This window comes from Nuphar pumila, chromosome 2 (assembly GCF_984573655.1).
Source record: "Nuphar pumila chromosome 2, dmNupPumi1.hap1.1, whole genome shotgun sequence".
Taxonomy (NCBI): Eukaryota; Viridiplantae; Streptophyta; class Magnoliopsida; order Nymphaeales; family Nymphaeaceae; genus Nuphar; species Nuphar pumila.
The window spans coordinates 27562471-27634559 of record NC_143250.1 but is presented as its reverse complement, the minus strand read 5'-3'; the positions used below and the strand labels follow the sequence as shown (position 1 = coordinate 27634559).

The following is a 72089-nucleotide window of genomic DNA, read 5'->3' as shown; positions in this document are numbered from 1 at the left end:
CATTCTCCAAACTCTGTACCTGATCTTCATATTTATCACTTTTGACATCTTGGATATGGGCCTGAGGAGGTGGCTTCATTCGAGGTTGATTGATCTGGACAAATCAGGTAGGAACTGCTTCCCTAGATTGCCTTTGTTGTTGATACTGGAGATCTTTGAGTTTGAGCTCAGTATCTACCATTTTTTGTTGGATCTCTTTCAATATCAGCTTTAAGGTAACAATTTCATTCTCTGAGTCAGCTTGAGACTGTTTGTCCTCATATTCAGACTACTTGCTTTCCTTTTCTACAAGTCTTTGCCATGAACTTCTCTTGATCATAAGCGATTGGTCTGCTTTTTCAATCTACAATGGCATAAAGTGGCTAAAGCTTGTGTGTTTTCCTTTCCTAATTGAATGAACCTCTTCTTCTTCATCATTGGCCCTTTATATTCAATCTCATGACCACTTTTGTGTTCTTTTTAACTTGTAGCCCTGGTATTTTCAATATTTCTTGATCATTCAGGTTTCCCCTTATTTCTTGGTTCTTGGGATCCTAGTTAGACTTTGAGGATCTAGTAGTCCTCTTTCCCTTACCTTTTGCTATATACCTGAGCTATGACTTCTGTTACATGCGAGCAAGTTCTTGACTTTTGTAGACCACCAATAATATACCCAAGTTGATGGCTTCTGGTATGAATGGAGAGATTCAAAGATCCAAAATATGAGACAAGATAAGGGTCTTTGAAATCCAAGAAAGAAAACAAAGGGCTCTCAATAAAAGTCCCAAGAAGAAGGATAAATCAAAGAGAGAAACAAAGAAGATGCAAATAGTGTCTCAAGGAGGCTGAATGACTAACTTGTTGGAGATTTTGATATTTTTGTAAGAATTTTATGTGACAAGATAAGCCCTAACAAGGGTTTTTAGATAAATTTTCTAACTAAAAGCATGCAAGTAAACAATTTAGCTAGGGTTTCTACCTAGGAAATAAGGAAAGATACACTAAAATATATATATATATATTTTTTAAACTAAAGAGTTTTGAAAAGCAAAAAAAAAAAATTTACGAGAAATGATTTTTTTACGCGATCTGACTCGTGGGAAGATGGATCACAAAATAAGAAATTAGATCTGAAAGAAACCCTTACCAATTTTTTTTATATCTAAAAACAACACAATAGGACCTAAACAATAATATTATAATGATAAAATACTTACGGTGGTGGAATCACGGGATTCTGATACTCAAAAAGCAAAATTCGATCAAAAGTTAGAGTTACCAAGAAATTTCTATAGTCCAAGATCTCTACCAGACTTTGACACTGATTTTGGACTAAGAAATCAGCAGAATTCAAAAAAAATCCCAAAAGGACAAAAAAACAGGAATTCAAGATAATTTTAAAGATACCAAGATCGCTAGAAAGTGACAGGCAGGTACTTAGTTACAACACTAACAATGCGCCTATGACAAAAGAAAAGTAGGCACCCAAGTACCTATTCTGAATTATCTAACCTATTTTTTTGACACCAACACTGGAAATCAGGAAAAATAGAAAAAAAACTAAAAATATCAAAAATGAACTCTGATTCGATGTACAGTGGGAGAGATACGACTTTTGGAAGATAGGTTGTATGGTAGGCACTGAACAAAAATGTGCCTCAATTTTGGAACTAAAAAATGACAGTCCTAGAAGGGTTTTTAGCTCTGATATAAAATAGAGAAGTTTCATATCTAAAGCACATATTTTAAATGGCTATAAATATACATGTTTATGAAATTGGGGTGCTGAGATATGGTCAGAAAAGCAAAGGGTGGTCAGTAGAAAACAATAGGAAAATTGGATGTTTTTTCGATTCTTATGTATTTTCGTTGGCCTTAGAGGCAAAATCCAAACTCATGTTGAAAATGAGAAATGTAACTCCAAATGTTTGTTTTGAAACAACATCTAGCATGCGATGATACAACTCACAAATAGAGAGATATGGCCTTACCAACAAGGCAAGGTCAAAACAAAAAAAACAAAGTAGATATGGATCTTAGATCCGAGGTGGATCCAATATCCAAAAAACTAAAAGAAATGACAAAAACTGACCATGTTGCACCAAAATCTCAGATATCTCTGATTTTGATGTCTAGACGAGTGGTCCCATTGTGATCATTATTCTGTGGATTTTCAATTTTTTAAAAGGAAAAATTGGGTAAATTGGAAAATGGATTAAAAATATATCCGGATTTTGAAAACAAAGAGAAAGATATGGGCTCTGCTCTATAAGCTATGTGTCTTTCCTCATCCGTTAATCGAGGATAAACCACACCAAAGACTCAAAATCATTGATAACTGGGTTATGGCTTGCAAGGTGGCTCGTACCTCGTATGCAAGTCCTTTAAAAAAGGTGAGGTTGATGGTGTAGGGCACCACCAATGCTCAAAAGAGCATAACAAAAGCAAATATATGAAAATTAGAGACAAACATACTCTAAATAAATTAAATAAAATAAATAACTTAAAAATAAAAGGAAAGTGAACTCACCACAGTCTTAGGTAGCCCTTTTAAGATTACTCTGATGAGTGAAGAATTCAATAACACCTCTATAGGGAACAAACTCAAGGAGGTTTGGATCCAAAAAAAATGACCTTAGGATTAAACCTAGAACTAAGTTAAATGGGATAGCAGATTCAACAGAGTGAGGATGCTCAGGCTGGGGTAGGCTTTCAATATGACATGGCTTCCTTACTCTAGATCTAGATGGCTGGACTAGAGGGGTGGGTCTCTATTTATAGATTTTGAGATGGGTATGGGTCATAATCTTATTGATTTGAGATCCAAACAACCAAAACCAGCTATTATGCAGTTACTTGAATCTGATTGGATGAGAATATTGCATGACACAATCTTATTGGTTGATGTATGCAAGGCTAATTCCTATTGGTTGGAGTTATCTTGCTTAGAGACTAAGGATTTTGATATCATGATGAGTTTCTGGGATTCCTGAACAAAGTCTAAGTTCATTGAATGATTTTTAGAGGCTTTTTAGGATAGTAATGACTTATCTTTAAGAGAAAGAGGGAGGCTTCTAAGTAGCTTTTAGGGATTTTTAGGAAGATAAGGGTCCAAAGTCGTGGATGAGGCTTTTAGAGGCTTCCTATGAATTAGGTATAAGAATTTCAAATATCCATGTTTTAAATTGGGTCGTACTTAGATCCATTATGACTGACTATGTTGTTTTCATAACTATCTATCTGAGTGTCAGATTATGACAAGTTTGATGTGTTAGAAAGCTAACATCTTCTACTTTAATTCATCTTTTAAGTTTAAAACCAAATTCCATAGTTTTTTGTGGTAAAAAAATGTACTCAAAGTGAGGCCTACCTAAAAATAAGATTTTGGTGACAGGTCACATTGTTTTTATCATAACTCTTTACTCTAATGTTGAATTAACCTGATTTTTATCTCATTTGAAAGCTAAGAGTCCTAGTTTAATTCATTCTTTGGTTAAAACCCTCGAGGATGTTGTTTTGAAGGTCAAAAATGCACTTAAACTTAATTTTGACTTGAAATACCATATTTTCAATGGGAGATTTTTCCAAAAAACTATTTGGTCAAACTTGGTGTGTCTACAGATGTATGCTATGTTATGTTCTGGATCGAATGTTAGCTTTGTTGTGGGTCTCGTGAGTTGATATCAAAATCATCCTAGTTAGTCACTTTGGCAAGTTGTTAGGAGAATATTCATATATATGAAAGGGACTAAAAATTTAAGGTTATGTTGTCAGGTAGATAATTTAAAACTAATTGGATATTCTGATATTGATTTTGCTGGAAGCAAGGATGACAACAAATGTACTTTAAGCTATATTTTTTCCTTTGACATTGGCGTTATTTCTTGGACTTGCAAGAAACAAGGCTATATAGCTCAGCATACACAAGAAGCAGAACATGTATCATGTGGCATGGTTGCTAAATTTGTCATCTAGACAAGCTGCTTCATTAAAGATTTGAAGCTAAAGGTAGCGAACAGGCTAGTATAGATATGCAATGATAATCAATATGCTATTAGCTTGATGAAAAGTGGATCAAATAGCTCCAGAATTAAGTATATAATGGTAAAGTACCATTATATTCATGATATGAATTAAAAAAAATAAGATTATAGTCAATTATCTTTGGACTTCTGATATAACTGGTGACCCCTTGACAAAAGTCATATCTAATGAATTATTTACTAAACATGTTTTATACATGAGTTTAAGATATGCCTAGTAATCTAGTTATGATGAATAAGCTAAATTAAAGTATAACACCTTAGAACTAGATCTAAATGAAAGTGAAAACCCCAAAATAGTGGTTTGCATTACGGTTTGGCTCTCATGGCCAAGTGAGAGATGTTGGTCCATATTAGTGAGTCTATGAAAATTGCACCTCTTAAATGGGGCCCATCCATTTGAGATAAGTAAGTCCCACTCATTTCAAATGCATGGGATATTATAACTATGGGTAATCATCTATCCAAGTAACAACCATTTTTTTAAAAACTATTTTTTCAGGATAGACCCATTTTGAGATATACGCGGAGATAGGAGAGTCAGTTATGCTGAGAAGCAGAAACACTAGGAGGTAAAATTTCATAAGCTCAAGACTTCTACCAAATTAAATCATTGGTGTAAACACCAACTAAGCCCTCTTGAAGCAATCTCTTTCTCTCTCTCTATCTCTCTTCCTCTGCAAACACGATATGCAGTTCCATCGGCATGCTGCCCCTTCAAACTCCAATTTTACTTTCCTCTTTATAAGCCCAATTTGGGTTGCAATTACAGACCAGACCCAATACCTCAATCCCACCTATCCAACTTCCTTCTCATCTCCCTAACTATGGTCCATTCATTTGACAAGACTATTCCCCAAAATGGAGCTTAAATCTGTTTCCTTGATTTGTATCCTAGAAAGGTGGTAATCAAACCTAGTGATCCTGAACATTGCAAACCCAATCCGAAGGGTGCACTAACATATTCTACTCGTATAAGATTCTGGCTTAGGAAACTAGCCCTTGGGAAATTTCATGTTATTCGTTTCTTAAATATAATAGGTATACAAAAAATGATCGTACTGTATGGATAATTTGACCTTATTCTCTAAAAACTTTAAAATTTTTTATATTCTCCCAATGTTCAAAATCACAAATACCTGACATCATTAGGATCCTTTTACCCTTCACAACGGCTAATTGAGGACTTTTTGCAATAAAATTTTATCACCCATCGACTAGATCCAACTCCCACTTAAATACAAAATCTTAGGTTTTTTATGTGAATTTAGATCTCATGAACGCGCATAAATTTATTTGTAAATCTTTGGTGAATCTGAAACCACCAAAATTGCAAATATCTGACTCTTTCACATATAATAAAATATTTCACATAAAAATATTTATGAAATACCTCTCGTAAATATCCTACAGTTTCTCATATATTCCTAAAATTGCATAAATTTATGTGTGAAACTGGACTTAAAGGAAACCAACAAAATCACAAATATGCTACTATATATTTACAAATTTTTTATTTTATTCAATTTTTCTTAATAGTTGTGATTTTGTCGAATCATATATATGCTCATTTTTATTCAAGGGTTTTTTTCTCGTTTATGCCTGTAAAGTACTTCTTTGTAAAACCCTTACGATGATTCTTGCATTCCGAGAAGGTTACAGTATCATCCTTGTGATTGACTTTCCCATCTATAAGTTAGAAAGATGAGTTTCATATAATATATACCTATATATCCCCATGCTTATTTTGAGGAGGTTGTGGTATCATTCTTGTGATCGACTTCTGTTTAGGGTTTACTATGTTTACAATTTTTTTATAAAAATATATATTGTTATAGACAATTTATGATTATTTGTTTATCCTTTAGTTAATATTTGTTATTCATGTGTTGGTGTAATGGGGCTAGGGTTCACTGTGCACAAGCATTAAAAGGGATAAAGTACACTATCATGGTTGTTGTAGGCAGTCAATTATGGCATCTGCAAGGGCCAAAGCACACTACCGTAGGTCTAATTACACTAATTAAAAATCTATAGTGATCTCCAAAAATATTATCTTTAAGAAATTTATGGCTTTGATGTGTCATAAAATCGAATATGCGGCTTTGAGCCTCTGGTATAGTTATTCTCCAAACAACAAAAAAATGTGGATAGATGTATAATCAATGTAATTTAGTTGTGATGTTTACTTGGAAGTATGCAAAGTTAATGGAGTAGTTAAACAAAGAGTATTTAATCAATGAAATGATGTGAATCCCATAGAAAATGTGCATCTATCTCAGGCATCATCTATCGATCTGAGTCTTTTGCTGATTATCCAATTGTCTCAAACAGTGGATGATATTGATGTTGTACATGATCAATAGATCACTATAAAGGATATGAAACCAAGTGGGCAAAGTGCTAGTGATCTTCATCACAATAATTTGAATGACATGCAACATTCTTGGGCACATGACAATGCTAGGTACAAGTTATAATTTTGATGTAATTAATGGTTGAGATGTATGTGTGATAATGAATGTGATATTTTGATGGTTAATGTTGAATGTTGGAGATACAAGAATGAAAGCAAATAAAGCAATAGATATAATGAATTTTGATGTAGTTGGTGTAATCAAACAATCAATTAGCGATAGCAACGATTATATTGATAGTGTTGAATCAGATGATATTGATGATGATGAATATACTATGTCGATAGGAGAGGGTGAAAGTGATGTACCAATGGCATTGAAGAATGTGAACCCTTGGTTCTCGTTTAATGGGTTTAAATACAATAAAGAGCAATTGAAAATCATTAAAATAGAGACATTTGATTTATATGAGTAATTACATAATGAAAGGCTTAATGATTATGAACAATTCTAATGGCTATCAACACACTCAAATGATCAAGAAATTACTTTGGGCAAAAGGTTTAATGATTTCCGGCATTGTCGCGAGTTTTTGAAAGATAATGTGATCATAAATACTATAAAGAAAAATTCTTAAAGATCTGCAATAATAGAGTCATTGTTGTATACACGAGGAAGAACACCCATAACGGTTAATTGCCCTAGAAGATTCTATTACACAAAGGTACACAGAGTGGGGTTTTTTCAAGTAAAGAGGTATAATAGCGAGCATACATGTGGTGGATCATTGGACAACCTTGTATTAGAGAAAGTATCTATCAAGTAGATTTCAAGTGTTATTCACAAACACATACACAATGCCCCAAAGACAACTCAAAGAGAAATCATGAATGCCATCAGTCATGAAAAAGGTGTTGATGTTACTTACAAACAAGCATGGTGTAGACAAGAACATACTAAGTCTGCATTATATAGTTCATTCAAACAATCTTTCAAGATGCTTTTTGCCTATTTGGATCATTTGATAAATGTTAACCAAGGATCATTAGGGTGTATTAAGAATGATCAAAAAGATCAATTTAAGTACATGTTCTTATTCCTTCAGCCAAACATCGGTGGGTTTTTTAAAAGATGCCATTCAGTTCTTATGGTAGATGCACATTCCTAAAAGAAAGATATACAATTATATTGTTGTCGGCTTATAGTATTGATCCTTGTGGTGATATGTCTTCGGTAACATTTGCAGTTGTTGATAAGGAATCCAAAGATTCATGGGCATGGTTTTTAGAGGTATTAAAGCACAAATTCATACACTTCTATGAGTTTAGAGGGAGAAGAGTATTAACAGTTATCTCGTATAAGCATTCAAGTTTAAAGTATGTTGTCTCCCACACATGGCCTACATGTCATGTTAGGTTTTGCATGAAACATTTGACAGAGAACTTTTCAAAGAAATTTAATTCACCACTCAGTGCACTTTGGTAGAGTGCAGCTCTAGTAACCACAAAACAACAATTCAATTATTTTCTTGACAAAGTTATAAAATAAAGCACATACATATACAATTATATTGCCACTGATGTGGATCCAAAACATTGCGCTAACTATCACTTTCAAGCGAAAAGATATGATTGTTTAACATATAATGTAGTGGAAAACTTTAATTTATGGATTCTCATCATACGTGACAAGCTTCTAATTTTACTTATTGAAAAGCTTTGTCTCGTGTTGATGAAATTATTTGTGAAAAGAAAGATTGCAGAGCAGCATATGACAGACATTGTGGTGTTGAAAGTAAAAGAAAAGTTAGAGGAACTGAAAAAAAAGGCACAATAAATACGTGTGCAGGTAGTGTATTACCTCTGACAACAATACGAAGCTCATGATCGATCTCACAATTATAGTATTGATCTTTAGAGATGCTTGTGCTCTTATAAAGAGTGGTAGATTAGTGGAATTCCTTGCAAACATGCGATCATATGCATTTTGTATGAGGGCAACTTACCAGAAGATTACTGTGATAAGTGATTCAAAGTTGAATCGTATTGAGCTGCATACAGTATGTATATATCTAGTATTGCTTAATAAATTGCTTCTTTGTGTGTATATTTAGTATTTTTTAATTAATTATTTTTTTATGTGTATATCCAGTATTTTTTTAATTAATTGCTTCTTTAGGTGTATATCTAGGTAGTTCAAGATGTATGGTCATACACATTCTTACAAAAGAAAGGGATTCAAAAGGCCCCGAGTTTCTAAGAGCAAGGAACAATCAGTCATACATGAGGTATAAGCAATATCCCAAATCATGTATGTATATTTGTGTGAACACCCCAAATTTTTCAAAAATTTTCAAAATGACCATTTTGCCCCTGACCCCGTCTTCTGAGAAAATCAAAGTGATTTCAAAGCCAAATTTCAGTCATTCTTCAGATTTTCTGAATTAAATTTCACATTAATATATTCAAAATTAATTCCGGATCCGAATTCAGTGTTTTAAACCCGTATTTCCTCAAAAACCGGATCCAAACCCATTTCTGAAGAAATTTTCTCAAAATCACTTTTAAATTCTCAGAAAAATTCCTTTTTGTAAATATTTTTTGCAAAAACACAAAAAATTAGTTTTAATCTTTGTTTTCTCGCAAATCTTAGGATTTTTACTTAAAATTACAAAAAAATAGAAAGATAACGCAAAAATCAAAAAAAAAAATGGGAAAATTATGAGAACAAATGAGTTTTTACTAAAAACCTCGTTCTAGAAAAATACTTTTGTGAAAATTTCTTTTTGGGGGAGCCCCCTCTTTGTAAATTTTCGAAATAACAAGGGGCCCCTTTTGCAAATAGTTTTTTTTTAGGGTTTTTCTTTTTACCTTTCGTAAGGAAGGAGATGGCGAGGACAACGCCGCCTCACTCTCGTCTCTCTCTCTCCCCTTCTCGGCTCGGATTCACAAACCCGCTGTGATCATCGCAAAATTTTTCCTATTCTCTTGTTGTTTCTCTCTCTTCCTTCTCTTTTCTTGTTCTAACCTCTATTCTCCTCCTTTTTGAAGGGAGAAGAATAAAAGAAAGAAAAAGAAAGAGAGAAGAGGAAAAGAAGAGAAAGAAAGAGAAGAGGAACTCTTTTGCGCGGTCTCACTTGACCTTGATTTGAAAAATATTTAGAATTTTAACTCGCCTCCGTTTTAAAAATTTGCGGGAAAAAATAGAGAGACGGGATTCGCTCGCCGGTACGAGGTTCGACCGTTCCTGGCGCCTTTACCAGGGGTAATCGAACCAAGGATCGAATCTATGCCTTTTGCTTTGCCTAAATATAATCTAAGAATTTATCCTAAAGATCTAAATGCAAAGAGAATCATGCTTGTGCAATGTAAGGATGTATGCTCTTTTCAAAGATGTTTTGGAAATTTCCAGGTATTCTGAGATGAATTTGGCAAGGGAATGAAGAAATATTTGAATTTAACTTTAGAACTTGAGATAGATCAGAGAAGTTCTAAGTTTTCAGAGTTGGGAAATAAATATTGATTTTGAAGAGAAAGATTTGAAGCTTTGAAATGAAAGAAAGTGGAATTTCAAAGTCAGAAATGGACTTTGAATTTAATCATGGATTTAGGAGAAGAAGATGGAATTTGAAAGTGTAATCTTAAGATTTGAAATCAGGACAGGCTTGAGAGATCCAAATGATATAGAAAGTAGAAATGGATTCAGACGAGATCTGAAAAAGGAATTGGATTTGAAATCTAGAATTTAGGAATAGAATTGGATCTTAAAATGGATTTAAAATTTGAAATCTGAGATCCGGTGTAAATTTGGGTTCTGGATCCTAAGATGGATTTGGATTTGAAGTCTGAGATCCAAAAGTGAAATTGGACACTGGATCCTAAGGAGGATTTGGATCTGAAGTCTGAGATCCAATATAGAGTTGGATCCTGGATCCTAAAATGGATTTGGAATTAAATTCAGAAGATGAATCAAGAAAAAAATGAAATTTAGAATTTGAATATACAAACAAATTTCAAAGTCAAATTAGTCCTTCAATTTTTGAATTTGAAATTTAAAAGATGAATCAAGAGTCTCAAAGTTAAAATTGAACTTTGAGTTTGATTAGAGTTTTGAATATAAAATGAATTTGGAATTTCAAAGTCAAATTGAACTTTGAAATCTGATTTGAATTTGAATATAAAATGTATTTTGAAATCTCAAAGTTAAATTGAACTTTTGAAATTGAAAATAAAATAGAATTTTAAGAAAATGAAAGGATGAATTAGATTTTATAAGAATTGAGGATTGATTGAAGAAGATGTTTAAATTACTTGGAGTTTTGAAAAAAAGGATTTTTGAAAACATGATGCAATTCTATCCTAAATGATGAATGAATTTGAAGAATTTTGAAATTGGATTTTGAAAAGCTATTTCATTCTTTAGATGAATTAAAATAAGATTGAAGATATAATACATCCTTGACTATGGTCATTGGATGTATTATATAATAATCTATATTTAGATTCAAGTGAAGAATAAAATACATTTTGGTGCTTTTATAGAGTTTAAAATGAAATTAACTCTCAATATACCCTGACTATGGCCATTGGTATATATATTGAATTAATTCTAAGTTAAACTCTAATAAAACAAGAAAATATTTGAAAATATGATGATTTTTGAAGAGGATCCAGTGTTATTTCGTAAAAGATAAAAATCCTAAGTCTTGTTTACATCCCGACTATGGCCGTTGGTGTAAATCATCAACTTAGAATTAATTTACTTTTTACGAAATGGTGCACGTGTCATTCGTGTTCCCATTTGTGAAAATTTTGATAAATAAGATGAAAAATGATATGAAAAAAATAATCTATGATATTTATATGCTCATACATTCTATCCAAAATTGGTAAACAAAATTTCTCATTAATACCTAACTATTACATCATTGAATGAAAAAAAAAAGTCTCTAATTTAAGAAAGGAAATCTAAATTCTTCATATATTCCTGCAAAACAGAGTTAGCATAGGACAATATGCTAAATGTTAGGATGTTCATATTGGAACTAAAATGCATGTGATATGTATACTTGTGAAAATGCAAAACATGACGGTAACATATATGCAAATGAGCTAAGAATATCAAATAGAGGCTATGGATATGTAAGGGCGAAATGAGAAGGTACTAAATGTCTATGTAGAGGTGTAAATATGAAACGCAGAGAAGATGAAATATGAATGCAGTAGTGATGGGATGATGAAGTATATAAATGATGTGACAGGGAACAGGTGAAGTGGCTATGATAAGGCAAGATGGATTGTAACAAGATACTGTTGTAACTTTAGGAGTGAGGTAGGGTATAAATGTGCAGAAGTGAAGGTATGTTGATATATAATGGTGGGCAACGAAGGCATTGGATAATGATGTATGAGGAAATGGGTTGTCGTAAGAGATTAGAAGGGTATTTCTGAAGGGGTAGACTTGTAGGGTTTTATTGCTGTCATTCCTATGGAAGTGCTGGCATGTTGTTGATGTGAAGACAACAAACACAACAATTAGAGGATGATAATGGGTAACCAAGTTGCTGCAACTGCAGAGTGAGAAGATGGAATGTGAAGGTAATTGGAAGGGTGTAGGGGATAGAAAGCAATGTGGGTGATGGACTAATATATTATAAAAGACTAGATGACATGCTATGAAGGATGCCACAAGTGTGAATGCTGTGTAACTATGACAGGGGCAGGTGGGGTTATAGTGTAAATGCAAGGTGTGGTGCCAGTGATATGCTAAGTGGTGGGTAGTTGGGGAAGTTGCTGTAATGAAGACAGCAGATGGCACAAGGTGGTGCTGAAGAAGATATTTAGGATGTGTTGTTGGTATAGTGAAGAGAGGGTGTAAACAGTGAAAGTTTTAGGTAAACATACCGTGTTGTAGGATGGACAGGTGCTGATAGTTTTTAAGAGATGTGTGGTAGACAATAAGAAGGAGACGTATGCAAATGAAAAAAATAAAAAATAAAAAAAAAGGGGTAAAAGATGTGGAAGAATGAGAAATGATGCATGCTGGATGATGTAACATGTGATTACTATATACTCAGATTGTCACAGGAATCATTTGAGGTCATGCAAATATATATACACCAGTAATAATGAGAGTCTTTCAATGGGGTGGATATATAAACCCTAGGGGTTGCTCTCCCAGGAATTGAATAAGTGCTAGACGCTCGATCAACTTCTTATATTCCCAGGTAATCAAAACAAGAAAAAGTTTGGTTGGCTGCTTACCTTGCCACCAAACAACTTGCCTTTATGCATTAAAAGAAGAAACAAACTTATATGGAATAAGAGATTTGAAATAACCATGAACAATACCTTCCATTTTTTTTTTTAGTGAAAATTGAGCATAAAGATTAGTCCCGATACCGTGACCGTCTACAAATCTACCACAGCCAACCGCTATTCTGTCTTACCGCCTCCTTTAAGATGACCAAATTTGCAATACTTTCCAGGTATGCCAGTTTAGCCGAAATGAGATGGCCTCCCACAAGTTGGCTTTTCGGGTGATTTTCGATTTGCTAGGGCTCCAATTTGGGGAATGAGTGAAGCTTCCTGTATGCAATGGATATGCTGGAACTCTGTTACTACGGAGGGGATCGACTTCTTTCAGATTCCGTGATTTTGCCGAGTTTCTGAAGGAGAGAGTCGAGGCTTTTTCTATCGTTCTTGAGGGGAGGCACAGGAGGGGTGAAGACGGATGCTTCTTCTTACTCCTTTGTGTTGCAGAGACGCTGGAGTTTTTCAATTGTCAGGATGGTCGATCTTCCCAGTTGATCGATGGCCTTCCAGCAGTAGAGTCGATAAAACTTGGTGCTCGATATTGAAGATGTGTGATGGATATCAACAAAAAAAATGCTTAACGATGATGATTTGTAATGGAAGAAGGGGGAAAGACGAATTTAGATGATGGGTTTAAGCGATTTTTGCAGAGAAAAACTTGATCCCCCCTCCCTGGGAGAAGGCGAAACGACACTTCTTAAAGAAACCCCTGGATGATTCGAGAATAGTTTGGTTAACGATCAAAGGTGAAAAGGAAGGAGTTGGTTTTGAGATCAACGATGGAGGAAGGAGAGGAGGGAGCGCGGGAAGAAGCTGTTGAAGATTTTCTAAAATTCCCAAAAGAAGGCCCCCTTGAAAGAAATTTTGTAAAAAGATGGTTTAAAAAGAGGTTTTTGGCAAAAATTCAATTTCTCAATTTTTAAAACCATTTGCCTTCCCCAATTTTTTTTTTTTAATTTTTATACTGCTTTTTCCATTTTTTTTGTATTTTTGTAGTAGAAAACTAAGATCTTAAAAGAGAACTAAGTTTTTTTTTTTTTTTTAAACACTATTTTTTTTTGTATTTTTCTGAGAAGTATTTACAAAAGTATTTTTCTGAGAATTTCCGACCATTTCGGGGAAATTTCTTCAGAAGAATGGGTTTGGACCCAGGTTTTGAGAAAATGTTCGAGTTTTGACACTTGAATCGAGAAATACAATGTGATGGATCCAAACGGATGTTGAATGGACTGTCCGAGCTATTTAAAGGCTATTTTTGAAATTTTGATTTAAAACTTTGAACAAGGAGATTCAGATTTGGATCTGAACAGTGGATCCAGATCCAAAATCAATTTAAATATATGAAATGAATTTAATTTCAATAAAAGTAGAGAAATGAACTGGAATTTAGATTTGAAATGACCTGTTTGCTCAGAAAATGAATTTAGGGGCAAAAAGGGAATATTTAAAAGATTTTGAAAAATTGGGGGTGTTCACAGATGCCCCTCTTTGCTACTAAGCCGGTTGAAAGCCGAGCTTAGTGGCAAAGATAACACTCCAAATTTTGAAAATGCTCCAGTCAGCAGATCTGAACTGGGTGTGGAAGAATTATGACTTTTCAAGCTTAATACCTTATTCTGAATGGCTTTGGGAAGATGAAATCCTCGAAAATGATATGACTGAATAATAGAGATGAGGAAATCGTGATGGGATTTTGGGTGAAGATCCCGAGATGATGAAAGATAAGAAGTTTGATCAAGCCTCATGAATGAGGCGAGATCGGCCTTTGGAACGACTCAGGTTTAGCCTTTAACCTGGATGGGACGAAGATATATCAAAACAACCTGAATGGGGAAGGAATAGAAGAAGATCTTGATGGGACATTTTTGAGAAAACGCCTCATGAGATGAAGTTCAAGTATGACTTTATTCTGGATGGATATACAAAGCATGGATTTCTCGATGAGAAGAACCATGATGGGACTTGGAAGGAAACACCTCGTCAAAACGAGAAACCTAGTTAGAACGAGACTCAGGTTTAATCCAAACCTGAAAAAGGAAGATACCTTGATGCATGAGGTTCAGGCTTAACCCTTAACCTGAAGGGGACGACCATACAGAATCATCGAGTGAAGAGACCATGATGGGACCTTCGGAGTTTGGATGAGCAAATCCGACAGGGGTTTCGCGAAAGGAGGAAGAAAATGGGGTTCCCTAAAGCTTTAAAAAAAGGATGAACTTGGGCGTCTCATTGTTGAGACTAAATCAACTTTTGATTTTAATGACCTCTAGCAGGGAGTACAGGTTTTGACCCTTAACCTGAGTGGGAACAACCATACGGGTTTCTTGAAACCGTGATGGGACAGGAGAGATACTTCAACTGAATGGGGTAACTCTTCTGAAAGATATGAACAATGCTAGGTTGCATTAAAATGGATATTGACTACTTATTTCATTCTTTAGAATATCTAGAAAATTTTGCCAATAAGATAAATTTATAGTTGACTTCAATGATTAAAAATGTGCATGTATGCAAAGATATTCCCTCTTTTACCTAGAGCATTTCCTCCAACGAGGTTAACTCCTCGGTTTTAAGAGTCAAATTCAAAATTTTAGCGCTGATGATTTTCTTTAAGGAAACTATCCATTTCCCTTATATGAGAAGAGAAGAAATATTCTCAATTTCATAAAAGCAAGTAGTGAAAAGATATTGATAAAAGATATTTTGCATAAGAAAAGATGACTTCTGGCAATTTAGGCAGTTTGATATCTGGGTGTTTTTCCCATGATGATCTTCTTGCACTCTTTTTAAGTCATTGGGCTGTTTGGGCTTTTACATCATCCTTCATTTTGGATGTTCCTGACTTTTCTCTTTTTTTCAGGGAAGGGTACGTCACAAACTCCTTCATCTTGAAGATGTTCCGATCCTTCATTTTCTCAGGGATTATATATGATATTGGCTCAAAAGTCTTTAGATGATAGCTGAAATCAAATATCATTTAGGGTTTGTCGGTAGGTCCATCACACTCGCCTTCATCTCGACGGTGATCTGAACTTTCCCTGGAAGGATCCTTCACAAACTCCTTCATCTTGGTAGATGATCCAAATCTTCTTTGGCCCCGGGGGTCTACTCGCTTAATTCGCCTTCATCTTGACGACAATTGAGAGATCCCTTTTGCCGATATTTGATTGCAGCTTTAAACTGGATAAGGTGATATGGATTAAGTGGATTCTTTTATGGCTCAGGATATTTCCACTGTCTAATTTCCAGGAAATCGTCTTTAAACATGCATCATAGCTATGATCAATATCAATTTGCTTCCGACTTTTCAATGTCATCGAATATTTATTTCACTAATCATACCGAGGATATTTCTTTCATCCTTTTGGTTGATCAACAGGAAAAAGATTTGAATTTTACCTCTCTTTCACAAAGAGTTTCACCTTTTATGAAGAAAATACTAGAGGTAATCTGAGGTAATTCTTTTGTGCAGTAAGATTTATTTGGAATCAACAAATATTTTTAGCAAATTGGCAAAGTTTTATGACTTCTATGTGAAATATTTACTCAATATAGATTTTGATGCGACCTTTAGTTGTAATTTATGATTTTGGATATTCTAACCGGTGAACTGAGACCTTTCATTTAACGACCAGCGAAGTAGCTGGAACCTTTCATTTAATGACCAGCGAAGTAGCTGGGACATTTCATTTAACGACCAGCGAAGTAGCTGGGACATTTCATTTAATGACCAGAAAAATCTGGGACCTTTCATTTAACGACCAACGAAGGAGTTGGAACATTTCATTTAGCGACCAGCGAAGTAGCTGGGACATTTCATTTAGCGACCAGCGAAGTAGCTGGGACATTTCATTTAGCGACCAGCGAAGTAGCTGGGACATTTCATTTAGCGACCAGCGAAGTAGCTGGGACATTTCATTTAGCGACCAACGAAGTAGCTGGGACATTTCATTTAATCATTTAACGACCAGCGAAGTAGCTGGGACATTTCATGTAATCATTTAACGACCAGCGAAGTAGCTGGGACATTTCATTTAATCATTTAACGACCAGCAAAGTAGCTGGGACATTTCATTTAATCATTTAACGACCAGTGAAGTAGCTGGGACATTTCATTTAATCATTTAACGACCAGCGAAGTAGCTGGGACATTTCATTTAATCATTTAACGACCAGCAAAGTAGCTGGGACATTTCATTTAATCATTTAACGACCAGCGAAGTAGCTGGGACATTTCATTTAATCATTTAACGACCTGATTTAAGATTGAGACTTTTGAAAGACAACTAGTACGAGGACTGAACTTGATCTTTAGATTTAAAATCTTTAGCAAAATAACCAGTGCGAGCACTAGGTTTTCCAACTGAGAGTCGGGAAGGAGATCGGCCTATTTAAGATTTTTAGAGATCGAAGCAAGAAGAATGGCCGGGGTTTCAGGATTATCCCTTATCCTGAAGGGAAAATAGAATACACATTTTGAAGAGAATTTAGAAAAAGAATGATTCAGGTTTATCCCTTAACCTGAAAGGGGAAATGGAATAGACATTTGATGAGAATTTAGGAAAAGAATGATTCAGGTTTATCCCTTAACCTGAAAGGAAAATAGAAGATTTTTATGAAGAGATAACCTGAGACTTGAATTTAGATATGACAAAATTTAGAATTTATGATCTATGATTTAGATGGACCAGGTATGTGACGAGGAATATAAAAAGAAATAAACTTTGAGAAGACAAAAGGATATAGATCTTTGAAAAAAATGTAGAACATTTGAGGGAATTGATTTATTTTGTGAAAAGAATTCTCACAGGTAGCATGGTTGCCCCTATGAGTGATGTTCAGGATTATCCCTTATCCTGAATGGGAAAAAGAATAGAATTTAAAGAGATTTAATGAAGGGAAATTGATATAAATCTAGAAAATCAACAAAGATTAACAAAACTTGTATTTTACAAAAGAATCCTCATAGGTAGCGTTATTGCTCCTACGAGGGGTTTTAGGATTACCCCTTATCCTGAATGGGAAAAAGAATAAAATTTAAGAAAATTTAGCGAAGGCAAATTGATAAAAATCTAGAAAATCAATAAAGATTAACAAAACTTGTATTTACAAAAGAATCCTCATAGGTAGCGTTGTTGCTCCTACAAGGGGTTTCAGGATTTTCCCTTATCCTGAATGGGAGCACCTCGGACAACGAGGGTCAGGTTTATCCCTTAACCTGAAAGGGTACAAGAATTGATAAAATTTAATGAAATTTTGAGGAAATATTTGATAAACTTGATAAAACTTGATGAAATTTGATGTAAACTTGATAAAATATGAATAAAATGAATGAAACAGATAAAAAAATACCAAAAATTAACTGAAAATTTATAAGATTTGAGAAAAAGGAGTTTTTCTGATCCTGCCTGCATATGGGATCTTGGAAGAAAATTGTTTATTTAAAAGATAAATGAGAAATCATTTTGGGGGAAGAAAATCCACCACAAGAAGAATGATCAGCGTGAGATCTGATCCTTTAAACCAAACATGAGAGATCATCATGACGGTTAATTTTCGAAGGCAATGGTTTTGAATACCTAATTTTGAAGAAGAAGATCAACAATAGATCTGATTTCTAAAAATAACAGTTCGAAATTGATAATAAGATCAACACAAGGGTTGATCTTTGAAGGTAATGCTTAAAAACCAATCTTGGAAGATAAGACCAACACAGGGTCGATCTTTGAATATAACGATTTAAAACCCATTTTTGGAAGATAAGACCAATGCAATGATTGATCTTTGAATATGATGATTTATATCCCATTTTAAAAGATAAGAACAACGCCAGGGTTGATCTTTGAAAAGTTTTGAGATCAATTTTGGAGGATAAGACCAACGCAAGGGTTGATCTTTTGAATAAAAAGATTTGAAATCCATTTTAGAAGATAAGATCAATACAAGGATTGATCTTTGAATATAAAGGTTTTTAAATCCACTTTGAAAGATAAGGGTTGATCCATAAAGATTTGAAATTCATTTTGAAAGATAAGGCCAACACATAGGTTGATCTTTGAATATAAAGATTTAAAATCCATTTTGAAAGATAAGATCAACACAGGGATTGATCTTTGAATATAAAAGTTTAAAATTCATTTTGGAAGATAAGACCAACACAAGTGTTGATCTTTCAATATAATGGTTTAAAAAAACTTATTTTTGAAGACATGATCAACACAAGGGTTGATTTTTTGTCAAAGGCTAGACTAAGGAATATTTGAACTCCTTGGTCATAACGAAGATTTTTTTAAAATCTCATGATTTTTGAAAAAGCCCTCATAGGTAATATCATTTCTCTCATGAATGATGTCAGGATTGCCCCGCATTCTGAAAATAACAGGAATTTTAAATGCCCCAATATGGCAAAGAAGAAAAAAAAAAGAAGCATTATAAAAGATATAAAGGAAATTGACATTTCATTTGATAAGCAAAAGTTTGATAACAACTGAATATTTACAAGAATTTAAAAAGGAAAAGACTCATAGAAGACTGGGCTGACTAGCCCCTACAAGACAACTGACAAAAAGAGACGAAAGCAAACAAAAACTTTGGCTTTATTAATTCTTTGAGTGGTCCGGGAATGGTTCTGTCAGGACTGCTGGCTGTTTTTCTTCCTCGTTCTCTATCAGCTCACTTCTGTCAATGCAATCTTGTATCATGTGCTTTAGGATGAAACAGTGCTCTGTGTCGTGCCCCGTTGCCCTATGGAACTTGCAGAATTGATCTTTGAATTTTCCCAAGATTACGGGAGGATCCGCTATCTTAGGGAGTTTGATCATCCCGTGCTTTAACAGGTAATCCAGAATTACTTCCATAGTTTGATCTAAAGGAGTGAAGACTCGATCTTTCTCCCACTTGATGTACTTGGGCCTCTCTTGAAGATCCCCTTTCTGTTGGATGCCAATTGGAAGCGGCTTGTCATTGTTCTTATACGCTCTCTCCTTCTGCCCCTTGTTCTGATCTACTCTCGGACCACTGTCACTGTTGTTCTTGTTTCCTTTGCTGCTACTGCCAAGATTATTACAAGAGGCCTCAACTGAATGAGCGAACTGCGCCTTCTTTTTCTGGTCTTGGATATTCTTGACTAGAGGCGTGGCCTCGTAAAGTCCACTTTCTATTCCTGCTTCGAGCCATTCGGCTCGCTCAATCAACTTGATGAAGGATTTCGCCGGGGAAGTGGTGATGAGGCTTCTTATAGGCTGAGAGAAATTGTTGAGGATCACCTGCAATGCGTGCTCCTCAGGAATGGGTACCTTCATTTTATTGCAGGTGCTTCTCCACCTGTGAATGAAATCACCTGCTCTTTCAGTCTCTCCTTGCTTCAGGTTGTAAAGATGATTTAATGTAGGTGAGGCTTCAGTGTTGAATAAGAAGCGCTCGATGAACAGGTTTACTACCTTATCGAACTCTCGTAGTTCGATAGGATTCACATGATCAGCATACCATCTGGCTGCTACACCTTCCAGACTGCGAGGAAAATAGATGAACAGAGCCCTGTTATCTTTCCTGAAACGGCTGCACTCTGCATAAAATGTGGCCAAGTGGGCTTTTGGGTTGCCAGTCCCGTCAAATTTGAGAAACTTGCGAGGAAGATTCTCTAAGTTATCGTCCCCATTTAGACCATCATAGAAATCTTCGCCGGTGTAGGTCTGCTTGCCCTTACCCTTGGCTTGAATATCCTTAATAGCTCGATTCATCTCCTTCATCTGCTTGCTCATCAGGTCCTCTGCTGGAGCCCCAGACTTGGGCTTGTTGACGGATTCAGGCTCTTCTGCAGCTATTTTTACAGACTATCTCGGAGGATTCTGCTTGTAGATAATCTGCTCTTCCTCTTCCGATTCTTCCTCGACTGACTCTGATTCCTCAGAAGTAGTATCTGGTTGCACCTTCTTTCTAATGATTCTGACTTGCTTCTTTACAGGCTTCTTCCTCAGCTTGCTTTTAGGAACTGCCTCTTTCAGCTTAGCCTCGGCTTGCTCTGACATCATCCTTGCCATCATCCTTTGGAACATGTCATACATAGCGGGGTCGATGTCATCCTTCTTGCTCTGACTCTGTCCCCTGACTGATTTAGGAGAGCTTATCTCTTTTGCCTCACTGTCGCTGAGTTGAGGAATTGTTTCTTTTCCCCCTCTTGTAGTGACCATTTTTGAAATATCAGAACTCTTTGTGGAGGAAAAATGGAGGTTTTTAGACCAAAGAAACCTTTTGGAGATATTTTGACAAAGAGGAAGGATTTAGGTTAAAAATTTAATTATATCCCATTACTAGGGATTGAGTCGCCACCAAATTTGTGACAATTGCGTTGTTTACTCTACGAGGGAGAGTAACCAACTGAAAATATGAAAAGAAAATATTATTTTGAAAAGGATATCTCTTGATGGAAAGAGATTTTTATGAAAATATAAACAAGAATATAAAAACAGAAGGAAAATAAAAGGAAAAATGGAATTTTGAGAATAAATGGTAAGGATTTAAAATTTTGAAGAACTTGCAGGCAGGATCAGAAGAATTTGGAAGAATTTTTAGAGGAAGAAGAAGAAGAGAAAGAATAATACACCTGGGTTTTTAAAACAAAGAGGAAATTTTGAAATATATACCCAGGGTTTTGGAAAATATAAGGAAGAAGATATATATATATATATATATCATACAATCACAGATATACAAGCAAGGATACACAAACAGCACTCCCTAAAGCTGACTCTATATGCAATATTTGAAATGGCTGATAGGACCTTAATCCTAACTCTAAGATTTATATCATCTGATTCCAATCAAGGTACGCCGATATACTCAAGCCGAAGCTCGAAGTACGTGGCATATAAGATATCTCTTCGGTTCTAAGGTAAGAGGCTTCCCAACATCCTTGAGCACCTACCGATATACCTCGGACTATGGCCCTTAGGTACGTGGTAGGGGGCGCGAACCCAAATAAGTGGTCCAGTTGTGAGGCTCTCTCCCGAACTATGGTTCAGTGAGACAGCCCAGCAACGTGAAGACCGGGACAATATAGGTAAGGTTGTTTTCAAAATATGATCAACATGCAAATAAAATCAGAAGGCTCTAATGCAAGTCCTAAAGAGATAGATTTTAAAAGAAGCATACACTTGCATACATTATCTGCATTCAATCCCTAAAATTGAGGAGAGTTGTATTTAAGACCTAAGTCTAATGTGAACATGGATAATCTCCTCAATATGGTCCTACCAAACCATACTTAGATCCTATATGCAATGATGTCAGCATAGGACAAAATCTAGGCTTCCTAAGGTTTGCATGAAAAAATGTAGCTGACATATGTTAGAATAAAGACTTAGATTATATAAAAGCAAAGTAAAGGCATCAATTCGACCAGACGAAGACGAGGTCCCATCACGGTCGCCAAAACTGTGATCATCGCAAAATTTTTCCTATTCTCTTGTTGTTTCTCTCTCTTCCTTCTCTTTTCTTGTTCTAACCTATATTCTCCTCCTTTTTGAAGGGAGAAGAATAAAAGAAAGAAAAAGAAAGAGAGAAGAGGAAAAGAAGAGAAAGAAAGAGAAGATGAACTCTTTTGCGCGGTCTCACTTGACCTTGATTTGAAAAATATTTAGAATTTTAACTCGCATTCGTTTTAAAAATTTGCGGGAAAAAATGGAGAGACGGGATTTGCTCGCCGGTACGAGATTCGACCGTTCCTGGCGCCTTTACCAGGGGTAATCGAACCAATGATCGAATCTATGCCTTTTGCTTTGCCTAAATATAATCTAAGAATTTATCCTAAAGATCTAAATGCACAGAGAATCATGCTTGTGCAAGGTAAGGATGTATGCTCTTTTCAAAGATGTTTTGGAAATTTCCAAGTATTCTGAGACGAATTTGGTAAGGGAATGAAGAAATATTTGAATTTAACTTTAGAACTTGAGATAGATCAGAGAAGTTCTAAGTTTTCAGAGTTGGGAAATAAATATTGATTTTGAAGAGAAAGATTTGAAGCTTTGAAATGAAAGAAAGTGGAATTTCAAAGTCAGAAATGGACTTTGAATTTAATCATGGATTTAGGAGAAGAAGATGGAATTTGAAAGTGTAATCTTAAGATTTGAAATCAGGACAGGCTTGAGAGATCCAAATGATATAGAAAGTAGAAATGGATTCAGACGAGATCTGAAAAAGAAATTGGATTTGAAATCTAGAATTTAGGAATAGAATTGGATCTTAAAATGGATTTAAAATTTGAAATCTGAGATCCGGTGTAAATTTGGGTTCTGGATCCTAAGATGGATTTGGATTTGAAGTCTGAGATCCAAAAGTGAAATTGGACTCTGGATCCTAAGGAGGATTTGGATCTGAAGTCTGAGATCCAATGTAGAGTTGGATCCTGGATCCTAAAATGGATTTGGAATTAAATTCAGAAGATGAATCAAGAAAAAAATGAAATTTAGAATTTGAATATACAAACAAATTTCAAAGTCAAATTAGACCACCAATTTTTGAATTTGGAATTTAGAAGATGAATCAAGAGTATCAAAGTTAAAATTGAACTTTGAGTTTGATTAGAGTTTTGAATATAAAATGAATTTGGAATTTCAAAGTCAAATTGAACTTTGAAATCTGATTTGAATTTGAATATAAAATGTATTTTGAAATCTCAAAGTTAAATTGAACTTTTGAAATTGAAAATAAAATAGAATTTTAAGAAAATGAAAGGATGAATTAGATTTTATAAGAATTGAGGATTGATTGAAGAAGATGTTTAAATTACTTGGAGTTTTGAAAAAAAGGATTTTTGAAAACATGATGCAATTCTATCCTAAATGATGAATGAATTTGAAGAATTTTGAAATTGGATTTTGAAAAGCTATTTCATTCTTTAGATGAATTAAAATAAGATTGAAGATATAATACATCCTTGACTATGGTCATTGGATGTATTATATAATAATCTATATTTAGATTCAAGTGAAGAATAAAATACATTTTGGTGCTTTTATAGAGTTTAAAATGAAATTAACTCTCAATATACCCTGACTATGGCCATTGGTATATATATTGAATTAATTCTAAGTTAAACTCTAATAAAATAAGGAAATATTTGAAAATATGATGATTTTTGAAGAGGATCCAGTGTTATTTCGTAAAAGATAAAAATCCTAAGTCTTGTTTACATCCCGACTATGGCCGTTGGTGTAAATCATCAACTTAGAATTAATTTACTTTTTACGAAATGGTGCACGTGTCATTCGTGTTCCCATTTGTGAAAATTTTGATAAATAAGATGAAAAATGATATGAAAAAAATAATCTATGATATTTATATGCTCATACATTCTATCCAAAATTGGTAAACAAAATTTCTCATTAATACCTAACTATTACATCATTGAATGAAAAAAAAAAGTCTCTAATTTAAGAAAGGAAATCTAAATTCTTCATATATTCCTGCAAAACAGAGTTAGCATAGGACAATATGCTAAATGTTAGGATGTTCATATTGGAACTAAAATGCATGTGATATGTATACTTGTGAAAATGCAAAACATGACGGTAACATATATGCAAATGAGCTAAGAATATCAAATAGAGGCTATGGATATGTAAGGGCGAAATGAGAAGGTACTAAATGTCTATGTAGAGGTGTAAATATGAAACGCAGAGAAGATGAAATATGAATGCAGTAGTGATGGGATGATGAAGTATATAAATGATGTGACAGGGAACAGGTGAAGTGGCTATGATAAGGCAAGATGGATTGTAACAAGATACTGTTGTAACTTTAGGAGTGAGGTAGGGTATAAATGTGCAGAAGTGAAGGTATGTTGATATATAATGGTGGGCAACGAAGGCATTGGATAATGATGTATGAGGAAATGGGTTGTCGTAAGAGATTAGAAGGGTATTTCTGAAGGGGTAGACTTGTAGGGTTTTATTGCTGTCATTCCTATGGAAGTGCTGGCATGTTGTTGATGTGAAGACAACAAACACAACAATTAGAGGATGATAATGGGTAACCAAGTTGCTGCAACTGCAGAGTGAGAAGATGGAATGTGAAGGTAATTGGAAGGGTGTAGGGGATAGAAAGCAATGTGGGTGATGGACTAATATATTATAAAAGACTAGATGACATGCTATGAAGGATGCCACAAGTGTGAATGCTGTGTAACTATGACAGGGGCAGGTGGGGTTATAGTGTAAATGCAAGGTGTGGTGCCAGTGATATGCTAAGTGGTGGGTAGTTGGGGAAGTTGCTATAATGAAGACAGCAGATGGCACAAGGTGGTGCTGAAGAAGATATTTAGGATGTGTTGTTGGTATAGTGAAGAGAGGGTGTAAACAGTGAAAGTTTTAGGTAAACATACCGTGTTGTAGGATGGACAGGTGCTGATAGTTTTTAAGAGATGTGTGGTAGACAATAAGAAGGAGACGTATGCAAATGAAAAAAATAAAAAATAAAAAAAAGGGGTAAAAGGTGTGGAAGAATGACAAATGATGCATGCTGGATGATGTAACATGTGATTGCTATATACTCAGATTGTCACAGGAATCATTTGAGGTCATGCAAATATATATACACCAGTAATAATGAGAGTCTTTCAATGGGGTGGATATATAAACCCTAGGGGTTGCTCTCCCAGGAATTGAATAAGTGCTAGACGCTCGATCAACTTCTTATATTCCCAGGTAATCAAAACAAGAAAAAGTTTGGTTGGCAGCTTACCTTGCCACCAAATCAACTTGCCTTTATGCATTAAAAGAAGAAACAGACTTATATGGAATAAGAGATTTGAAATAACCATGAACAATACCTTGCGTTTTTTTTTTTAGTGAAAATTGAGCATAAAGATTAGTCCCGATCCCGTGACCGTCTACAAATCTACCACAGCCAACCGCTATTCTGTCTTACCGCCTCCTTTAAGATGACCAAATTTGCAATACTTTCCAGGTATGCCAGTTTAGCCGAAATGAGATGGCCTCCCACAAGTTGGCTTTTCAGGTGATTTTCGATTTGCTAGGGCTCCAATTTGGGGAATGAGTGAAGCTTCCTGTATGCAATGGATATGCTGGAACTCTGTTACTACAGAGGGGATCGACTTCTTTCAGATTCCGTGATTTTGCCGAGTTTCTGAAGGAGAGAGTCGGGGCTTTTTCTATCATTCTTGAGGGGAGGCACAGGAGGGGTGAAGACGGATGCTTCTTCTTACTCCTTTGTGTTGCAGGGACGCTGGAGTTTTTCAATTGTCAGGATGGTCGATCTTCCCAGCTGATCGATGGCCTTCCAGCAGTAGAGTCGATAAAACTTGGTGCTCGATATTGAAGATGTGTGATGAATATCAACAAAAAAAAATGCTTAACGATGATGATTTGTAATGGAAGAAGGGGGAAAGACGAATTTAGATGATGGGTTTAAGCGATTTTTGCAGAGAAAAACTTGATCCCCCCTCCCTCGGAGAAGGCGAAGCGGCACTTCTTAAAGAAACCCCTGGATGATTCGAGAATAGTTTGGTTAACGATCAAAGGTGAAAAAGGAAGGAGTTGGTCTTGAGATCAACGATGGAGGAAGGAGAGGAGGGAGCGCGGGAAGAAGCTGTTGAAGATTTTCTAAAATTCCCAAAAGAAGGCCCCCTTGAAAGAAATTTTGTAAAAAGATGGTTTAAAAAGAGGTTTTTGGCAAAAATTCAATTTTTCAATTTTTAAAACCATTTGCCTTCCCCAATTTTTTTTTTTTATTTATTTTTATACTGCTTTTTCCATTTTTTTTGTATTTTTGTAGTAGAAAACTAAGATCTTAAAAGAGAACTAAGTTTTTTTTTTTTTTTAAACACTTTTTTTTGTATTTTTCTGAGAAGTATTTACAAAAGTATTTTTCTGAGAATTTCCGGCCATTTCGGAGAAATTTCTTCAGAAGAATGGGTTTGGACCCAGGTTTTGAGAAAATGTTCAAGTTTTGACACTTGAATCGAGAAATACAATGTGATGGATCCAAACGGATGTTGAATGGACTGTCTGAGCTATTTAAAGGCTATTTTTGGAATTTTGATTTAAAACTTTGAACAAGGAGATTCAGATTTGGATCTGGACAGTGGATCCAGATCCAAAATCAATTTAAATATATGAAATGAATTTAATTTCAATAAAAGTAGAGAAATGAACTGGAATTTAGATTTGAAATGACCTGTTTGCTCAGAAAATGAATTTAGGGGCAAAAAGGGAATATTTAAAAGATTTTGAAAAATTTGGGGTGTTCACACCCGCCCATGGCAACCCTCTTCACGAAGCTTCTTCATCTTCCTCTCTCGATCTCCCTCCATCTCCGAACCATCTTCATCCTCTACCCTTGATCCTCAACGGATTTCCTTCCGAACCTCCCCTGTTCCTCCTTAAAAGGGGATTCAAGAAACCCTAAACGGCACCGTCTTCTACCCTACCATCTTCTTCTCCTTCACGCGCTTGTTCTCATCACCGCACCCCTCTCCTCTGTACACGACTGCGCTTCACCCCTCCACATCTTTTTCTTCTCAATTTTCTTTCCCTTCTTCTTGGTTTTGGTCTCCTTCTTCAAACTCTGTAAATCCTGCAAACAAAGGGGAATCAATAGACTTCCGCTCCGGCGCCACCAAAAGAGTATCAGCTCCCTCTTTCAGGACATTACCAAGAATAACCTCCTTGCAGTTTTATACAGAAGCACCTCTTCCCTCCCAATCGGAGTATAGGCCACAATTACAGAGGGCATCAAAGGATCAAACACTATCCTTCTACCATTGAATCTTCCATCAAGTTACGATAGGTAACATCATTCTTCTTCCCTTTATTTTAATTTTCTGATTTCCTTATTTCTTCTTATCGCAGCTCTCTTGATTCTTCACGATTTTTTTTTCTCACTTTCCTGGTTTTTCTTTGTTTTCTTCCCTTTTGTTGTAACTATTTCCACTAAAGCATCCCTGTAATATCGGCTTGCTCAATAGCAAAACCGATTTACCAACATGCGATATCAACGTGATGAGAAATCCCAACACTTACAGTTTTATAATTTATTTCACCAAGTTTCCTCAGCTTGTGCAAGTATAGATTTCAATTCAAGCCGCTTAGATCTAACATCTCTTTACAGTCTACTTTATCAGACCGATCTTGCTTGCCCTATTTCTTTCTTTCATTATATTTCTGTCTGATATTTGTATACCTTAAGGACGAGAATCGTCTGATTAAAAATTCCCTGCGAATGGCTTGTTGGCTTGTTACTGTATTGTTAGTGGTTGTAATACAATGTTTTCAAAATTTTGCCCAATAGCCATGAGTCCCGTTACATTATTTACTTGATTGATTTGCCCCAATATCACCAATGATGGCAATAAATCACTTGCATCAACGAGATACCACAACACTCAGCCATCTGCTCCACTCTGTGCGATTTCGATTTTTCTTTTTTGGTAGGTTTTACTTTACCTCTACAGTTTCGTTTTGATTTCCAGCATCATCGGATATGATTGAGCATTCCCCTTTCATATTACTGATGGTTTTGATTTATCTTGTTATGGCTGTGCATTTACTAATACATTCGATGAATGTCGTTTTACCTGGAGTGTCTCTGTTTGCATAAAATAAGTTGTTGCTATGAACTACAAGGGTTCGATGTTTGGAAATGATCTATTATCCAGTTCAATACCTGGAAATTGGAGGATTGACATTCACATTTGGTACACTGTAAGTTCCCATTTCACTTACTGCAAAATCTCTTATCCAAACTTGTTATAATTTGCCATAAGATTTTATTTGCAGCAAAGGGCTACTAACCATTTCTGTGAAAAGTATTCTTTGCCTTGAGTGTAAGATAAGATTCCAAAATAGCATGAAACCAAATTTGATCTGCTTCAATAATAGATCAGATTTGCCGTGAGAACAGCATTACTGGAGCAGAAGGCAAGATACCAGCAGGACGATTTAAAAAAAAATGGGGGTCTGTCAAGCTGTTGAAGAAGTCTCCACCAATGAAAGTAGAAATGATGATGACAAAGTCGTTCTCTCAGAGATAAAATTTGATAAGTGATTCTTTCTCTTTTCTTTTATTATTCAGAAATTTAGGCCTACCTGGAGGTATATGTTGTTCATCATTTAGTTACAAAGAAATTGTTGAGAAATATTGCATTAGAGAAGATCGTCAAATGTTATGGCATTACACTTTGCAGGAAACTTTTTGCTTGTTCAGGGGATTTCTTTTGTCAGAGATAGAAACTATGTGCATGTTACGACAATCTTCAGGGAGAGTCCCCATTCAAGGGTCGTTTTATCTACTGCAAACCATTACCAAATCAACAAATCCATTACCTATGTCTGGGCTTATGCCTTAGCAGAGGATGGGTGATCTTGCAGGAGATGCTATACAGTCACATAGTTCTAATATTTGCTTTTAATGGATGATGGTAATGATATCTGCTATAATTTCATGATGTACCAGTTTGTGGGTTATGTTTCATCATGTTACCATCTTACAGCAGCCTAGAAATCACTACAGTAGGCCTATATGTTTTGTATATCTCAGGTTAGCAAATTCCTGGTCCCCTGAAAGTTGCTTCTTTACACCAGCCATGATTCATTACCCCCATCATTCAAGGGTTGCCCAGGTGGGATGGCCTCAAAGGCTATTAGAAATTCATGTGGGTGTGATATTATTGTAAACATGTGGAGTCTGGGAGGTGCCGCGTTAGAGATGGTTATGACAAATCCACCGTGGATCCAACATGGAGGGACTGCCCTGTAGTTTTGCAAAGTGACTGCTTGTCTGAAACTTCTACCTTTTTTTTTTAATGTTTGGCTTGTTATTTTTCAACAAAAGGTTCTTTCCTGAAGCTTTGCGATACTTGGTGGAATTTGTGTGCTGTAAAATTTTTGAGTTTGTCTTTCTCTTATGATCATTCCATGTTCACTTTTGTTGGTAGTGTGATTGATTCTTATGTTTAGGCTTCTCTATTATCATGTTTCAGTGGCAGGTTTGTTCACAGTTGCTTCAGCAAATGTATCTGTGGAATATGTCTTGGCAACACAGTCCAGTGTATTAGCACATTTATTTTTAAAAGCCGTGCACAGAGCTGGGAATTAGAGATGCCTGCAAAATTCATGAGCATACCTTGGTCAATGGCAATATTCAAAAGGAAGCTGAATGCTGAGTCCTGCTCTATGCGCATTTTCCCTGTGAAAGTCACTTTCAAGGCTCAAGCAAACATCCCAGGCGATCATACTTTGGTTGAAGGCTGGATCCACTTCCTGAACAGGAGCAATGTGAGATCGGTTATAGGGATTTCTCGCAGTCACCTCTGCAGCCGTTGATGGATAATCTCGATGGCTCAAATATACGAGGAAGATACAGTGGAATACAACCAGAGTAGTGCATAAGAGTGTTGCTTGAAAGGACTCCAGGAACCACCTTGATGATGTTGAGTCTTGAGGCTCGGATTTGGCCTCCAATTGATCGTGATAGCATGGTTCTAGAAGTCTGCAAAGGAGCCATTTTAATCAAGGTACAAGCATAAACCCAGTATAGGCTTTGCATGATTTGTAATGAAACGTAGGTTTGGATCTCCACTAAGACTCCCCAAAAAATTTCTGCTGCAGTGCTGGTAAGATACAAAGAAACTCTTTCATAGTAATTTGCTTCCAAAATTTTTTTTTCTCTCTGTACCCTGCATTATGTCCTTAGTATCATGCCTCATTAATGTTCTCAGAAATCTACATTATATGTCTAAAATGTGCATATCATTTATATTATTATAACATGTTTTGTTATTCAGCAATCTAAACCCTTCATTACCCATGTTGTGCATATTGTATGTTAGGCCTCTTTGCATCATTGTTATATATATTAGGCAGAGTAACACCCTTTTCTATAGTACACCTTCAGATTAAACCTATGAAGGTCTGGAATCTTCATTTCCCAGGGTGTGCATGTCGGCCACCTTCCGATATCGCCCCCCTCTGTGCAGTAGATTGCGGAGTATATTGTGTACATCTACTTCATTTACTACCACCTTTTCATAACACTTTTACACAGTGGCATATGCACAGCCCCATGTGTTTCCTAATATATCGTGCCCACTTCACCTATCTTTCACAACATTCACTGCACAACCCTTATCCATTGCCTCTTTTCCATCTGTTGCTTTTCTGCAACTCACACTGAAATCCCACTATCATTAACCAGTCCCTTGCCCTCTTTTCACAAATAGTTCATACTGAGCTGCTGTGACTTATCATAGGTCGTTGGTGGTATTTCCCTTTACAATAGTTCATCTGGAATCATTGTAGTCTTCTTTTTTTTAGCAATGCAACAGCATTAGGCATTTCTCCCTCCCTCTGCATGTATTATTATGCCTTCATTAGTTTTGGAATAGCAATACATATAGGTTAGCCTTGTCACATGCACCACAATATGTATTTTCTCACTATATAAGTATATCATATGCCGGTGTTAATATTCATTTCCTCATGGATATTTAGACATCATCATGTGCGTTCTAATCTTAATGGGATTTATGAATTGCTCTTTATACTTGGTGTGGTGCTAACTCTGTTTTGTAGGAAATTCATTGAGAATTGCTATTTCCTTCCCTAGAATTAGAAACTCCTGTAATTTTGAGTCAAACTCAATGTTGTAATAAGCTAGATATCAAAGAAAACTTTATATATCCTGCTTTAGGTAGAATGGTTGAGCATTGTAAACATTATAAATTGCTTGTTCTCATGCAATTTTCCTTTATTTCTCAAATTCTCACAATGGTGAAACACGAATGGCACGTGCACCATTTCGTAAGAGGTAAGTTAATTCTAAGTTGACAATTTACATCAACGGCCATAGTCGGGGTGTAAACAAAACTTAGAATTTTTATCTTTTACAAAATAACATTAGATCCACACTGGATTCATTTTCAAAATTCATCATATTTTCCTTAAAATATTTTCTTCTTTTATCAGAATTTAACTTAAAATTAACCCAAAATATATACCAATGGCCATAGTCAGGGTATATTGAGGGTTAATTTCATTTTAAATTCTATAAAAGCACCAAAAAGGTATTTTATCCTTCATTTGAATTTAGATATGACTATTATATAATACACTCAATGACCATAGTCAGGGGTGTATTATATCATTAGTCTTATTTAAATTCATCTAAAGAATGAAATATGATTTTCCAAATTCAATTTCAACTTATTCAAATTCATTCATCATATAGGATAAAATTGCATCATATTTTAAAAACTTCTTTTTCAAAATCCCAAGTGTTTCTTCTTCATCAGATCTTATTCAAATTCAATTCTATCTCATTTCAAGATTCAAAATTCAATTTCAAAGTCCAATTTGACTTTGAAACTCCAAAATCATTTTATATTCAAACTTCAAATTTCCAACCCAATTCAAAATTCAATTTCAAAGTTCAATTTAACTTTGAAGTTTCTGATTCATCTTCTGATTCAAAATCAAGTTTTAAATCAAAGTTGAGATTGACTCTGAATCTCAAAATCCAAACCCTCCTAAGTTCAACCTGGACTTTCAAAACCCAAATCCAAAATTAGATCGACTTGGATCCAGTTTTTCTAAATACAATTCTACTTTTGGATCTTAGACTTCAGATCCAAATTGCATCATGAATTCCAGACTTCAGATCCAATTCCAATTCTTAGGATCCATAATCCAATTCTACTTTGGATCTTAGACTTCAGATTCAATTCCATCTTAGGATCCAAAACCAATTCTACTTTGGATCTCAGACTTCAGATCCAATTCCATCTTAGGTTCCAGAGTCCAACCCTATCTTGGATCTCAGACTTCAGATCCAAATACCATCTTGGATTCCAAACCTTGAATCCAATTCCATTCAAAATTTCAGATTCAAATTCCATCTTGAATCCCATGTGCCAAATCAACTTCTCAAACCAATTCCATTTCATTCTAGATTTCAAGATCAAATTCTTATTTTCAGATCTTAAACTCAAAATTCAACTTTGAATCCTATTCAGAATCCAGATCTTGGATTCAAATTTCATCTTGAAATTCTAACTTTTAAATCCATTCTATTTTCTCAATTTTATTCAAAATTATATCTTTCCTTCTTATTCAATTCCATTTTCATTTCTATTCCGATTCAAAGTCCATTTATGACTTTGAAAATTCTTTTCTTCTTCTTTTATCTCAAAACTTCAAAATCATTCCTCAAAATCCAGATTTATTTTCCCGAGCTCTTGATTATTCTAAAAAAACTTAGAACTTTAATCTTAAGTTCTAAGTTAGAAAACATTTCTTCACTTTATCAGATTCACTTGGAAATTCTTCAAAACATTTTCAAAAAAGAGCATACATCTTTGCATTTGCACAAGCATGATTCTTTGTGCATTTAGATTTAGAATAAATTCTTAGATAATTTCTTAGCAAAGCAGAAGGCATAAATTCGACCATTGATTCGATTACCCCTAGTAAAGGCGCCAGGAACGGTCGAACCTCGTACCAACAAGCGGATTTCGTCTCCCAGTTTTCCCGCAAATATTTCAAAAACGGAGGCGAGTTATTTCAAATATTTTCAAAAATTAAGGTCAAGTGAGACCCGCAAAAGAATTCCTCTTCTCTTCTCTCCCTTCTTTTCTCTTCTCTCTCCTTTTCTCTCTTTTATTTTTTTTCCTTTAAAAAGGAGGAAAATAGAGGTTAGAAAAGGAAAAAGAGAAGGAAGAAAGAGAATATTACGAGAGGAAAATTTTTGCGATGATCACAATTTGATACTAATAGTACATAATTTATTTTGTTGTTAAGAACAAGTTAATGAGAAACAAAAGTTATAGAAGAGAACACCTAAGAGCCAAAAGAATATGAGTTTGGCAAATAAACTCTCTTGGCAAGTGATGTAAGTATTAGTTTTGTACGTTAATTTGTTTACTTTTTTGTTACATTTGCATGTAATTTTGTTTGTTCTTTTGTTACTACACTAAATTTACTATGTAGCATCTAGCAAGATTCATAAAAATAATCTAAGTAGTTCATAACAAGAACAAGGAAAGAGACAACTTGCCTAAGATCCTTTACTTTAAATTGTATTTCTCTATGAGTTATAAAAGAGATGTTTATATTGTTTTACTATCGATTAATAAAAACTAACTGGTAAACCTTGTATGTTCATAGCAAATTATCACAACTAAAGGGTAGTGTGGTGGGACAATTGGCTACTTTGCGAGCAACGACTTATCATATTATTTTCTTGATGTTGACAAGGTATGTTTTTACACACCTTTGAATACTTACAAATAAATTTTTACGTGCACAACGACGTTACACTATATTTATGTTGTAGCTCTTAATTCCTTTCAACTGGAGCACCGGACATTGGGTTCTTTGGGAGATGAACATGAAGAAAAATTACTTCAAGCTGTACAATTTCACACCAAACACATATTTACTAGATAAAAATCTCAATCAAATACTACGATAACATAACTTAATAATGTATTCACTTTTTTATGTATGTTCTCTCCTTTTTTGTGTATGTTTGTTATCTCCTTCTTTCTGTGTATATGTGTTGCAGGTTTATTTTTTTAACGTAATTTGGGTTCAATTGTTATAAAGATTGGACAATGCAGAGGATGGAGGGTATTCCTTAATAAGAGAATGAGTAATTACTTTGCATTTGTTTATTAACTCATTTCGTACATGTACATATTTTTCACTTGGTATTTTCTCATTTTACATGTATAACTATGGTATATTCGTCATACATATAATATATGCAGTACTTAGGCAAAAATTGAAGATTGAACTTTACGCCGGTATGTGTTTATATGTCAGTTGTTCACTAGTTTGAGATGTTTGTTGTACTTAGTTGTTTGCTAATAAAGGGTTATTTTCAATAAGATGTCATAGATATAAAGAATTGTATGATCAAGTTATATAAGCACATGAAGGAAAGAGTTTTCAAGGGTGCAAAAGACAATGAAAAGGCGAAAATATCGGTTAGAGATGTGCCAAAAAAGTTTGTCCAGCTAGCTAAGCTTTGAACAATTATGCACCTTTGTAATATAATAAGTTAAACTTACATTTGTAATTGGATGAATAAGTTAAACTTTGAGTATACCTTTGTAATGGATCAAGTTCAACTTTGATTATACTTTGTAATGAAGCCCATGTAGCGAATGTAACTCTGTAATTATTAAACTTCAAGTTGTCTGATTGCATGTAAACCAACTATATTTAGTTCTATGTTAATCATATTGACTTGTCTATACATAGAGAAACTATTTTACAAAACTGTCTGATTTTTACTGATCAGTAGAATTTTCGCAAAATATACTTCACAAAATTTTTGAACGTATATGCGAACAAGCATGATTCAAGAAATTTACAAAAAATAAAAAATATTGCATATTTGTCATAGTTTTACAAATATTTAACTATGATATTTACGATATTTGAAGATTCACAAATAACTTTATGCGAGAGCGTGCAATATATGTGCAGAAGTAAGCTATTTGCAAAATTAGTGGTAAGTGTTTTGCACATAAATTTGTGCAATTTTGAAAAGAATATGTAAAATTGTAGAATATTTGTGAGAGGTGTTTCACAAATATTTTTATATGAAATATTTTATTATATGCGAAAGAGTCGAATATTTACGATTTTGGTGGTTTTAGATTCACCAAAAATTCACAAATAAATTTATGGAAGTTCGTGAGGTCTAAATTTGCATAGGAAAACATATGATTATGTATTTAAGTAGGAGTTTGACCTAGCTGACGAACGGTACAATTTTATCCCCAAAAAAGCCTCAATTCATAGTTGTGAAGGGTAAAAAAAGTCCTAATGATGTCAAATATTTGTGATTTTGGATATCGAAAAAATATAAAAAATTCTAAAGATTTTAGGAAATCAGGTCAAATTACTCGTAGAGTTAATTTAGTATTGAAATTTTGATGGATAGGGAGATGATGGCTTCAAATATTAAGGCCTGTCAAAAGTTTTTCTTCTTTGATTTGGTTTGAATATAAGAGAAAAAGAAAGTCAAATTTTTGTTTCATTGAGAAACTTTAAGGAAAAAAAAAAGTTGAACGGGATGTTTCCCACCCAAATTTAGGGGCCATTTGGACAACGGGTCAAAGACACCATTTGGGAAAAGCTAAAATGGATTAAGTCTAAGCTGCAGCGTGAATATCGAATGCTGTGAAGTAAACGATTGTAGTACCAGGTTCGAATCTGGCAAGGCCTGGCTTTGGCAGGATCAAAATCTATGCCTAGGTCTGATAGCAACCATATCCTGTAAAGTCACCATTTCAAAATATTGGTATCCAAATATGCCGGGTATTGATGAGATCCCGGGTTAAACTTAGATCCATCTAGTACTCGGATAATGTGAATGCAACCGTTTAGGTAATTAGACCCTAAAGCTGTTGGGTTCTGCATCCCCATGTCGGTGGCTCCAGAATTGAGATAAGGTGCAATGTGATTTACATACTTAAGTGTGCTGCTAGACCTGATCAACCATCATCAGCTTTTGGGCTCCACAGCTGATGAGGACAGATCAGGTGCAATGTGATTGCACACTTCTGGTGTGCCGCTGCACCTTATTACCAATCATGTGCTGTTGGGCCCCACAACTGACTAGGGGGGGACAACGGAGCCCCGCCTCGCCCCGTTTAGACTGTGGATGAAGGGCATGAAACGGAGATGGAGGTGGGGATGAAGGTTAAAATCTATCTCCATGCGAGGATGAAGGCGGGGATGGACTTACACTTACATCTGCCCAGACCCGTCCCCATCCCAATCCCCGCCTTGCCCCATCCCGCTCCATCCCCAATCCTTCAGGGGATGACTATAGACCGAGGGGAAACGGGCCCCACCCTGCCTCACCCCGTTTGGACTGGGGATGGAGAACATGAAACAGGGATGGAAGCGGGGGTGGAGATTAAAATTCATCCCCTACGGGGATGGAGGCAGGGATGGAGGTTCAGATTTTGAGACAGGACGGGGGTGGAGACCTTGTCCACCACCTCCACCCCCGTCCACTGCCATCCCTACAACTGACAGACTGTATCCCAAAGATGAAGGGTGATCAGGTGCAGCAACACACTAAAAGTAAGTAATCACATTGCACCTGGTCCCCCTCCAGCTGATAGGCTGTATATGAAAGATGGTGGGTGATCAGGTGCACCAGCACACTAAAAGTGTGCAATGACAGTGCACCTGATCCTCCCTTGTGGTTCAGCTTGGATAAGAAACAATGCCTGAGTAACATAACAAGAAAGGTAGAGCCAAAATGACAACTGCTACTGCTACATATGTATATAGTCCATGCGTGGTAAAATTTCAGCAAAAGGTACTTGTTAGGCACTTTCAACATTAGTTTGCACCTCAGCTGCCTTGCCTGAACCCAGTTACATCTCCAGCCAGAGAAGTCCCTGAAGGATGATTTGCTGGCGACAACCCTGGGTTGACGAAGAACGCTGGGTCCATACATGCTGGTTTGCCTGGTAGCTCCGGCAGGAAGGGGTACTCAGTATGGATGAAGCCGTTTGAGATCGGATTCCCCAATCTTTGGGTGTGAACCTCATTGAGCTGCTCCTGGAACAGGTCATGAATTGCCAGGTCTAAGTCAGGCAAAGGAATTGCACCTGTGAGCGTCTTGAAGGCGAACTCCAGGCAAGGATCCGGCCATGCATCACCAAAAGGCAAGACCAGTGGGGAATTCTGTGTCTCGGATGCTTTCTCGCAACTGGTTGGCTCCTCTGGCAGCTTATTCACCAACTGAGGGTGTTCATCCTGCAGACTGTCAGCCAGCTTGGATGGTGAGCCATCCAGGTTCAGCCTGACTAGCCGTCTTGACTTTGAGTCACCTTCAGAGCGAGACCAACCAGTTGGTTTCTTGACTTTACGCCGTGCCCGAGTGCTCTTATGAGTGACAAGTTGCAGCTTTTTGGTTTCATTCTTCCACTGTTCGGCCACTGCATCGAGCCCAACCAAACTAACTTGAATTCCAGCTGATCTACCAGTTTCAAGTGTAGCCAGACTTGTTTCTGGACTGAGATGCTTGATATCACATGGAGGACTACTCTGCTCTTCAGTTCCATTATTCTGTTCTTCAGTTGAGTCTACCGGATTGATCTGCACAGCACTGACTTGATCCAGTCCTTTCTGGTCCTCAACTTCAGAATCAACCAATCCTGTCAACTTGGAACCAATATGACCTGAGCATGACAAAACAATGTTCATGGAGTCAGGATCAACAACGTAGTGCCTTTCTTTTTTTATTACTTTCCTGGATCAAGTTGGGGGAGAGCCAATCAGGCTAGATGCTCATAGATGGTATACAGATACTTGGCAATAATATTATTCAATTTAAATCTGGGAAAACATTGGCTACTCTTGTGGGTTCCAAATCACCTAGTTGAAACTCATTGGGGGAGGTCGTTTTGACCAAATCTGACCCTATAGATGTGTTCAGCATGGTCAAAATAGTAGGGATTACACTTTATCATATTTCTGCAACGTAAATATATGGTTTTTTTGAGTTTGAAAATGTGGTACATTGTGGGTCGTTGATTTTTCAACCCCCAGAAAATAACATGATCCAAGGGCTGGTTTTTACTAAACCAAATATGTAGATCATATCTGGAGAGTCAGTTGTGCAAAAAAAAAATCAATAAACAAAAAAATAAGCTAACTTTAGTTCTTCACTAGGTGGTTTATAATCCACGAAGGTAGCAAACATTATCCCTTTAATCTTAACTAGTTCTTAACAATTTTATCCAGCTTTTAGTTAAGACAGCACTCGACATTTATTAAATGAGCATGATCTTCAAAAAGCTTGAGGTTCCAAGGCTCAAGTCCTTCATCTGAGGCTCCCAACTAAAGACAGCCCCAAGTTCTGAAAATGAGAAGACCAGCAAATCCCAATCCTAAGCGAGCAGGTGGAGTTCAAACCGAAAGTCCCCTACAGGACTAATGCTCAAGGATCCCCATTAAAGCTCCAAGAAGCCTACCAAAATGTCTTTACTAGAAATTCTGAGTATGTACATTTATGAACTAACAATTCTAGTTCCAAATTTTGAAGAAAGTTGCAGTACCAGCTAGAAAATTCATACCCTGCCATAACAAACTGCACTTGGGTGGGGGAACAAACTTTGCACATTGCAAGTGCTCTTTCTGTCCCTGTAGATCTAGAGAAATAATGTGTCTAACCTTGAATATACCATCTGAGGTAAATTGAGATATTAAACCATGCCACTGTTGAACAAAGATTTGATGAGTTCAAGGTAATTTATGGTGTTCAGTGCCACATATTGCTGATCGACGGAAAGGTCGGATAGGTACAAGGAAGTAATACATGTTGCATGCCAAGCTTTATACAATTTGACATGTATGTGTGTGTTCCTTTTAAAATATCTAGGCCTTCGAGCCAAAAACTGAAGAGCTCTTAGTGATTTTTGCATTTTCAGAGTTTGCTAAGATCAAGTAGGAAGCTTCAAACTCTAGTAGCATCAAGAAGCAAAAAAAAGAATGATTCAACTTTTAACAGAGCAATGGCCCCGGCTATGGTCGGCCACATCTGTTTTTCTTGGCTTGAAATTTGATTCATGTATTATCTGCTTCTCCTAGCCACATCAGTCAGTAGCTTCCTACTACAAATCCTTTTCTAATGACAAACAAAAATTTTAACCATCTTTGTAAACAATTTCATTTGCAAACACTGTAATGTAATCACTTACATGGTTCTGATGATTTGCTTGGTGGTATCTGTCCTTCTGAACTAGCGGACACCTCAAGTCGAGTCTTCGACCTTGTGGTTGGGATTGGAAAAAGTTGACGCATCGCTTTGTATCTTCTTCCCTGAAAAAAATTCTTATAAATGGCTAAAAGAGTGAGAAACATCATAGCCTCAATACCATTACAAACTCAATTGAGACTCCACACTGGACCACACTTCAGATACAACTCAAATTATGACGTACAAAGAGGCATGGCAAATTTTTGCATGGGATAGAATATGCCTATCAGAGACCAGTTATGACCAACGTGCTACAATTCAATGTGCATAGCCTCAGGATGCAACGGTACTGTGGAATCTAAATTCAGTGTAGAACATCCAGTCTAAGCTCTTAAAGTGCAAATTGTGGGCCAAATGCAGCCCATAAAATCCATGAAGATTCAGAACCCAGCTCTACCTAAGTTCAAGTCAATTTAGAATAATAAAACTACAGGAAGATTGAAAAGCATACACATTATGCTTTGGTAAAGAAATGCATGGACACTACAATAGCGCCTCATAATTAATGAGGATAATTTTGCAACTGACCAACATCCTTGCTGCATCCAAACCGTATCAGGGAACCTCTTTGGACCTACACATGCCCTCAGCTCAGATATGATAAGAGTCGGCAACTCTAAATGTACTTCATGAGGTACATATGGCCTAATCATCAGGTTTGCTTCTCTGTTGTACTACAAAAGCAAAAAGCACCACCAGACACTTCAGATGGGAGCCTTTTAAATAACCACTCAAGTCAAATTCCATAAAGTGAGAGACAGTCTCTCACCAAGCATTCTGCATCAGTTGGAAGGAGGAGGTGGTTGCTACTTTGTTTCTTGCATAACAAAGGTAAGATATCTGATTGACAGTTTGAATGTGGTACAACACCTCACTCGTTGAACCAAAATTGCCTCTGACAGCTCAAAGTAATACTGTAGGATAAAGATGTAACAACAACAAACTGTGATTGGAATGCTCCACTAGGCATGAGCAACACAGCTGACCAGTGTCACTAGATCCAACTTGGGCTCAGGCAGTTCATGGACAGCCATGGAGCCAGAAACTAGCAAGATACTCCAGTCTCTTCTTGATCTTTCCATCAGGTCTACTCAAGATTAGATAGACTTCACTAAATACATGACAAAATGGTATACCAAATGAGCCTCTCTCGAGTGTCACCTTGATCTGTTCATCACACTAATCAAGATTGGACAGGCTTGGCTGAGTCTATGATGACTCGGAGGATAATGAGCTAGATAACTCAGTTTGGCTAGTGTCAGAACAAATTGGAAACTGACCAATAGGCAGCATTACCCAATGCAGAGCTGAACGGTAGGAAAAGATGTAGAATACTATGATAACCCATAGTTACAAATATCGATCTCAGCGAGTCAAAATCTCGGGATATTATTGGTTTTTCAATAAATATTGGGAAAATCTAGGTATTTAAAAAATAAATTGATTTTTTTTTAAAAGAAAACAGAAAAATTGGACAAACTTCCTTCCTTCTTTCCTTCTTCTGAGCTTTTTCTTGCTGCCGCAAGACCAGAACAGGAAAGACCTCACCCATAAATCACGATAATATTGTGATATTATCATGATAATATTGTGATATCATCACGATAATATAGTGATATTATCATGATAATATCGCTATATACATATACATACATTAATATATATTTGATATTTTCAAAATATTCCAAAATTTTCCCTTTAAAAAGATTTTTTATTTTGCAGCCTTAATGTTGCGATATTTTGAAATTTTGCTAATGTCTGTGACTATGTGGTAACATATAAGAACTGCAGAAAGTAGATCTTTTAGAATTCAAAGACATGTGCATTTATTTAATAAGATTTATACTTTATAGTTTATGTATCATACACAATATGCCTGTAGTCATTTTAAACTTGTAAGCGTACTCAAGCATATTCAATTATAAATAATTTATATTCAAATAAGTAAATTCTACTTGTTTGATTAATTTAGGTCATGATACAACCACAAATATAAACACTAATTATCCCGAAATCCATTGTAAAATTTATTTAACCAAGTAATAAAAACTAAAATGTTTGATTCTTTGACAAATTAGACACTAATATGATGAAATATGTTTATGCTGCTAAAATACAGAAGACAGAGCACTGGAAGGGCTTTCCAACTCATCAAAACTTGTATAAATTTGATATCAGAAGCTGATGATAAGAATATGCATTTTGTACAACATTTTATGTGGAAGGTGTATTGGTCTTTTAAGCTGTAAAGTTATAAAGTGGCTCTACTCTTCTCCTTCCCTTACTAATTAGGGGCATTTTTGTACATTAGAGAAATCTTATTTATAAAAGGAGTCTAGCGGATGTCCTGCGAGCTATCTCATCAAGAATTGCTTGGACGTCCCCTCCATTGGCTGCATCTATCTTCGTCTTCCATTCAGTTTCTTCTCAAGGCAGGGCACACACTATAGGACAATAAAAAACTGGTACGGTATCAAAGCCAAACAAGACATAAGTCCCTACTAGTCTTTTATTTTGTCAATTCTTCCCTTCCCTTCCCTTCTCTCTTTCATTTTTATTCTTCTGTTGATCTTTGCTACTTAAGTTTTTTCTTATCCTCTTCTCTAGATCTGTTTTGCACCTTTTTGCCCTTTCGCCTTTATTTAATTCTGTTTTAATTGTGTTGATCTTCAATCTGTTTATTTTCTTTCCAATATTCTCTTTTTAAAGGTTTTATTTTCACTTTCTCATCTTCCTTCCTTTGTTATATCTATCTATCTATCTATCTATCTATCTATCTATCTATCTATATATATATATATATATGCTGCTTTTTTGCAAATTTAAGTGCACGGATGTGATCTACATGGTCAAAAACCTAACCAGCACTTGGATCATTTTTTTTATTGCATAAACAGGATTTTTATAGTCCAAAAAAAGTTCAAAATTTTTAATTTTTTATTTTCAGCACATTATAAAATCATATTTACACATAAAAAAAACTTGATTCAAGTACCGATTCTTAGGTTTTCGACCATGTAGATCACATCCGTGCACTCATATTTGAAAAAAAAAACATCTAGAATTGATTTTTTATAGTGTTTTGGACCTACCTTGGCTTGGACAATCTCCTCTCTCTTTTTGTCTGTATTGGAGGCTAGTATTTGGCTAGGTCTTAGTTTATTGAATACAGATTCCAAGAAGATAGAGGATGTAGTAAAATGTAACTATTGAAAGAGGCTTGGCAATATGAAATACTCGTTCTAAGTTGGAGAAAAAGCAGAGAACTTGTCTTGACCATGTATCATCTATGACTAGTGCAGCTACACTTACTAATGCTATGACTGCAACAAACATGCAAGTGCTAGAGTGCCAATTACCTTCTCACTCTGCAACTTCTTTACCCCTATTTTCTTCCTCATTTAATACAATTCATGCAGGGACATTTGAACTTAATTTTGGTTGGTTGATAAACTCGGGAGCGTCATATCATATGACTGCAACGAGTCTATATAAAGTGATTATAGACCATTTCATAGTTTTCTGAGCTGCAAATGGCAGTACAATGTCAGTTCTATTTATCACAGCCTAACATAAAAAACCAATTGCATATTACTAACGTAATCATATCCCAACTCTTGCCATGAATTGATTTTTGTTGGTCAAATAATTCATTATAACTGTGATGCTATATTCATTCCTGATGGTTGTCTTGTTCAGGATCGGCAGTCAGAAAGGACAATCGATACTGGGCATAAAAATGAGCATCTGTATTACCTAAACTTCAGATTTGAGACCTCAGTCAGTTCCTATTGCTTTAGACCTGTTTGTCCTATGGCATCAACATCGTAGGCATATGTTGTCCACTGGCATGATTAATGAATCAAAAGTAGTAGTAGTCTGATTTGGTTAAAAACTATGAGAGTTGCAAGTTGGCTAAAAGTCATCTATTGTCTTTTGGGACTAGTAGTTCTGATTCCTCACATGACTTTGATTTTGTGGATTCTAATGTATGGAGACCCTCTCCAGTTCCTTCTAAAGGTGGATCAATTTACTTTGCTACATTTATTGATGATTGCACTAGGTTTACATGGATCTATTTCATTAAAAACAAAAGTGAACTGTTTGATATCTTCAAACAGTTTTGTGCTATGGTCAAAACATAGTTTTCGATACGCTTGAAGACCTTGAACTCATATTCAGGGAGAGAGTATACTAGTGTTCAGTTGCAATATTTCTTAGATGAAAAGGGGGTGATTCATCAAAAAGTCGTGCCCTTATGCTCCAAAGCAAAATGGGGTAGTTGAGCGCAATAATAGGCACATCCTTGAGTCCACATGGGCACTCTTATTTTTCTAATAGTGTTTCCAGGATATTTTGGAGTGATGCTACTATTGTTTCCAGGATACTTTGGAGTGCTGCTACTATTTTTTATAAACTGCAGGACACTAGTGTCCTTGCAAGAGACACCTTTTCATAGGTTGTATGGTCATGCTCCTGATTATTTATCTATGTGCGTCTTCGGTAGTACATGTTATATATTGTTGCCTCAACATGAAACAGATAAGTGACCCAACATTAAGTGTTGTTTTATTGAATATCCTAATTGGCAAAGGGCTTTCATTGTTATGATCCAGAAACGTCTAAGAAGGTCTGGTTAAAATTTGATGGTCTAACTCCTTGGGGTTTGGAATTTATGAGGTCGAGAACAGAAAACCGGAATTCTAATCCGAACTGGGTTTCAGGTTTGGCAGGGTTCGATAAATATGTTGGTTTTCCTAACTGGTTTGAAGTGTGAGGCTGGTTTTTGGAGGAAAGGTTGGGGACACCTTGGAGCACCTATGGTGAAAATTGCAGGGTTAGATCGAGTTGGATGAGGGATATATGACCTAGGGAAGGTGGGTCAAATTCTGCAATTCAAAGCATGTGGAATTTGGTTGGTTAACTATATTCGGTTTAGGTCAAAGAGTTACATAAATGGGTTTGAGCCTAGGTGAAGGTGGTTTCGACTTACTGGAACTTAACGGAGATTCTTAGGAAGATCTGCAACTGTTTGGTACGGCTGGGGCTGGCTAGAACCGCTGAAAACACATGAACTCTTCAGAATGGTGAGTCCACCTAAGTGAGTCCTTGAGCACTTTGGTGAAGATGGGCCTGGGCTGCAGCCTAGGTCCACTTGTAGAAATCAAATCCACTAGGGATCAACCACCACTATGAGTAAGAGAGACAAGTCAAGGGGAGGGACTTGCTACAAGTTCAAAGAAGGGACCCAATCGGATGAAGGCCCAGGGGCTAAGGGAAAGAATAGAAGAAAGAGACACGCCTAAAAGGAGAGAAAGATAGACGAATTTGGAGAGGAGAGAGCTTCAGCTCATTTCATATAATTTTCATATCCAACAATACAAAATGAGCCACTATTTATAGGCTCAAGAGAGGCATTAACATCCTTCACAAAATCAAGAAACATTAAATAGGAAATCCTAAGAGGCTTTTTCCAAAATAGGTACAACCTCCCTTGGCTCAGAGGTAACACCTAAAAAGCCTTCATAAACACCTTGCACGCCAATCTAGGCACCTCCCAAGGGAAGGTCAACGCCTTGATGGGCCCCACTAGGGCCATCCGTCCCCTCCTTGGATCCGGGTCCACCTTTGCCGATCCAATTCGCTTCATGCTCCGCTCCAAACTCCAATCTTCCCAAGGCTGATTTGGGTTGGTTCTCTTCTTTCTCCGGTCCATCCAATGTCAAAGTAGATCCAGTTTCAAATGGATATGTATCACAAGGCAAGACTTGTAGCTATGGGATATCATCAAGAGTTTGGCATTGACTATGGAGAGACGTTTACCCATTAGCTCACATGACTACTATTCATATGCTACTTGCAATTGCAATAGTAGCTAAATGTAAAAATCCATTCATCAATGGAGATTTTGTGCAGTTGCCATCATGTATGTCAGATTCTAAAGGGAGAATTTATTGCCTTCACAGAGCATTATATGGTCTCAAGCAGGCACCTAGAGCCTGGTTTGAAAGGTTTAGTACTGCAGTAAGATGACTTGGCTTTATTCGAAGCTATCATGATCCAACTTTGTTTATCTCATCATCTTCTCAAAAGATAGTGCTTGCTTTTGCTATATGTTGATGATATGATTATTAGAGGGGATGATACTCATTTGATTGACTGCGTAAAGCAAAAGCTTGGGCAAATATTTGAGATAAAAGACTTAGGGGTATTATGGCATTTCCTTGAGTTGGAGGTTGCATATTCTAAAAGAGGATATTTAGTATCGCAGCATAAGTATGCAGCTGACCTTATGACTCGGGCTAAGCTAGTAGAGGATAAAAAGCATGTAGATACCCGTTGAGGCAAATGCTAAACTTAGATCGACAGATGGTGAGCCTCTTATTGATCCTACACAATATCGTTAGTTGGTTGAGAGTCTCATTTACTTGACCATTTTACTACCAGATATTGCCTATGTTTTGTATCTAGTGAATCAATTTATAAGTGCACCCTGTACAGTTCATCTGGCTGTTGTATTAAGGATCATTAGGTATTTCTGAAATACTATGCATTATGTATTACTCTTTTCTTCATCCTCTTCACTTGGGCTTAATGCATATTGTAATTTTGATTTTGGAGATGTAGTACAAAATTACAAATTATTCCACTACAGGTTTTTTTATCTTTCTTGAACATTCTTTGATCTCCTAGAAGGACAAGCAGCAGCAGAGGATCACATTGTCTACAAGAGAGGTTGAGCATTGAGCTATGGCACAGACTACTTCAGAGAATGTTTGGCTTCAATGATTACTAAGGGATATGTATGTCACTCTATCATCGTCAACGGATTTGCATTGTGATAATCAGAGTGCTACCATATAGCTGAGGATCCAAGGTTTCATGAACACAACAAACATATTGTCCCCCCACTATTGCTCCATCAGCCAAATGTGTTCTAAAAAATCTGCGCAAGTACCTAGACCTGCTTAGCACTCCTGCCTAGTTTCTGTTAAAATTTGTAATCTCATAGATAATCTCATATGTAAATATCCCATAATATGTAATCTTTTTTTCAGTTTAGTTACAATAGCATAGGTTAGTTAGGTTTTTACTTTTTAGTTTATTTTTCATTTTTTGGACATAATATAGACCTTTTGGTTTTTTACTAAGTCAAAAAGCAAAAGCTGGACATAATATAAACCTTTTTCTTTTTGACTTGACTAAGTCAAAAAGCAAAAGCTGTGAGAGTCGTTGGACACTCCAACGGCTCTATTTAGAGCTGTTGGAATGTCCAACAACTCTCCCTTGCCCTCTCTTTTTGTGTATATATATATATGGGGAGTTACCCCCATTGTATTTCATCTTGTGTATGTGGGCTTTGTCCCACTTAAATGAAATCAATTCTTCACTTTTTCATTTGGAATCTCTCTTTTGAGTATTTTGTGGGTGAACCCTAGTGGTTCTTAAGTGTTTGCCTTGTGTGTAAACCTTTATGGTTCTTAAGAGAGTCTATTTGTGAGGAAGCATTTGAAGTTTGTTTGAAGATTCCATTTTCTTACATGGTATCAGAGCTTGGTTGAAGCAATCAAGATAAGTTCTTTCGATGCATTGGGAAACATGCCACACAAGTTTCTTGCAAGAAAATGATACTTCTTGAAGTGGTGATCGTGTGAAGACGTAAAAAACTTGAAGGATATTCGTACTCATCATTTGTGGTAGAGTATTCTTCTATTTATTTTTTCTCTTTCTTCTTTTATATCTTTTCCCAAATATTATAAAATGGATGACAATGATAATGTCACCATTAATCCCATCAAACTAAATGATTCCAACTATGTCACATAGGCTTCAATTATGAAGCATCTTATATGGGGGAAGGTTTTATGGGGATTAGTAGATGAAACCGATGAGAAACCTACTCTAATTCTTACGAAGGATGAAGGAGAAAAGGAAATACCTCTCACGGAGGTAAAAAGAGTTAATACCATATCTACTTACGAGAAAAAGTGAAAAGAATGGCATATGGGATATGTCAAGATCATGTCTTGGCTTATTTCAAGTGTTGATATAAAAAAATGCTCAAGTTTAACAAAATTTGAGCATGCAAATGAAGTTTGGGACTATCTTAAGAGGATCTATTCTCTTAAAGATACTGCACATGTGTGCAATCTTCAAATTAAAGTAAGAAATATGGTTCAAGAAGACAAGGGCATTAGGGAGTATTATAATGACTTGTCGGAATTGTGGGAAGAATTAGTTCTTCTTGAACCAAAATGGCATTGTCCACAAGATATTGAACTCCGCCAAAACCAAATCAATGCGGAGCATTTTTTTCATTTCATTAGTGGATTAAGATCAAAATTTGAATCCACTAAGTCTATCCTCCTTCATCGTGGAAAAGTGCCTTCAATAGAAGATACAATAGAGGAGTTAAGTATGAAAGAAAATAGACTCAAAAGTAGAATCTCCAAGAATAATGACTCAGTTCTAGCCGTCTCGAAAACCGAAAACTATGTCAAGACTTACAAACCTCCTAACTATGGAAGGAGAAATGCTAAAAAACAAGGAAATGATTTTGAGAGAAGAAAAATCATTTGCTATTATTGTCGCAAACTGGGACATGTAAAAAACCATTGCCCAAAATTAAAAAGGCCCTATGAGAAAAAAGTCGCCGCAGTCGGACCACCACAAGAATCAAGCGAATCTTCCATTGGAAGCATGTCTCTGGTACAATTGGTAGAAGCTCTTGGACCTCTACTCAAAGGAGCATCTTCATCTACGGGAGATGCAGTCTCTTCAGTTAGCACTTCTGATCCAGGTAAAACTCTATGACTTCTTGACTCAGGTGCTTCTTTCTATATGACTTAGAATATTGAAATGCTATCCGAATGTCATAACTCAAATGGGTCCAATGTTTTTATTGCTGATGGAACATTACTAGAAATTAAAGTAATAGGGAACTTTGAAAAAACTTATCAAAACTTAAAAAGATTTCATATTCCTCAAATTAGATATATTTCAAAATTCAACCTCAATCTTTTGTCCATTTCTCAATTAATTGACCGTGGATATAACATTTCCTTCTCTTCTCATGGTTGCCAAGTGCAGGATCACCATTCAAGGAAGCTGATTGGGGAAATCCATAGAGAAGGAGGCCTATACTACAAGGATTTTTTGAAAATTCCCAAGAATACGTTTTGTTGTAATGTTCAGAAAATTGACTTGGATTTATGGCACAGGAGACTTGGTCATCCTAACATATCCAAAATTCATTTTTTCCAAATATGAAAAACTTTTGTAATTCTGAGACATTTTAAATGTGAAAAATGTATTCTTGGAAAAATGAAGAGATTACCCTTTCAAGAAAGAAATTTTATCTCATCTCGACCTCTTGAGTTAGTACATTCGGATGTATGGGGTCCTGCACTTGTCATATCAGAATGAGGGTTTTCATACTACGTCATTTTTGTAGATGATTTTACAAGACATACCTGGATTTATTTTCTCAAACATAAATCCGAAGTATTTTTACATTTTCAAATTTTTTATAAACTAGTTAAGAACCAATTTAAGAATGATATCTCTATATTTTGCACCGATTCAGGGAGAGAGTATTTATCAAAAGAATTTAGTGATTACTTAAATTTACATGGTATTTTACATTAAAAGTCATGCCCATATACCCCACAGCAAAATGGTTTAGCAGAACGAAAACATAGACACATTATAGAAACAACAAGAACTCTTCTCATTACTCATCAAGTTCCAAAAAAAATTTGGGCCGAAGTTACTCTAATCGCAATATATCTAATTAATAAAATTCCATCATCTTTGTTAAAAAATGTATCACCTGTTGAAAAACTTTTTAAACAAATTCTAGATTATTCGCGATTAAGAGTATTTGGTTGCAAATATTCTGTTTCCTCCAATAAAAATGATAAGCTTTCCCCTCGAGCCATTCCTTGTGCATTCCTTGGTTATGCAAGCAATCAGAAAGGCTATAGATGCCTTGATCTCAGAACTAAAGTTATATCTGTCAAGAAATGTATCTTTTTTAGAAAATGAAAGTTTTTTTGAAACTAAAAACCCTAGAGAGGTTGATGAATACTCCTTGTTGGACTTAGTTCTAGAAATTAATGAAGAAGAACTTGATCAAGAAGATCAAAATAGTATAATCAACGTTGAAACATCTCATCCAGACTACATTCAATACTTCAGGCGAGGAAATCTAGAGCAACCTTGTGCTCTAGAAAAATATATTAAAGCACAAGATCAAATAGAAACCAGAAAATCATCTAGGGTGTCAAATGTGCCCAAAAAATTTATATCCTATGAATATTTTTCACCAAAACATCAAGCATATATTGCCCTATTACACTCCTATATAGAACCTTCAAACTATAATACAGCAAAAGAACATTCAGAATGGTTCGAAGTTATGACAACCGAGTTAAATGCCTTGGAAAAAGCAAACACATGGACTATTCAAGATATTCCACTTGAAAAAAAAGCTTGTAGGATGTTGATGGGTATACAAAGTTAAAACTAAGAGTGATAGCACTCTTGAACGATTTAAAGCTCGACTAGTCGCCAAAGGTTATTCCCAATAATATGGCATAGACTACGAAAAAACCTTTACACCAGTCGCTAGAATGACCACTGTAAGAACTCTAATAGCCCTTGCCTCCATGAAGAAATGACATATCTTTCAAATGGATGTCAAGAATGCACTTCTCAACGAAAGTCTAACCAAAGAAGTCTATATGGAACCACCTCCTAGCATTGAAGTTCTTCAAGGAAAATCCCTTCGGTTACATAAGGCCCTATATGGTCTTAAGCAAGCCTCAAAGGCTGGGTATGATAAATTCAGTAAGGTTATGCTTGATTTTGGCTTTCATTTTTGTCTCACTGACACAACTTTGTTTATTAAGAAACCTAATGCAGGAATCATCATTCTTCTTCTCTACGTGGACGACATGATCATCACAGAAAGTGATAAACAGGGAGTTGACAATATCAAAAAATTTCTCAAAAGCAACTTTGAAATGAGTGATTTAGGTTTTTTTTTTAAAAAATCTTAGTATTGAAGTAGTTTATTCTCCTAAAGGTTATTTACTAACTCAATCTAAATTTGCTCTTGATATTATTGACAGGTCAAGAATCATAGTTGACAAACATGTTGATACCCCTGAAGTTGTGAACATCAAAATGAAAATTGACGATGGGGAACCTCTTGAGAACCCAACACCTTATAGACAACTTGTTGGGGCGTTGCCTTACATCTCCATCATAAGACCTGACATTGCACATGTTGTTTACACAGCAAGTCAATTCCAGCATGCCCCCACCTCTGTTCATATGGGAGCTGTGTTACGCATTATTAGATATATTAAAACTTTTATTTTTAGACTGTTTTTGTCGGCTTCTTCCACACTAGAATTAACTGCTTATATTGATGCAGATTGGGGAGGTGATCCAAATGATCGACACTCAACTACTGGACTGTGTGTGTTCTTTGGAGAGTCATTGATCTCGTGGAGGTGTAAGAAGCAATAAAAGGTTTTTCTTTTATCTACTGAAGCCGAAAAGAGAGCCATGGCTACCACCACCATGGAAGTGGTCTGGTTGAGACAACTACTTCTTGATATGGGTGTTACAAGTACAAGTGCATCATGGCTATGTTGTGACGATAAAAGTTTTATTTATATTGTCAGCAATCGGACATTCTACGAACGAACCAAGCATATCGAAATCGATTGCCACTATGTACGTGAGGAATTTTTACAAAGCACCATTGATCTTCCTTATGTCTCCTCAAAACTTCAACTGGTAGATTTCTTCACCAAACCGCTTGCTACTCATCGATTTCACTTTCTCTTAGACAAATTTTTTGTTGTTCAACCGTAAGTTTTAGGGAGAGTGTAAAAAATTGTAATCTCATATGTAAATATCCCATAATATGTAATCTTTTTTTTCAGTTTAGTTACAATAGCATAGGTTAGTTAGGTTTTTACTTTTTAGTTTATTTTTCATTTTTTGACATAATATAGACCTTTTGCTTTTTGACGAAGTCAAAAAGCAAAAACTGTTAAGAGTCGTTGGACACTCCAACGACTCCATTTAGAGTTGTTGGAATGTCCAACAACTCTCCCTTGCCCTCTCTTTTTGTGTATATATATGGGGAGTTACCCCATTGTATTTCATCTTGTGTATGTGGGTTTTGTCCCACTTAAATGAAATCAATTCTTCACTTTTTCATTTAGAATCTCTCTTTTGAGTATTTTGTGGGTGAACCCTAGTGGTTCTTAAGTGTTTGCCTTGTGTGTAAACCTTTATGGTTCTTGAGAGAGTCTATTCGTGAGGAAGCATTTCAAGTTTGTTTGAGGAAAATCCATTTTCTTACAGTTTCTACCCATTTGTTGTGTCACATGCTAGCTTTTAAATTAATTTTCAGGATGTAGACATCCTTAACAATTTCAGTTAGTTTAGTATTTAGCATAATGCCATTGAGAATCCATGGAAAGTTGGTTCGGGCACACCACCAAGCAAAACCAGGCATATGATGATATTCTTAGTCCATGAATGTGAAAAAAAAATCTTCGGTCCATTTATAACTACTTGCATATTCATGCTAATAGGAGAAACTTCTTATGATTTCAAAAACACTAATGACTGAAAGATAATTTGGAAATAACCTGCCTGAATTTAGCTTTGGAAAAATACAAGAGTTTCTATCTTGATACATGTAAGGGACATGGATGACAATTTATTTTTATGAAGCATTAGGACATGGGTCAAAGGATTCAATCATTCAACCAAGTGCCTGAGCTGTCTTCTACTCTATGAACTTTGTTTTGCAACAGAAGCAAAAACTACTAGGTTATGCCAAGTTCAAACCTAATATTGACCAATTCAAGTATGACTTGACAGTTTTTTCTTTTTCTTTTTTCTTTTCTCTTGAGACAACCCAGACTGGCATACTCATACTTACCATTTCAAGAGACACTGATGTTTTGCTTGGAGAATTACCAATCAAAGACTCAGGACAATCAAAGATTTTATCAAGACTCAAATGTCCTTGTAGTGCTTTGACAGAGGCTGATGTTTGTCTGGGAGAATCACCAATCAGGGACTCAGGAGTCAGGACAATGCAAGACTTGTTCAAAACTAAAATACCTTTGCCAATCACACTTAACTGGTTATCACCAAGACTCAACAGTACTCAGTGTAACATGGCAATACCTGCTCAAACATGATTAAAACTCAGATAGCAAGGTTGTCGGCCCAAAGCTAACTGAGTTTTGATCTTAGCAAGTTCTGTCACTAATCCCAATACTATCATGAAATGGCACCTATATATGCACCCGGTATTCTCAAACTGTCCATTGCCTATGACTAAGTCATTCCAAAAATTACTGACTCAAGACACAGACAACTCAGTCAAGCAGGTTAATATAGGTAAAGAATAGTCAACAATTAACAGATACAAATAAAGAAGTTTTTGTCCACTCTTCTAAGCTACTAGTGCCTTGATAAGCCTAAGTCATTAGTGTCTCCCATCATGGCGCAGCTAACAAGTGCCTAATGTTTCAATAATTGCCAACAAGTTGGCCAAAAAGAACACTTGGAAGAACAGAATATTCTATTGTAAATTGATATTTTTGAGAGAGAAGAGGCTTCCAAATATCGTATGAGGTGTTCACCTTGTCTTGCTTCTGGATTGCTAGATCTTGCCTTCCCGTTTTGGTCCCTGCAACCCAATCATATGGCAGCTCTTTTAACAGTTCCTGTGAAATGGACCAATTCAAAAGATTTAGGGAGAAATTTATCTGGAACTAAAGGACAGAAAAAGAAAGCAAAGGAGCAGTTTAGCAGAACTTTTAATGTAACAGAAAAAAGAATAGGAATTTGCTGAATTTAAGCTTAACTGAAAAATGATTGGATGGGCTCGAATCAATTTTGATGATGTCATGCTTGGTATGCTTTGTTTGACTTTTAAAGTCGTTCTTTTTGAGATATCGGAGCACTTCTTCCTTGGATCGGAAAGTACAGCCAGATGAGGGATCAGTGAAAAGCTGCAAAAGCCAACAGGAAAAAGGGCATCTTATTGGGTACATATATTGACACAATCCTTTATCAGGTCCATTCCAGATTTGATCAGTTCATACGCAATCGCTTAAGGCTAGTACAAGTTTCTCAAAAGTAGTTCAAGCTTGGCTTGTTTACCAGCTAGCTTGAGCTTATATTGAAGTTCATAAGCTGATCTCAATGCCAAATTCGAAGCTTATTGATAAACAAGCCAAGCTTGCAAGAAAGCTCTCTCTCTCTCTCTCTCTCTCTCTCTCTCTCTCTCTCTCTCTCTCTCTCTCTCTCTCTCTCTCTCTCTCTCTCTCTCTCGTGTATGTGTGTGTCCACAACTCCACATACACACCATGCACAAATGCATATGTAAGAACTGAACTGCCCAATCCTTCACATATTGTCATAATCTGGCAATGTCAATTAGAAGGAAAGATAATAGCAAAGCTTCCAGCTACTCATTTAGACATTATTGTGTCTTCAGGGGCATCCACCCTTCCCATTTGCAGTTCTTAAAGAAAGAGTTAATTGGTCATGAGTCTTCACATAATAACAAAAAAGGGCTCAATCTGAACCGAACCAAGTTGAAGTATGTCGAGCCAAGCATTGGACAATTTCAGCCAGATTTTGAGTAAAGTTGACATGAACAAACATAAGATTGAGCCAAGAAAAGTTCAGGCCAAGCTTGTTTGCAGTCATAATTCAGATCTAAATCTATGACCAATGCTGCTTCAAGTTTCATTTGTGAAAAAAATTCATCTGACAAGATTTGACCAAGATTCCCAGATGATTCAATTAGACCCAAGTATAGGACACATTGCAGAGATGAGTCATATCCTTGGTTAGGTCAACCTGACAACGACTGCCAATAGTCTACACTATACATGTAGTTAATATTTTCCTAGTCAATAACCATTAAAGAAAACAAATGAATATACCGTAATGCTTACCTTCTCTTTCTTTCCTGCTGTTCTACCCCTTGTTTTGTTTCTAATTTCCACAATCCAACCATCTGGCAACCACCGTGGCCCTACCTGAAACAACATGAAATCAAGTTGGACGTTGTCAAAAAGAACAATAGAGACTTCCTGGATGAAATTACTCCAAGAGTGGAGAAATTGTAACAATATAGTTTCTATTAAAAACAAACAAAAACTATAAATTTTAGAGTTCAAAAACAAATCAAATGATTGTTTTGTGGGCGCAGATTGATTTTGTATCATTTTTAGTTCTTCATTTAGGCTCTGACTTTCAATTTTTATTGTCTTGATGAATAGGGTGCCTTATTCCCTGATTGAATCTTACACCAAGATGAATTACTGATGAACTACTTGAAGAACAAGAAAACTAACAATAACAAACTATTACTGTAGCTGGCAGAACCAAGTTAATTTTCAAAATGTACTTTCCACATAGGAGACCATCCTTCCCTCCTCCACTATCATTGAAAAGCTTATGGTGAAAGCCAATAGAATCAGAACACTGAACCAGGTTTTCATGTTTTCATTTAATCAAGGATGTTTTAGGAAATAATAAAAAATTAAGGAGAATTTGCAAAATTCAACTTGCATTTTAGATGTGATGGAAAAGAATTTGTGGAGGCTTTTTGCCAAAGACAGCCATGCAATTAATTCTTTATCATAAGAGTGGATCAAGCACATACATTTTCCATCTTTGTGACACAAAAAATTAGAATAACTCATTTTGGAACTGTTTCTCAAAAAACAAATTTTGGCAGAATAGTCAACACATGCATATCTTTAGTTCAAGAAGCATAACATGCAATTTAGCCAATCCCAAGTACAAATGCGTAGAAGTTCATGTATCACTCACAGATATTATGAAGATGGATTATTAAGTTATTAACAATTAGTTGCAGGCTTTTCTGGAATTACCAATTATGCTCTAAAAGTTTATAGAAATCCATTTTGTGGACAAAATTTACATTCTAAATATCTGAGGAAGTAGATGCTATTAGTATTGATATTCAAAAACACATAATATAAAGAAATAAAAAGAAATGCTTTCCTAACATTCTTCATATTCAAAAACTAGAAATAAAATATTGTTGTTCACCATGTGAGAGATGGAAAAGAGGGTATTTTACCAAAAAAAAAAAACAACTTATCACCCATTTGCTAAAGAGCCACTGAAAACTTTTCTATTATAACAATTAACTACGTGTGTTTTTTTTCACCTTTGCCACAGAGATAAACCTAGTCCTAAAATCAATCAACTGACTATAAATTAGTCAACAAGGAAAGCACAAAATGTCTTCAACATTGGTCTCATTAAAAGAACATACGATGTTTGTTTTATCAGTGAAGAACAAAAGAGCAAATTTTTTCCCTCAAATAGGTATTCGAAATGCATTAGAGAAAAGCAGGTGGTTGATTAAAAAATTAAACAGTTTTTCATAAACAGGTAATAAGTAGGACATTTTCTAATCTACCAAAAACAGAGAAAATTTATTGAGATCAAAATCAACCAAATAATAGATAGATGAGATGGAGTTGATGACACCTACTTTTAACCATTTTTTGGTTTTTCTGACATCTCCATCCTTGAGGTACTGGAGGACCTCCCTCTTTGACCGAAATATACACCCAAGAGAAGGCTCAATGAAATACTGTAAAAAAAAGAAAAGACATTAATCAATTAGTAAGCTAATAGCTTAATAGGCAACATGTCAATTTCTAAAATGACTTGTTAGTTTCTGTGATTTAAATGACCAAAGTAGCCCCTGGCATAATGTTAGGTGATGATCCAAGCTTCCCAAGAAAAGCTCAAGCTCAACCCTAATACTGTGGCTTTTGTTTATCATAATCTCGATAAGCTTGTTAAGGGCTAATTAGAATTTATGTACTTGTTGTTTCTTAATTGATATATTTATTAAGAAATATATTGCATGTTTAACAATAACAACATTACCACTACGCTTGCTATCTCATTAAACAGTTAAAATAAGATGTTGATTCAAAATTAGAAGAGGAGAAATCTCTTCCTCCAATCCACATGAACCAGATCTTAAGAACTGGAAACCAAAAGAGAACTCACACATAAAATTTGAGGAAAATTGAAAGTAGGGTGTTTATACCCTCTTTGATTCCGTTATCCGCCAAAAATACTCCATCTATTTTTGATACATGGAACCCCTATTTGTACTAGTGGGTACCCCAGTTCCTAATTAGGCTATGCTTTCTTTTCCTAATTAGGATGGGATCTTGCTACTAATTATAAAGGAGTATACTTACCTAATTAGGTCAATTACATATTCAAATTACATAAGCTCATATCTATGTAAAGCTCACTGACTATGTCAATTTTGTTTTTTTAACCATCCTCAAACTCTTCGCAGATAAAGAGATAAGTCCTGATTGAAATTTGCTATATATAGTATTTTTTAAATTTTGACTAGCCCATTTGCCATATCAAAGGAACTCGGGTGGGAAACAAGGCGATGGCGAATAAAGTTCGTTAGTTTTCCAGTTGTAGCCCAAGAAATAAATTTTCCAATGCCACAAAATTGTTGAATTCCAATATTGGACGACAAAGTTATGCCCTATCGAAGTCGTATGCATTGGTCTGCTCTCTTTATGGAAACAAATGTTGATCTGATTAGTCCATATTTCTCCTGGATCAGGTGTACAGAAGATAGTGCATTCTCACAACAGAATATGTGAAATTAATGCAACAATTTCACAAAAAATATGTTTTAAATTATATGGTTTACAATGATATCTTGCCATTTTTTGTTAAAAACTCTAGAAATGACATAAATGTATCATTATATAAAGGCTTTTAAAATATATTTAGTTATGTTTAGTTTTGTTTTGATCATTGGAAATTTACTCATGTTTTGGATGGTCCAAGGACATATCTCCTTGACTCTTTCTATGCATGACACTACATGTTCATGTTAAAATATATGGTTACCATATATATATATATATATATATATATATATATATATATATATATATATATTCTTTATGTTCTTTGTAATGCCCACTAGGGGCAAATTGTTCTTTTCACTTGTAAATACGCATGTCCACTAGGGACCTTTTTTTGTTTTTATTATTTTTTGTCTTTTTAGTTTTTCTTTATTTTTTTAAAATATTAGATTGGGCCCTCATAAGAGCCCCTTTGCTTCCAATATGTGTATAAGAGTTCTTGCCCCACTTATTTGTGATACTCTTTGAAGCATTTTCAATAAAAGATTTTTCATATTTTTAAGTCCTCTCTCTTATATTGTGTGTGTTTATCACTTGGCCCCTTGTGGCTTGTTGTATTTTTGCCCATTAATGGTTTCTTGTTTGTATGTTTGTGCATCTCTTGTAGTCACGTTGTGACATTGTTCTTTGCACTAGTGTTTCATTACATGGTTTCAGAGCCCCTAGGTGTTTGAACACTCTTGGGACTTTTTTTTTTATATTTGAGTATCTCTAAGCTTCACACTCTCGTTTTTTTTTCAACTCTTCTGCAAAGGCCGACAAAGATGCAAAGATTGACCTCTCATTCAAATTGAGTGAGACCAACTATAGAATGTGAGCGGACGATATAGAAAACAAAATCAAAGGCAAGAAACTTTAGGGATATGTATGTGGCACCGTTCCAGTACCACAACTAAAGCTCAACAAGAAGAAAGGAGATAAAGAAAAAGCCAAAGTTATTGAAGAATACCAATCCAAAGTTGAAAATTGGGAAAGTGAGCATGCCAAAATATTGGCATGGTTTATGAATAATGTGGAGCTCAAAATTTGTGCTAATCTAGTCAAATTTAAAAAGACAAATGAAGCATGGTTCTTCATGAAAGGTATGTATACTTAAAAGGACCTTTCTAGACATTTTTTTTTATAAAAAAAAAAAGAGGAACCAAGCAAGGGTATATGAGCATTAGAGACTATTATAGTACTCTATCTCCTCTATGGGGATATGCTTGCTCACCTTGAACCGCAATGGGAAGAAAGTTTTATTGCCATGAGGAAAGAGCAAATGGAGAGAAAGATTTTTCTAATTCATTCATGGGCTTTGACCCGAATTTGAACAACTAAGAGGATCCTTTCTTCATAGGGCGTCTACTCCTCTTAGTGATGTTCTTGCCGATCTATGTCAAGAAGAAACTCCCTTGACTTTTAAAAAAGACATTAAGGAGGTCCATGCGGTATCTAAACCGAGAAATAACATGAGGACATATAAACCTCCTCACTTTTGGAAAAATAATTATAACATTAGTGAAGAAAGAAAAAATGTTTGTCACTATTGTAATGAGTCGGGACATCTTAGACCTGATTTAAGCTTAAAAAAAGGTGACTTTCATTGGAGATAGTCCAAGCAATTCAAGTGAAGAATCAAGAAGAGATGGAGACATAAAAGACTTCATTGCTCAACTTACGAAAACTCTCCAACAATTTATGAGAAACAACTCTTTCACACCTTCCATCTCTGGTGACGCGGTCTCATCAACTCTCGGTATGTCATCTTGGATCCTTGATTCGGGTGTCTCCTTTCATATAACTTCAAATGCATCTCTTTTATCCAAACCAAGTCTTAACTCTTTTAAATCATTTGTTTCCACGATCGATGGAACATCTTTAGATGTTAAAGGAATAAGAAACGTTGAAAAGTTTTTAAGCAAAGACAAAGAAATTTATGTCCAAAAATTAGAATTATTCCAAAACTTAACTTAAATCTTTTCTCTATTTCTCAAATAACTGATTTTAGATATAGTGCCTCTTTTTCACCTACAAATTGTGTAAAGTCCACTTAAAAAAAAAAGAAAAAAAATTGAGTCTGACACATGTCGGACACGTGCTAGGCACGTGTCAGACGCGTGCCTCGATCGGTCTGCAGTGTCGGATTCGAGCCGGACCCAGATCCGAGCCCAGCCCAGACCCGGCTTCTCGATTATTCGAGAAGCTTGTGCCTTTTAAAAAGGCACAGGCGCCTCGGGCGAGGGGCAAAAGCCCTCACCCATTCTCTCTCCTCTCTACTCCTCCCGTCTTCTCCCGTCGCCTCTCCTCCCCCGTGACCACCGTTGCCGGCGACCGAAGCCGCCGACCATCTCATCCTCTGAGCGAGCGCCAACAACCGAAGACGTCGGCCACCTTCTTCCTTTGTTGAGTGGGCGCCAGTGACCCACCGCCTCCGCCTTTCGCTTCGACGACCTCGGCCGACGTCTCCGACGCCACCCCCCTTGTTCCTCTGCATCTGCCGGTGACACCGGAGTCATCGCCAATAGCCCCCAGGTAACCCCCCCCCCCCATTTTTATCGTTTTGCCGTGTCGGCAAGGGGCTCCGCTCCCCCTGCCACTCGCTGTGTCGACAAGGGGACTCCGCTCCCCTTGTTCTCTTTTTTTGTTTGTCGACAGGGGGGCGGAGCCCCCTGCCGATTCACCATGTCGACAGGGGGGCTCCGTTCCCTTTGTCCCTTTTTGGTTGTCGGCAAGAGGCGGAGCCCCCTGCTACCTGTTGTTTGACAGGGGGCTTTGTTCCCCCTGTCCGTTCTTTGTTTGTTGGCAGGAGGCAAAGCCCCCTGCCATCTATTGCGTTCGACAGGAGGCTCCGTTCCCCCTGTTCGTTCTTTGTTTGTCGGCAGGGGGGCGGAGCCCCCTGCCATCTATTGTGTTCGACAGGGGGCTCCGTTCCCCCTGTCCCTTTTTGGGTTGCCGGCAGGGGGGCGGAGCCCCCTGCCACCTGCTGCTTGACAGAGGGCTCCGTTCCCCTTGTTTGTTCTTTGTGTTCGACATGGGGCTATGTTCCCCCTATCCCTTCTTCGTTTGCCAGCAGGGGGGCGGAGCCCCCTGCCACCTAGAGTTCGACAGGGGGCTCTGTTCCCCTTGTCCCTTCTTTGTTTGCTGGCAGGGGGGCGGAGCACCCTGCCACCTACTGTTCGACAGGGGGATCTGTTCCCCCTGTCCATTTTCGTTTGCCGGCAGGGGGGCGGAGCCCCCTACCACCTGTTGTTCGACAGGAGGCTCTGTTCCCCTTGTCCCTCTTTGGTTGCTAGCAGGGCAGGGGACTCCCCTTGCCATCTGTTGTGTTGACGGGGGGCTTCGTTCCTCCTGTCTCTCTTTTCTTGTTGACAGGAGGCTCTGCTTCTCCTGTCCCCCTTGTCGTGCTCCCTCCTCTGTCTTCTCGTAGGGAGCTCCTGTTTGGGTGGTCTGGTACCGTTGCAAGTGCTGTCGAACTCGTTTTCTGACTTTGGCTTTCACGCTAATCTTTTCACGCTTGCAGGTTACACGACGGAGCGCACTTGTGTCCCGTGGCCCGAGACCGTTCGCACTTACGCCCGCAGGCGTCCGGGAACTCGCAACCCTCCAAGGTAGGGGAAAGTTGCGTAAAAGGACCTTGAATGAACAAAACTAAAATAAAGAAAAGATAATCGAGCAAGAGGACGATTATATATGTATACATATAAGTTATATATGTACGTTCTTTAACTCAAGGACGTGGTTTCGCGATCCTTGTCCTCTTTATCTTTTCAGCACTTTACCTTTTGATGCTGCCGCGCTTTATGTGCCTAGGCTTTACTTTTTGTCTTTTAACTCAAGGACGTGGTTTCGCGATTCTTGTCCTGTTTATTTTTCAGCACTTTACTTTTTGTTGCCCCACGCTTTACGCGCCTTAGCCTTATTCTTGATCTGCTTGTTGACTGCGCCATGAAAATTGCAATTATGCTATTGTTTCTATTTCTCAGGTTTCTCTCGAGTATGCTGACAGGTTTGAGCTTGTTTTTTGTGCCTCCTGTGGCCCTTGGCTATCAGCGTAGTCGCATCTCATGGCGATGATATGTGATGCTACGATGAGTAGCACGAGGTGGATAAACCTCATGGTATGCGATAAAGCATAATTATGGACATTTCACTAAATGATAATCATGTGCCTTCACAGGCAAGATGCTCGAATGGGTTGAATAGACCAAGGCATATAGAACAAGGCGATGATAAAGAAAAACCCATCGTCGTACTTGTTCGGGATGGTTTATCAAGGAAGATGATGGTGTTAAAATGTAAAACTGTACATATATGTATATATAATAATATTATATTATATATATATATACATTTTTCATTTCTTTCTTTTCTGTAATTTTTTTCCTTTATTTTTTATTTTTTGTCTTTATGTCATCTAGTTCAGTTTGAACTAGAATGACTGTTGCTAGTCAAGTCCTGTCCAGACTTGACTAGCAATAGAGTTGTTGGACTGACACAGTCCAACAGCTCTTAATAGAGCTGTTGGACTGACACATTCCAACAGCTCTAAATAGAGCTGTTGGACTGTGCCCAACAGCTCTATTGAGTCCTCTTTCAACTGTGTATATAAAGGGGTGCAGCCCCTCTTGTATTTTACTCCAATGCTTCTTAAGCAATTGGTTTTTCATATCAATAAAGAATACATTTTTTTTTTTTTTTGTTTCCAGTTATACCCTTTTTAAGGGTTATGCTTTAGTGTCATTCTTGACACTTGCTCTTGTTAATCTAAGCTCGTGTTTCGAAGATCCCCATTTCATTTCATGGTATCAGAGCCGCGGAAGTACTAAATCTTGAGGAAAAGCTGCCTCGGTTTCCGTGCCCGTTTGCAAAAGTGTTCGCCACTTGAAGAGAAGTGTTTTATCACTTCATTGGAGAAGATTTCACATCTTGTTGTATTGTTTTTTTTTCTTTCTTTTTCATTTTCCTTGTTTCTCTTCTATCCCTATTCTTTCTCTCCTTGTAATCGATGGATGACAATGATAAAGTCACCATCATGCCTATGAAACTAAGCGATACGAACTATGTAACATGGGCTTCAATCATGAAGCACCATATATGGGGAAAAGGCTTACGGGGGATTGTGGATGGTTCCGATTCGGAACCTAAGCTATCTCTTACTAAAAAGGAGGGAGATAAAGAGGTCCCTCTATCGGAAGAAGAGAAAATCAAGGTTATTGCCTCATACGAGAAGAAATGGAAAGAATGGAGAATATCTCATGCGAAGATAATGTCATGGCTAATCAATAGCGTTGACATTAAAAAATGCTCAAGTCTTGCCAAATTTGATCATGCCGATAAGGCATGGGAATACCTTAAGAATATGTATTCCCTTAAAGATATTGCACACGTGTGCAACCTCCAAGAAAAAGTTCGAATGATGACACAAGGAGACAAAACTATTCGTGAATATTACAATGGGTTGTCCGAACTTTGGGAAGAACTTTCCCTTTTAGAACCAAAGTGGCATTGTGCCGAAGACATCGAGCTTCGTCAGAAACAACTCGATGCCGAACATTTTTACCAGTTTATCACTGGATTAAGGCCGGAATTTGAAACCACTAAATCGGCCCTACTTCACCGGGGAAAAATTTCTTCTATTGTTGAAACTATTGAAGAGTTAACAATGGAAGAAAATCGTCTCCGGAAAGGTTCTTTAAAAATTGAAGATGATTCCGTTTTAGCCGTGTCTAGACCAGAGAATCATGTTCGATCATATAGGCCTCCTCACTTTAACCGACAAAATGGTGACTATGATAAGAAGAAAGTTATTTGTCATCACTGTCATGAACCGGGACACTCCAGGCCACAATGTCCCAAACTTAAGGAGCTGAGAGAAAAAAGAGCTGCAATTGCTGGATCGGAGCCTAAAGATCAGGATGCACCAGTTTCCCTGGCCCAACTAATGGAGATTCTTCAGCCTCTCATCAAAGGTGCCTCTTCCTCATCTGAAGCTTCAACCGGCGCAGCAGCCTCATCTTTTTCTGATCTAGGTAAAATTTCTTGGCTTCTTGACTCTGGTGCATCTTTTCATATGACCCCAAATAATCAAAGTCTATCCAAATGTGTTAAAAATAAAACAAGTGTGTCAAAGGTCTTTACTGCTGATGGGACTTCTCTTGAAATAGAAGGAATAGGAAATTTTGAAAAAATTTATAAAACAAAAAAATTTTTTATTCCAGAAATTAGACATGTTCCCAAATTAAATTTAAATCTTTTATCTGTATCTCAAATTTCTGATTATGGGTGTAATATTTCTTTTTCTTCTCATGGTTGTTGGGTACAGGATCGCCAGTCAGGCAAGCTGATTGGGGAAGGCCATAGAGAAGGAGGACTCTATTACATGGATTTTTTGGAAATGCCAAAGAAAGCTTTTTGTTATAATATTCAAAAAATAGAGTTGGAACTGTGGCATAAGAGACTTGGTCACCCACATATAGCCAAAATCCAACATTTTCCAAATCTAGGAAAATTTTGTAATTCTGAATCATTTGATTGTAAAGATTGTATTCTCGGCAAAATGAAAAGATTACCATTTCAGAACAGAACCTTTTTCTCTTCAAGACCACTTGAATTAATACACTCGGATGTTTGGGGTCCTGCACCAGTAATTTCTAAAGGAGGATTTGTTTACTATGTTATTTTTGTCGATGATTTCTCCCGACATACATGGATGTACTTTCTCAAACATAAGTCTGAAGTATTTTCATACTTTCAAACTTTTCATAATATGGTTAAAAACAAGTTTCAAAATGATATTACTATTTTTCGCACAGATTCAGGGGGAGAGTTCTTATCCACAGATTTTCAAAATTATCTTAAATTGCATGGCATCACACATCAAAGATCTTGTCCTTATACACCTCAACAAAATGGACTGGCAGAACGAAAACATCGCCATATTATAGAAACCACTAGGACTTTATTAATAGCAAATCAAGTCCCGAAAGACTTTTGGGCAGAAGCTGCCTTAACTGCCACATATCTCATTAATAGGATGTCATCTTCTTCGTTACAAAATATCACTCCCATTGAAAAACTTATGAACATTTCTCCAGACTACTCTAGACTAAGAATATTTGGGTGCAAATGTTTCATATTTACTGACAAAAATGATAAACTTTCCCCTCGTGCGATTCCCTGTGCCTTTTTAGGATATGCTGAAAACCAGAAAGGTTATAGATGTTTTGACTTCAAAAATAATAAACTATATGTGTCTAGAAATGTTTCCTTTCTTAAAAAGGAGAGCTTCTTTGATTTTAGAAAATTAAAAGACGTCACTGAGTACTCCTTTTTGCTAGATCTAACATCAACATCTAATGAATATGACCTTGACTGTAACTTTGATGATGATCAAAGAATTATTGATCTTAATGTTGAAAATGAAGAAGTTCATAGAGATACTAGTATTCAATATTCCAGGCGACAAGAGTCTAATCCTCCATGTGCACTTGAGAAATATTCTAACATTCCAACTAGACAATCAACCCGAATCTCGAGGCCTCCAGGAAAGTTTGTATCATACGAGTCTTTCTCACCCACATATACGGCAGTTATTGCATTAATTCACTCATATGAAGAACCATCCACATATTTTCAAGCAAAAAATGATATCAAATGGATAGAAGCCATGAAAGCTGAATTAGATGCACTTGAAAAGGCTTCTACATGGAATATTCAAGATCTTCCTCCAGGGAAGAAAACTATAGGATGTCGATGGGTTTATAAAATTAAAACCAAGAGTGATGGTACTCTTGAAAGATATAAAGCTCGTTTAGTAGCCAAAGGTTATGCCCAAGAATATGGGATTGATTATGAAGAAACCTTTGCTCTGGTGGCTCGTATGACTACTGTCCGAACCTTAATTGCCTTAGCTTCTATCAAAAAATGGTCTATTTTTCAAATGGATGTCAAAAATGCTTTTTTAAATGGAAAGCTAGTTGAAGAAGTATATATGGAACCCCCTCCTGGTCTAAGTATTCCTAAGGGTAAAGTCCTCCGCTTAGAAAAAGCTTTTTATGGACTTAAACAAGCACCAAAAGCTTGGTATGATAGGTTTAGTCGTGTTATGATTGATATTGGTTTTCAATTCTGTTTAACTGACACTGCTTTGTTTATTAAGAATTCTGATGCAGGGATCATTGTGCTTCTTCTCTATGTGGATGATATGATCATCACCGGAAGCGATAAACAGGGAGTTGAAACAATCAAAACACTTCTTAAATCTCATTTTGAAATGACTGATTTGGGCTTGTTGAGATATTTTTTAGGCATTGAAGTTGCTTATTCTCCTAGAGAATATTTATTATCTCAGACTAAATTTGCTTTTGATATTGTTTTCAGGTCTGGTATTATTGATGATAAGAAAGTCGACACTCCAGAAGTTGTTAATGTTAAAATGAAGATTGGTGATGGAGAACTTCTTGCAGACCCTACTCCTTACAGACAGCTTGTCGGGGCACTTTCCTATCTATCCATTACCAGACCAGATATAGCACATGTTGTTCATACAGCAAGTCAATTTCAACATGCTCCTACTTCTGTTCATATGGAAGCAGTCATGCGTATTATCAGATACATCAAGTCCTCTCTTTCACGAGGACTTTTCTTATCTTCCTCCTCTTCTCTTGATTTAATTGCATATACTGATGCTGATTGGGGAGGTGATCCCAATAACAGACACTCAACCACTGGCTTTTGTGTCTTTTTAGGGGAATCATTAATCTCGTGGAGGTGTAAAAAGCAGCAGAAGGTATCTCTCTCATCCACCGAAGCTGAATACAGAGCCATGGCAACCACGACCATGGAAGTAGTTTGGCTCCGACGACTGCTTGCTGACATGGGAGTTGAAGCAACAAAGGCTTCACAAATGTGTTGTGACAACAAAAGTGCGATCTACATTGCCAGTAACAGAACATTCCACGAACGCACCAAACACATCGAAATGGATTGTCACTACGTCAGAGAGGAATATCTACACGGGATAATTGATCTGCCATATGTCACTTCAGAATATCAGTTAGCAGACTTCTTTACAAAGCCTCTCGCTGTTCCCCGATTTCACTTTCTCTTAGACAAACTTTCGCTCATTGTACCGTAAGTTTGAGGGGGAGTGTTAAAATGTAAAACTGTACATATATGTATATATAATAATATTATATTATATATATATATACATTTTTCATTTCTTTCTTTTCTGTAATTTTTTTCCTTTATTTTTTATTTTTTGTCTTTATGTCATCTAGTTCAGTTTGAACTAGAATGACTGTTGCTAGTCAAGTCCTGTCCAGACTTGACTAGCAATAGAGTTGTTGGACTGACACAGTCCAACAGCTCTTAATAGTAAGAGCTGTTGGACTGTGCCCAACAGCTCTATTGAGTCCTCTTTCAGCTGTGTATATAAAGGGGTGCAGCCCCTCTTGTATTTTACTCCAATGCTTCTTAAGCAATTGGTTTTTCATATCAATAAAGAATACATTTTTATTTTTATTTTGTTTCCAGTTATACCCTTTTTAAGGGTTATGCTTTAGTGTCATTCTTGACACTTGCTCTTGTTAATCTAAGCTCGTGTTTCGAAGATCCCCATTTCATTTCAGATGGATGGTACAAAGACTCCGATGGACATGCCATTAATGGCTATTACGGGCAAAAGTCTCGCTTCCCCAGTCATCGGAGGTAGAGGAAATGGGGCTACCATCAGTATCCTAGGTGGTAGTCGCACGACACTTCTGCAGAAGTTGGATGCATCCTTAAGCCATGTTTGCCTTTGATGACTTACTCTCTTGGCCACTGGTCATCCTCTTAGGAGTGGACTCAATCAATTATTCGGGGCATAATAAAAGACATAACATAATAGACCCCTGAATCGATCACGGATGTTTCTACGTTTCATACATTGTGCGTACCCACAATGGTCAGTTAAAAATCAGAACAAAACATGACATGCTCACAGTATTATTAGATTGGCACGTTGGTGATGTCCCAACAGTTTTTTGCTCTTGAGCTTGACTGCATATTTTACCTTGCTACTGGTTTGCTACTTGAGATAGTTCAAAAGTATGCATGATTAGCCTTGTTGCAACTGCTTACAATTAGATTTGTATCACTGTACGATTAGCCTGGTTATGCTCACGATGATACTTATGTTAGCTTTGCTACAATCTTGGCTAGTTACTTGTTTTCTGTCGGTTGCACCAGTCTATCTGCTTAGATATGAGCATGCTTTAGATTAGTTGTTGTTTTTCTTGTTCTTTTTGTGCACCTACCAGTTTTCACAGGACTGACCTCATTTTTATGGGTGTAGATGACATGTAGGCTCTCCTTACAGGCGGTGGTGCAATGCTACATGATCAAAGCCTCACCTTTCTTGTCGGCGTTCTGGCTACTTCGCTTCGGGTTTTTGTACTTTTGTTGTTAAGGGTGGATGACCCCACTGTTCTGTACAGACTAAACCTTTTTTATGGATAAAATCTTTTCTATCTTTTTGTTCACTGCTTGGCTTAGTTAGGAAATGGGTTTCTGTTGGGTCTTTTTGCTAACGTGCTCAGAAGAATCGACTTGTGCTTTTATTAAAAACCTTTGGTATCACTAAAAATCTTTGCTGCAAACTCTGACTTTCGAAGGGAATTTCATTCAAATTTTTTTGTCTTAAGTCGAACTTTTAGGGTGTTACAGATTGCTATGTGCAAGAACTCCGATCCGGGAAGCGAATTGAGCAAGGCCATAGAAGATGAGACCTATATTATATGAATTTTTTGTCATTCCCATCTAAATCATTTTGTAATCATGTCCAATCTAAAGATGTCGTCACTTAACACAAAAGGCTTGGTCATCCTAGTGTCTCTAAGTTGTATCTTTTTTCTTTTTTTAGAAAAAATTGTAATAAAAAAGAATTTACATGCAATGATTGTATTTTTAAAAAAATGCATTTTCTTTCTTATCAATATAGCAACTTTATTTCTAAAAGACCAATTGAATTAGTGCATTCGGATGTATGGGGACTGACACCCATTATGTCTAAAGAAGGATATTCATATTATGTTGTTTTCATTGATGATTTCACTAGATATACTTGGGTTTACTTTATTAAAAACAAATCCGATGTTTTTTTATTTTTAAACTGTCACAGGGATTCAGCCAGCAGGTGCCACACCCATGTTGACGCGACTCGACTCGGGTGCGAGTGCAGCAACCGGTGCGGTTAAGCCGACCCTAGGTGTGGTGTCCATAACTGAACCCGAAAAAAATGATGAAAGGGGTTGGACAGGGGATTAGAGAAAATATCCCTCCCCCCACCCCCGACACCGCCCCCCTTCTCCTCTCCTACTCCTCTTCTCCTCTGACGGACGACGGTTGTCGACCCGAGCTCTCCTCTCCTCCTCCGGCGACCGCAAGGTCTCTCTCTCTCTCTCTCTCTCTCTCTCTATATATATATATATATATATATATATATATATATATATATATATATACCAACCCTGTTGGGATGGGTTCTGCACTGTCGAACACAACCCTTTTGGGTTGAGGCTCCAAACATCATTTTTTCATCGAAAATACATGATCCAGGTGTAGATTCTTAGTAAATCGACCATGCCCAATACATTTATAGGGCTGAAACTGCGTAAAAAGCACCAAAGAAGCTAAAAAATCCATCAAGTACGTTCATCAAACACCACCCATTACTCTCTCTCTCTCTCTCTCTCTCTCTCTCTCTCTATATATATATATATATATATATATATATATATATATATATATATATATATATATATATATATATATACATAAAGAGAGTGAGAGAAACTCTACTGGCTGGGCGGCGGCAAGCTCTCTCTCTCCCCCTTTTCTTCTTTCTTCCCCTTCTTCTTCGTTCCTCTCTTTCTCTCTTTGTCTCTCCCCTTCTTTGTTCTTCTTCTTCTTGATTAGGGCTTGATTTTCTTTGATTTTCTTTGATTAGGTTAGATCTTCTAAATAATTAGGGTTTTTCCTTTGATTTTTATTAAGTAGAGGGTTTTTCTTTGATTTTTATTGATTAGGGTTTTTTTCTTTGATTTTCGTTGATTAGGTTAGATTTTTTTTCTTTGATTAGGGTTTTGGATCAATGTTTTTAGATTAGGGCTTATCATACTTAATTTGATTAGGGTTGTTTTTTTATCTGCTTTCATAGGATTTTTATATTTAATTTTATGATTTATTTATGGTTTATTTTAGTTATGGTTTTTTTTTGTAGTTAAGGGTTTTTTGGTTTATTTATGATTTATTTTCTTGCATTTTAGGGTTTTATGTTTTATTTATGGTTTTTGCATTTGTATATAAAAATATATGAATTCTTATTTTTTCTTAAATTACCCAAAAATTAAATACTTTTTCATACTTGGATCCAGTTTGAGATCTATATTTGGAACTACAATCCATAAATTTTTGATAAACTTTCATAATTAGATCTAATATGACACCAATTAAAGCATGTATATATATATATATAATTATTATTTTTTTTCCAAATTATCCAAATTTTAAACATTTTTTTTGTTTTAGATCTAATCCGATATCTATATCCAAAGTTAAAATCTATAATAAACATGGTACAACAGGTTGTGCAGATAGTCATATGTAGGGGTGGCAATCGGGTCGGGTTGGCGGGTCAGCATACCTCAACCCGAACCCGACCCGTTTATTAAACGGGTCGGTTGTGGCAAACACGAACCCAACCCATTTATTAAACGGGTAACCCGACACGACCCGCCAACCCGCTTAATAAACGGGTTGGGTCGGGTAAACGGGTTGGCGGGTTGACCTGCCCGCCTAACTCGTTTATTAAACGGGTCAGCCGGGTTGGCATACCCCTAATACGAACCCGACCCGTTTAATAAACGGGTTAGGCGGGTCGACCCGTTTATTAAACGGGTTCGTTTTTGCCAAACCCGAACCCGCCTAAGAGGCGGGTTGGCGGGTCGTGTCAGGTTTTGCCACCCCTAGTCATCTGACCCATTATCCAATATTGTCCAACTTGTCTGCATATAGTCATCAAACAATGTACATTTGAAACACAACATCCGAGTACGGTCCAAACAAAGGTTGGACTTGGTACAGTTGTTAGGGAACGAACAGGACCAGTGCTTTGTTCTGTCTTTTTTGTGCATTTTGGCCAATCCTGGACAAGCCATCAAAAGTACCTTTGTCCACTAGGGAGTACACCCAGCTTAGCCCTCGCAGTAAGGATGCCCGCCCTGTGGGTTTTGAACTCATGACGTCCAATCAACTTGGTGATGCTCACAACTGGCCCTTAGGGTGTGTTTGCATCACGGGACAAGCCCGTTGTGGACAGGAAACGCAGCGTTTGCCCCAGACTCACCAGTCGCACCCCTGGGGCACGTCCTGCCAAATAACATTGTGGCACACGTTGTCCAGCGTAAACAAACGCAGTACACACACACCAGACCGGACCGCTTTGTCCCCCGCACGGGTTTGTACCAAGATTCAAACACGCCCTTGCTGGGCATAAGTTGGATGGACATTTTTGTTTTATGACTCAATTCAAATACTAGTTAGTGTTGCCATGGTGGCATTTGTATGGAGTTGGCACGATGGAGATGCCAAACAGGGGGGAGGTTGCCTGCAGCTTTTCTGAGCTCACGGAAGGCTCCGGGGCTCACTTAGTTACCAAGTCAGATGACGTAAGTCTAAGTAGTTAGACACAGGCTATTCATAATTCATTCTCGCCCATACATGACCTTTAAGTCCAAAGGTCAATACGGTAATTTTATATACAAACGACCCTCATGCATGATATCGAGAGCACCGCTCCCCCTGAAACGAAATTACTAAAATAACCTTAAAAAGCATCTCTTGCTACCAAAGTATGTTTTGGGGAAAACGCACAGCCAAGAAGATAGTTTTTTGTCAACTAGTGATTAACCTACAACAGGTTGTGCGTAAGATAAACACTCTCCAAATGTTATTCAATAAAAATGAGAAAAGTAGCAAATAATTGAAGGATGAGAGAGAGAGAGCGGCCTTGCCTTGTCCGCGTGCCCTTTTTTGATGCCTCCCTTCCTGACTCTCACCTCCATCTTCCAACCTGCCGGCAGCCACTCGGGAACCCCTTTCTCCTCTCCCATTTTCAGGCGGCGCCTTACGCCCTCCTTCCGGTTACCACCTTCAAGAAGGGATGAAACCCATCTCCCAGAACAACTTTTCCGGCCAAAAACCACTCATGTCCTTCCCTTCACCGCCTCAATATGAGAAGAAAAGGGTCGTAATCGGTAGAAAGAGGGTTAAAATAGTAGGGTCGCACAGACAGACAGACAGACAGAGAGAGAGAGAGAGAGAGAACACGTGTTAGAGGGTAGAATGCATAGAGATATGAGAAAGGGGAAGGGATTTAAGGTGGCTCTTTCTCGACACCGACAGGCAATCGAAGTCTGCCTTGAAACCGAGGGATCTTGAGCCGGAATAAGGGATCAACGTGGTCGGAATTTGGTGGAGAAGGTGGAGAGCGGCGATTGGAGAGAGAGAGAGAGTGTGTGTGTGTGTGTGTGTGAGAAGGGGGTAGAGGAAGAAAGAAGAAGGGCAGCTCGGGGATTGGGTTTGACCCTTTTATCCTCGTTTATTTAGGACATAACATTCATGTCCCCACATCTCTTTCCAGTAAACGAATGCGAAGGGAGCTTTTTAAGTCACCGTCAAGTTTGGTGGGCGTTATCGTCATTTTCAAAAGTCTGTGTCAGACTACTCTACCCCCCGCTTCTGCTTCGACCCTGTGGGCTGTTCTGGACC

At 36.6% G+C, this 72089-nt stretch overlaps 1 protein-coding gene across 2 annotated transcripts; it reads right to left on the bottom strand.

The window, feature by feature from the left end:
* Positions 1 to 36966: 36966 nt before the first annotated feature.
* LOC149845091 (uncharacterized) lies at positions 36967 to 71712 on the bottom strand. 2 transcript variants are annotated; one of them, XM_089995505.1, is made up of 7 exons: positions 71333 to 71712; positions 56087 to 56188; positions 54510 to 54593; positions 53409 to 53555; positions 53184 to 53267; positions 39440 to 39572; positions 36967 to 37918 (listed from the first exon to the last, which is right to left on the bottom strand). In XM_089995505.1, exons 1-7 carry the CDS (start codon positions 71429 to 71431, stop codon positions 37086 to 37088), a joined length of 1482 nt encoding a protein of 493 aa, XP_089851631.1. In that variant the 5' UTR covers positions 71432 to 71712; the 3' UTR covers positions 36967 to 37085. The 2 variants fall into 2 exon arrangements, with proteins under 2 accessions (XP_089851631.1, XP_089851632.1); XM_089995506.1 differs by having other exon boundaries at positions 39440 to 39560; positions 71333 to 71559.
* Between the last annotated feature and the right edge of the window lie 377 nt (positions 71713 to 72089).

Bases quoted from the DNA above. Each gene is read 5' to 3' on its own strand.
- LOC149845091 (XM_089995505.1), bottom strand. From the start codon at position 71,431: ATGGGAGAGGAGAAAGGGGTTCCCGAGTGGCTGCCGGCAGGTTGGAAG. The intron at 56,189-71,332 runs GCAAGGCCGCTC...TTTTTTTTACAG, and splicing joins AAAAAGGGCACGCGGACAAG to TATTTCATTGAGCCTTCTCT. The intron at 37,919-39,439 runs GTAAGTGATTAC...TGTCATGCTCAG, and splicing joins AAGCAAATCATCAGAACCAT to GTCATATTGGTTCCAAGTTG.